Genomic DNA, 71,750 nt, shown 5'->3' with positions numbered 1-71,750 from the left:
GGTGGGAAAACTTGCAAAATCAGCAGTGTATCAAATACTTATTTTCCCCACTGTATACCCAATGTGTTTCAAATTTCTGTAGTCCACATCACGCCTACATTCTTCAAGTCAGTAATTTACACCAGTATTTGTAAGCCAAAAGCAGGAGTTGATCCCAAAACATAGAGGTGCACATGCTTTCATTATAGTTTTTTTCTCTGCAAATTCCACAGGTTTTGTCTTACAAATACGGATACAAAATACTGATGTGGTGTGAACATGGCATTAGTGTGACTGCTGAACTATGCATGGGTGATATTATTTGCCGGCACAAGGGCTCACCGCCCGACATCGCACTTCCAACTGTATTGTCATCCTGGAGGTATCATACTGTGTAGAGGGTTGTGTTGGGGCCATCATACTGTGTGGAGGGTTGTGGAGCCATTGAACTGTATGGAGGGACATTATATTGTGTGGAGGGGTGTGTTGGAGATCACAGTTGGGGCATCCTAGTTTGGTTGGTGTTACAGTAGGGTCATCATACCGTGCGTGTGGAGTGTGCTATGGAGGAATTCAATGTGGGGGTATCATAATGTGTTTAGGGGGGCACCTTTGTTGGCTTCATATTTTATTGGTGCAATGAAATGGGACTGTAAGGGCTTCAATAGAAGGAAAATTACTTTGTAAGGGAGCTAAGATGCTAGATATGCTCATCTGTGACCCAGCTGAATATTAATTCTATAAATTTTTTTGTTTTTGTGTGTGGGAAGGGTAATTACATTTTTGCTATGGGAGCCCCATGATTTCTGTGTATTTTCTTGTGAAAACCTCAATTATATAAAACCATGTTGCCTAATAGCCAACTAACATCACATGTTAATCACACCTGAATAATGGTATTATATCAAATTTTGTTAAAATGCAATGAAAATCATAATTATATGAGCATCCTGGGGAAAAAAAAGAAGATGCCGTGTCATTGAATCATTACAATAAATGTTTTCATCAGCCAAAGTGCACTGGCAGGAAAACTTACGAGGTTGTGACATGGGGGTCTTCCAGTGTTAGATTGTGACCACACTAATGGCAATGCCCCTGCACAGCGGTAGAGAACAAGAACAGGTTGCTACTTTAGAAACCTATTTTAAATCTACACCAGGGAGCCATATTTTCCAGCCAATTATTATGAACATGGGATTATTTTTAGGAATCGGATACAAGTGCAGATGGTCACACATTGGTGAAGGGTTAAATGTACGTCTCCAGAGTTCCTGTAAAACATCTGCAGGAGGCAGATACTGGAACATGTTGTGGTTGGAGCCAAGTTGGCGTTCGATTAAGGGACACAAGAAGAACAAGTCCCCTCCTACTGATATATAAAGGTCAGTGAACGTATGACAACCATCATTCACAGCACAGAGAAAATGCAGCTTCTCATCAGTGTGTCCATGCTGGTCATTGTAGTTCTGCTTTCCTATGGAGGTCTTACTTTGGGAACTATATTACCAGAGCCTTACCAGGATCACCCAGCAAAGGTAACACAAATAATAATTATCAGTTATATTTCTAAAAAACCTAGGCACGTTCTTCATTTAGTAATCTGAAGATGTAGCAGAGCTGGGTTTGCCATAGCTGTAGTTTTATACGCAGTAAGCTCACTGCACTACTGTAACTCAGAACAAGGAGACAAGGTTTATTAAACATAACTAGTTTAGATCTGCTGCATTTGTGCTCTTCGGGGCTTTATTGTGCTTATTCAGCTTGTGCACTATGAACAGTAATGTATTCTGAGGCTGGAATCACACATGCAGGTTCTTTAGGGCAATTTTTAGTGCCGTCTTTTATGCCAAAGCCAAGATAGGATTCAGAAGGAATGAAAAATATAAAAGACCGACTTACAATTCTTCCTGCCGCATCCATTTTTAACTTTGGTTCAAAAAAACTGAATCTGAAACTAGATGTGTGTTTCCAGTCTTTTACGCCAAGTTCCCTCAATGAGTATTTGATATTTTTAATGCTGCAGATTTTCTGCACCTATTGGCTAATTAGGTTACTTGCGTTTTTTTTTTGTTTTTTTCTTACACGCCTTATTATTTTTGATGCTGCGGTTTTGGTCTCTTTTTGGTATGTTTTGTTTTAAAGAAGCACTCCCACTAACTTTTTTTTATTCATTAAACATGTGTATATGTGTATGAAGTGTAGTGCCAGTGTGTTAATATACTCACCTATTGCTGCTCTCTTCGGTGTCCAGCATCCTACTTCTCAGCTTCTCTGTGATATGACCGCTTCTCAGACTGGCTGGTCATGCTGCCTCTTCTCTTTTACAATGAAAGCCTATCGAGCATCAGAACGAGGTCCCATAGGCTCTCATGGTAACAGCGACTTCCGGCTCCTGCATAGCGCATAAAACGAGTTGGCTAGTCAGAATTGAGGTGACATCACAGAGAAGCAGAGAAGAACGACGCTGGACACCAGAGAATCTGGCGGTAGGTAAGTATATTAATGTACACACACGTTTAATGACTAACAAAGTTAGTGGGAGTGCTGCTTTACATAAAACTGCTTTGTTTTTGATACTTTCTGGTATTCTCGACAATTGGTGCACGTGCCAGAGAATGGACACACATCTATCAGACATCAGGTTGTAACATATTATATTATAAGTTACGTTCACACGTTCAGTATTTGGTCAGTATTTTACATCAGTATTTATAATTCAAAATCTGGAGTGGAACAATCCGAGGAAATGTCTAATAGAAACACGTCAACCACTTCTGCATTTATCACCAACTTCTATGTAAAATACTGACCAAATACTAAACGTGTGAACGTGGCCAATTATAATGTTATATAACGCACTCCAATCTGCTTAATTTATAATGATATTTTTACCACCTGACTTTATGGGGGTTGCCATTGGACTGAGACAAGCTGATGAAAGTTTTGAAGTTAAATTGGAGTATGTTTTCCAGGTGTCTTGTTCTGTTGAGAAGGTGGTGAGATCCTCAGAGAGTCTGTACATAGGGAATGGGAATCCGCAGAGTATTCTGCACCTGGAATTCCAAATTTCCGATCTAACAAGGTATTACCCATCTCATTATGTCTTATAGCGACCCAACAGCCGATATGTAGATAGACTTCCGTCACAGGGAATATTGTTTAAAAGAACTCGCCATATGAGGATTTCAGTGAATTAAAGGCAATCTGTAACTAGGTTTTTGCCACTTAATCCAAGAGCATCATAACGTACACTGTGTGCAGAATTATTAGGCAATTTGTATTTTTGATTATTAATTTTATTATTGAACTACAGAGCTGTCGTCCAATCCAAAAGATTAATAAACTTGAATATTTAAGAAAGTAAAAGTGAGGCTTTGTCTTTCTTAGGAGAATATCTATCTGTACAGAATTATTATGCAACTAATTGAAAATAGTAAATGTTCCTATGTGGATTGTTTATTTTCATCTGTTAAAGTGAGAATAATAAGCAAACAACTCAAAATGTGCAAAATACATTCAGACATTTAAAAAAATATATCAATGAACAATATAGAAGTCCTTCTTTTCTATAACAGTAATAAGCTCCTTCGATGGAATCTGTGGGTATGTGCACACTATCCATACTGTCAGCGCTTTGAAGGAAGTATACTTTATGCTGCGTCCAAAGCGCTGCACACAGGTGACTCCACATGTGTTCATTGAACCATGCGGATCCACCACAATCAAAACATTGCACTAATATAACTTCTCTTACAGAGACTAGCGACTCCGCAAGAGAAATTGACATGCTGCGGTCTGGAAAGACACGCCACATGTCTACAGGTGTACGGAGACACATAGTGGTCATGGGATTTCTTGAAAATTTTTGGGCAACAACCACAGCCTCCCAGACACTGATCAGAGAGGTGACTGTTCTCCTTCACTGTAAATCTCCCATTTAAGATGGGCCACAAGTTCTCAATAAGTTTTAAGTTAGATGAGGAAGGGGCCGGGTCATTATTCTTTAATTTCTAAGGCCTTTACTGGCAGCCGAGCAATGGAGACTTCAATTCTGCGATGGAGCATTGTCCTGTATATAATAATGATTTTCTTGAAAGGTGCAGACTGTTTCCTGTATCACTGCTTGAAGAAAGTGTCTTCTAAAAACTGACAGTAGCTTTGGGATTTGATTTTGAATCCATCGTCAACCCGAAAAAGTTCTACTGTGTCTTGCTCAGTGATGGTCGGTTTCAGCCTCCTTACCTCGGCCATGTCTCTGAGCACTGAACACCTTGTACTTCTGTGTCTTGCTCAGTGATGGTCGGTTTCAGCCTCTTTACCTCGGCCATGTGTCTAAGCACTGATACCTTGTACTTCTGTGTCTTGCTCAGTGGTGGTCGGGTTCGGCCTTCCTTACCTCGGCCATGTCTCTGAGCACTGACACCTTGTACTTCTGGGTCTTGCTCAGTGGTGGTCAGGTTAGGCCCTCCTTACCTCGGCCATGTCTCTGAGCACTTGAACACCTTGTACTTCTGTGTCTTGCTCAGTGGTGGTCGGGTTCACCCTTCCTTACCATGTCCATGTCTCTGAGAGCTGAACACCTTGTACTTCTGTGTCTTGCTCAGTGATGGTTGGGTTCACCCTTCCTTACCTCGGCCATGTCTCTGAGTACTGAACACCTTGTACTTCTGTGTCTTGCTCCGTGGTGGTCAGGTTCAGCCTTCCTTACCTCGGCCATGTCTCTGAGCACTGAACACCTTGTACTTCTGTGTCTTGCTCAGTGGTGGTCAGGTTCAGCCTTCCTTACCTCGGCCATGTCTCTGAGCACTGACACCTTGTACTTCTGTGTCTTGCTCAGTGGTGGTCAGGTTCACCCTTCCTTACCATGTCCATGTCTCTGAGAGCTGAACACCTTGTACTTCTGTGTCTTGTTCAGTGATGGTTGGGTTCACCCTTCCTTACCTCAGCCATGTCTCTGAGCACTGACACTTTGTACTTCTGTGTCTTGCCCAGTGGTGGTCGGGCTCAGCCTTCCTTACCTCGGCCATGTCTCTGAGCACTGACACCTTGTACTTCTGTGTCTTGCCCAGTGGTGGTCGGGCTCAGCCTTCCTCACCTCGGCCATGTCTCTGAGCACTGAACGCCTTGTACTTCTGTGTCTTGCTCAGTAGTGGTCAGTTTCAGCCTCCCTTACCTCGGCCATGTCTCTGAGCACTGAACACCTTGTACTTCTGTGTCTTGCTCAGTGGTGGTCGGGCTCAGCCTTCCTCACCTCGGCCATGTCTCTGAGCACTGAACACCTTGTACTTCTGTGTCTTGCTCAGTAGTGGTCAGTTTCAGCCTCCCTTACCTCGGCCATGTCTCTGAGCACTGAACACCTTGTACTTCTGTGTCTTGCTCAGTACTGGTTGGTTTCGGCCTTCCTTATCTCAGCCGTGTCTCTGAGCACTAAACACCTTGTATTTCTGTGTCTTGCTCTGTTGTGGTCGGGTTCACTCTTCCTTACCTCGGCCTTTCTCTGAGCACTAAACACCTTGTACTTCTGTGTCTTTCTCAGTGGTGGTCGGGCTCAGCCTTCCTTACCTCGGCCATGTCTCTGAGCACTTAAACACCTTGTACTTCTGTGTCTTTCTCAGTGGTGGTCGGGCTCAGCCTTCCTTACCTTGGCCAGGTCTCTGAGCACTAAACACCTTGTACTTCTGTGTCTTGCTCAGTGGTGGTCGGGCTCAGCCTTCCTCACCTTGGCCATGTCTCTGAGCACTAAACACCTTGTACTTCTGTGTCTTTCTCAGTGGTGGTCGGGCTCAGCCTTCCTTACCTTGGCCAGGTCTCTGAGCACTGAACACCTTGTACTTCTGTGTTTTGCTCAGTGGTGGTCAGTTTCGGCCTCCTTACCACGTCCATGTCTCTGAGCACTGAACACCTTGTATTTCTGGGCCTCTAGGGAGGTTATCGTTCTGGAATATGACGGCACTGGAGGATAATGGCTTCCTGGTGGCTTCACATTTGATTCTTCTCAAATCTTTGCCAGTTAATGTGCGTCTTTTTCTCTCAACACGTTTTTTGCGACCCTGTTGACTATTTGCAACAAATCTTTCGATGGTTCTGTGATCACAACCCAATATCTTAGTAATTTCTTGAGTGTTGCATCCCTCTGTAAGACTTGTAACAATTTTTGACTTATCAGAGTCAGGTAAATCTCTTTTTTGGCCCATTTTGCCTGAGGAAAACAAGCTGCCTAATAATTCTGCACACCTTGATAAAGGGTATTTTTAGGCCTCACCCTCCTCATTACACAAGTACACATCACATGATCTGCTTCATCCAAATAGAATTCAAGTGGCGTTGGGAAATCTGCATAAAAATGATGATGTGGTCAAAATACTCACTCGCCTAATAATTGTGCACGCTGTGTATATGTATATATAATTATTTTATTTTTACTTCAATGCTTGCATTTGAGGATAAAAATCATTTTTGTAATTGGGTTTCATTAAAAATTTTGCATTGTTTTCCTTCGATAGCCTCTGTGTTGTACCGTCATTCCTTGCAGCAGAACTGAGTTAGTTGAGAATCCATCAGTCATCTGGCTATGATGATCTGATGGAAAGTCAGTAACTCTTTTTCTGAGCTCCTCTCTGATGATTTATGACCACAGACCACATCAAACTTAAACCCGGAGAGAAAAGTTAAACGATACAAAGTTTTTAATGAAACCCAATTGCAAAAATTATTTTTCCCCTCAAACACATGCATTTGAATAGTATATCCGGGACAGGCCTTCCTACCTGCCTGTTGTGCTCGGCACCATTCTCCACTGGCACAGAGCGGTCACAGATGTCCGCTGACGTCACGTCAACAGAGCGGCAGTTTCTTTTTCCTATTGATAGGGTGGGACTACTGGTGTCATGATGACTGACAGCCGGCTCTCCGCTGCCTAAATGGGGGAAGCCAGCTGTCAATCAGCATGACGCCAGTAGTCCAGCCCTGTCAAAAGGAAAAGATACTGCTGCTCTGTTGACAGGGATCAGCTGAATCTCCGGCAGGAGCGGTCAATGACTGGCGCCGGGTACAACAAGCAGGTAGTTGCCTCTGTTAGCAAATACCTACCTGTTAGTGCTTAGGCACCTTTTTTTTAAAGTCCCGATATCCCCTTTAAGTAAAAAAAATTGTACCCAAAGGTGGACAGCCTCTTTCGCTGTATATAAAAATAAGAGGGGTGAGGGTATCTGCACAAAAGACAAACACGTATGCCATTTCTTTCTGTGGCACTAATGCTTGATGTTGTTGGCTTTGGCAGAAACAACCCGAGCAGGCGTTACTTATGTCACTAGTATCTGCCATTGACCGAAATCATTTTTTTCACCACATTTCCATAGAGAACTTTATCAAATTTGCAAAATTTAAGGATTTCTTAAATGTGCAGGATCTATATCCTACTGCAGCAGCGTTCAACAATCCAAGAGGGGATGTCGGATAATTTATCCGACTGTAAATGATAATGACTACTAGGAATTCAGGGATAATATAAATGCTCATTTACAAGAGGCACAAACACTTTTGACAATTTGCAGTTAGGGGGGAGTATTTCTTACAATTCTCTTGACTCAGGACTATGATGTAATAGACTAGCAGTTGTATTTTTGTAGATACCGTAGATGTTTATGCATTACTGGTCCCCATAATGTCTCGCCTGTCCTATCCTCCACAGTAACCTCTCCTCCTTTGATTTCCGGACCTTTGACACAGAAGGCATCATCTTTTATGGAGATGTTGGAAAGGATAATTGGTTTGTACTTGGAGTCCGGGATCGTCGTCTAGAAGTACAGATGAGTAATGGAAATGGACAGATGGTTCTCTCCAAGTGGGGGCCAGATATGAGCGATGGAAAATGGAGGAAGGTAAAATGAAGCACAGCTTAGGATCTGTGAGGTTAGGATCTGTGATGGCGTTTATAAGCTTCTACATTTACCATGTACATAATTATTATTATTATTATTATTATAATAATAAAGCCTCTATATGGTTGTAATGGTTTGTAACAAGTGAACCATATTGAACCATATTGTTGAGATCTCAAAGAGGTATTCTCAAGTTTGGAAGGTATCCCCTATCTATTGGATAGGGGATAACTTTTTGACCCCTCCACCCTTCCTAAGAACCAGGGCTCTGAATAGCCCTGTATGAATGGGGCTCAACTTGATCATGGGCACTGCCACTCCATTCATACCCAATAGGGCTGGCAGAGATAGCCGATTGCTGTGCTCAGTCAGTCTCTGGCACTTCCATGAGAATGAATGGAGCGACATTGTACATGATTGTCTATGGCTCCATGGTTCTCTGGTTCTCGGGATCAGCGGTCAGACCCCCGCCATCAGGAAGTTATTCCCTATCTTATGGATAGGAGACAACTTCCAAACTTGAGAATATCTCTAAGTGTTAAATGATATATCACACTATAGCACCAGACCTGTTAGGGTGCTTGTCAGGACTGCCTCCATTGCTTTCTGTGTTGTCTTGCAGGTGACGGTGGACAGTACCCTTGACACTATCGATGTGAGGGTGAATGGAGAGGTTGTGGTGATGTTGACGTTCCAGGTGAACAATGAGCTGATGCCTCGGAGCTCCTCCAAACTTGGCATCATCCTGGGTGACCTTCCTGCAAACAGTGATGTGCAGCTTCTCAGGCCGGTACTATGTCATTATGTGGCACCGAGATGACGTTCCATAACTAACAGATTTATAGCTATAAAATTTACAGAAATCCATATTAACCAATGACGTACAACCTATTCTAAACATCAGTATTTGTAAGCCAAAACCAGGAGTGGAACAATCAGAGGAAACGTATAATAGGAACACGTTACTACTTCTGTATTTATCACCCACTCCTGGTTTTGGCTTACAAATACTGAGGTAAAATACTGAACGTGTGAATGTGGCCTTACTGATGGCACCATGTGCTCCCTCCATCTAGCTGGTTCCTGCTTTGGATGGGTGTTTGCGTAACTGGGCCTGGGTGAAAAAAAATACAGAAACCCTGGACAATGCAATGGAGACAGATGAGAACCGGCGCTGCTTTCAAAATGAGGAACCCGGAGCTTTCTTTCCTGCTCATGGCTATGCTACCTTCAAACCTGATTGTGAGTTGTCCTCTCATACACCTATTTAAGTGGTTGTCCACCTTTGAGGACATTTTTTGTATTTACATGTATGTGGGGATAAAAATAATTTTTGCGATTGGATTTCATTAAAAAATGTTGCTTTATTCGGTTTTTACAGGCTTTGTTTCTCCGCACGTTCAACTTTGATGTGGTCTGTGGTCATAAATCAGCTGAAAGGAGCTAAGAAAAAGACTAATAACAGAGTTATTAACCCTCAGAACGAGCTCGCTAACGAATTTCAGGTTAACTCTTTCTGCAGCCAGCAATAGACAGTGCAACACAAAGGGTATAAAGGGCAAATGGTGCAACATTTGTAATTAAACCCAATTGTAGAACTATTCCAAAGTCCTAAATACACGTATTTTAGTAAAAAAAAGAAGAAAAAGTCTGAAAAAGGTGAACAACCCCTTTAAAAAAATTAAATTTGGATGAACACGATCGATTATATTGGATGAGTCAGTGCTATCTGTGGTTTTCACGGATAGTGCTCGTGCCTGTATTATTCTACGGGGCTGTGCGTGTCAGATTTTTTTCCTTGGACCTTTCAGTAACATGTCTGATTTTGACTTGAGTGTCGGATCAAAATCGGTAAAACATGGCTGGGTCCGTGGAAAACATCGGACTGCACTCTGATGACATCTCAGTGTGGTCCAATGTTTATGGACTGACATAATGGAAAAGGTGGAGATATTTTTTTTCTCTCTCCACCTCCGAGAAAAACTGATCCCACTAATCAAACTCTGATCAGCACAATTGGATAATTTTTCTTGGATGGAGAGAAAGCAGTCGTATGCATCTACCCAAAATCTTAGTTACCAGTGAAAGTCTTTTTCAGCCACATAGCTGATTCTGAGATTGGGACCCAACTCAATGAGATCCATTCGCCCCATTAGGGCCTACAGACAAGGGGTGACTACATGAGATAATCTCTTTAAGAATTATTGGCAGGCAGGGCTTTTTATTTTATTTTAAATCAAACATTTTTTAGGCAACCAATGGTTATACCATAAAAGTCTATTTGGCAGGAGTGCAATTTCCCCCATTGCTCCTTAGAACATGGTTCCAAAAGGCAAGAGCTCCTCCACGGCTGCAGCTATGGAGGCTAGTATAATAACAAGTGCCATACTAGGCCCCCCCTTACTTTTCTTCTCTCCTTTAGAATGAATATCTATTGTTGGAATACCCCTTTAATATCTATTAATTATTGATTTTAGTGTTTCCAATAAAGCACAAAGATTCCTGGAAACTGACCCTCCAGCTCTCCTTCCGAGTACTAGAAGATGGCGGGGTCCTTCTGGGACTGTCCGGACCAGGGAACGTTTCTGCACTGACAATAACTTTGGATCTGGAAAAGCGGGTAACGATCATTAATTTTATTACAGTATTTTTTCTAGCACCTCTATGTTATCTATAATCTATTTATTATATTATATAATTGTCTTCAGGTTCTGGAAGTCTCCTTACTGGGAAAATTGGCACATTCATTGAAGTTCCCAACCAGTGTATGTCTAAAAGCCTGGCATACCGTGAATGTTGTCATGCAGTCCAATCAAGTTGTCCTGAGTACCAGTGAGGTCTCGTCATCTATGGATATTTTGCCAGCAGACTTCAAGGCTTTGGAAAACATATGGCTTGATCATGATTCTCAACTTTCTATAGGAGGCACTTCAGGTAACTGTCCACATCTAGGGCTCAGTACCACGTGTTCTTTATAAACTACGCATTGTTGGACTGAGGTTCTTTAGTCTAGCCCCGAAGCGAGGTGGCACCTTCAAACTGCTTGGAGGACCCTCATAATTAAATATGAATAGACTATCTAAAGATATACCATCAACATTTAACAACTGAATAACCTTTTTAGCCCCTCCAGGACCAGTCATTTTTAATTTTTCTAACATTTTTTTCCTCTCCTTCTTCCAAGAGCCATATGTGGACCTGTTTTTCTGCAGGATGAGTTGTTGCTTTGAATGACATAATTCCCTTTACCATATAACATATTGAAGGATGAGAAAAACAAATTCCAAGTGCATGTAAATTGTGACATAAAAAAGCAAAAAAAAAAACCCTGCAATTTTGCTATTATTTTTTGGATTTCATCTTTACAGTTTATTGTGCCATAAAATTGACCTGGCAACATGATTCTTCAGGTTCGCACGATTACAGCAATATTAAAATGTTCTTTTTTTGTAATTATGATCGTGAGTAAGGAGTAAGCAAACTTTTGATATCTTTTTTTTGTTTCATCCTATTAATTGCAAGAAAATTGGTGGGAACCCAGGTCCTGAGCCGCAACGATTGCTCAAAAATACCCTGTGAAAGCCTATGCTTAGTATTGAATCAGTAGTACGCCCTGTGCCCTGCTGTATACTGAACATGCAGCGATTTTTTTTCCCTCGGACTGGTTCTGTCCAAGGATAAAATCCGACATGTGCACGGCCCCTTATAGGTCTACTGCTATGGTCTGGGAAAACCTTTTTGGGCATCCAGACCCATAGATGGACGAAACGTTTTCATCCTAATTATCATTTTCTCTTGTGTTTGCAGAACAAGCGGAGCCTGGCGTGCGTTTCTCAGGTTGTCTGAAGATAACTCTACAAGGAAGAGCGATGGAGTTTGACTCAGCCCAGTACAAACACCCCCATGTCCACAGTCACAGCTGCCCACTGGCAATATAGGGAAAAACATGACATCTTCATTGGAGTTTTTTTTTTTTTAACTTGTTGATAATTACAATTAAAAAGGATGATTGCTGAAGTTTTATGGCTTTAATATCACATCATTTTCTAACTTTAAATGGTAAATGGTCTTAAAAATAAGACTTTGGATTTGCTGGGGCTTTAATATTGTTTATATCTGATTTAGTAAGGACCCCACTGAATGTACGATCCTCGCCTATGTCACATGTAAAGAAAACATATTCTAAGATAATCTAATGTGTGGATTTTAGAAATTGTTTTATAGCCCCAAGTTTGCCAGATCTATCTTTTTGGGGTCCAGAAAATAGAGCAAAGTCTAAAGTTGTATAAGACGATGTGCCGTGCTTATTAGTTATACACATTCCTGGTAAACACTTTATATACTGAGCTGCTTTGATTTTGTGACTTCTATATTGATCACTACAGAGACGTATATTTTCATGTATCAGTAAAGCAGACAGCCTAATGTTGTGGTTTTACCTTCACATGGACGACCACATGAGAAATAAATTTTATTTACACATGGATGAATATTTGTCTTTATTTCTACATTTATTTTGCAATCAGTAATAAGGTCCCGAGAGAGTAAAAATCTAGATTAGGCCTCAGACGTCAGGGATTTTTCTCTTACATAATGGCACGGAATCAGTTTCACCAATGTTTGGTCAGTGGCCTCGATTCATAAAAATAACTTCAGCAGAATGCTATGGAGAGTCGCAAAATTTTTGCAACTTTTTGCGGTTTTTTTATGCCAGTTTTTCCCAGCTTTTGGTGTATGACACCACAGTTTGTCTAATTAATGATGATACCGTTCTCTATGCCAGAAATCTTACTCCAGTCAGTGACTGGAGTAAGATTTGTGGTGTGGTGCACGGAGGCGCAAGCCAATCGCCAGATGCGCAGGAATAATTAAGAGCAGCTTCTTAATGAATCAGTAGTCCAATAAGCCCCTTCATTTAGGCCGGCAAGAAAATCTATCAGAGATCAGTGATTTTCCCATATGCCAAAAACAAAAAAACCTGCAAAGCTTCTCCCACCCGTTAGGGGCGAACAGATCCGTGATGCAACGTGTGCAGCCGCACAGGAGCCCATTTCTGCCTTCATATCAGCAAGCAGGACTTGTCACAGACACAAAGAGGGGCCCATATGTTCTTGCACAGGGGCCCTTTGCGTCTGTGTCTACCATACATTACAATTTTAAAATCAGAGTGCACATGGATGACAATGTGTGTCGTCAGTGATTTTTCACAGACCCATAAACTTGTATTGCTGATCCGTGACTCGGATAAAAAACGGACATGTCTCTGTGATATTTTTGCGGCTGCATGGTCCAGAAAAAACACATGTGAATAGTACCATAGACTGTAATGGAAACATGTTCAATTCTATGAAAAAATGGATACAACACGTACATAAAAAGCCAACGTCTGAATGAGGCATATGTTTTACCCCCCACTTTAACAGAATTTTCTAATTATTCTTTGTGTAATGAAAATATTATACAGTTTTTCATATAGAATTACTTTCCATATAAGTTCATTGCTGTTTTCAAGACCAGGATAGATTTTTTTTATCTGCGGATTCCTGCAGAGATTTTAAAAACTGTGAGAAATTCATACTGAAAGTATTTATTGGGAGAATAAAACAGCTTTCCAAATGGTCGTAGTTAAAAATTCTTGTACTATTATTTCTACAGCTCCGAATACAGAACTATGTGTCTCCATGGTAACAGACAACAAACTGTTGTAGTCGTATCTTGCAGTCACTCCCTTCTCCCTGTTCCAATCTTATTAATAAACTTTACGTAAAGAGAATCTATCACTAGGTTTTTGCCACCTAATCTGAGAGTATAATGTAGACACAGAGACCCTGATTCCAGCACTGTATCACTTACTGGGCTGCTTGCTGTAGTTTTGATAAAATCATGGTTTTATCAGCAAGAGATTATCATTAGAGGACTGGTAAATCAGCTACCATGTGGTCCTCCATATTCATGAGCTCTGTATAACCTCACTCCAACCGATTGGTAGCTTTCTCCCTATGCACAGTGGACACAGAAAGCTGCCAATCAGGGGTGTGGGCGGAGCTATACAGGGCTCAGCATCCAGAGAACTGCTAGATCTGCAGCAGATAAAACTGTGATTTTATAAAAACTAAAATGATCAATTGAATATATTGTTTGTATACACTATTCGCAATTATGTGATAGGTAAAATTATCTTAAGAATCACAATAATTAGAAAGCAAGGGTTGATGGAGTTTGAACAATCAACCTGATGACCTTATAAGCCATCTATGTAGTGGTTTGTAGCAGGTTCACTGGTAGCAGTCAGCATCCGTATAGATGGTGGCAGCTGGAGTACGTAATCCTCCGACAAGTATTGAAAGTCCTGTATGAAGAATTCCCCGGCCAGTAGCGCTCAGTCAAATTAATTGGTATATAAAACTTGCGTTCCACACTGGAGTAGCCAGGTGCGGTGCTGCATGACGTCACTGTGTAACTACAGGTACTAGCATGGACCAAGATATCCTACACATGAAGGAAACCATAGCTTCTGAAACATGTAGGATCTCTTGGTCCATGCCGCTACCCATAGTGATGTAATAGTTAGGAAGGGTGTAACCTTCCCCTGGGACTGAAGTAGTTAGAGTTACATATCCCCATAGTTAGGCACTCTCTGAACTTCTATTAGGTCAAGTTAAGGGGTTAATTTCAGTGGCGCAGTCAGTGAAGTAAGGGGGAAATGTGGCGCCCCTGCGGGTTCAGTCGCCAAAGAGGTACTGCATCTCACCCAGAGGTGTGGTATCCCACTCTCAGGTAAGGATGGAGTACTGCCCGGGACCCACACACTTGCATCCATTACACTCCACTTCAGAGGCAAGGGCGAGATTGTTCCTAAAAGAGAGCACAGTCCCTGGTCCCTAGCTGCAGGGTGGAACCATGTAGTGGGTGTGGGTGGAGGAAGTAGTTTAGGGGAGCACTTCAGTAGGTGTATAAAAAGGGGAGCTATCTTGAGGGAGTGTGTTCAGTCAGAGGAGGACAGTGAGAGGAGAAGGAGTGGGAGCAGGAGCTCTGCAGGAGCTCTGCAAAGAGAAACAGGCCTAGTTGAGAGGCCCAGGTTTGACTGAGAGAAGAGGAAGGGAGCAGAGGAAGGCTCCAAGAGGAACAGAAGGGATCCTAGGGGCACGGGAAGTGCGGATGCCATCTGTGCGCCCGAACCTGCAGGAACGCAGAGGGATCAGGCCACAGAGGGGACCGGCCCCTAAACTAGTGGAGAACTACAAGGCTCAGCTAGGAAACCGGAGGATTCTGCACTTTCAGGGTGTAGTTGCTCACAGCCGCAGCTAACTCGCCAAAAAGGTAGCCACACAGGATTCAGGGAACTGCAGGTTGCCCGCCAAGATCTGAGATTACCGGCTTGGGACACTGGTTGTGAGGCGCAGGGCAGGAGGATGAGAGCCAGCACAGGAAGACGACCGAGGAAGGCACATAGAAGGGGGTCCCGTTAAGTGCTCTTGAATTACCTGAGGGATTGCTGAACCCCTTCCTTGGTGAACACAGGACGATGTGGGATATCACATACCGGTACTGGTGACCTGGAGTCTGAAAGCCGTGAGTAAAGCTTCAAGACTGCACCCCACTGTGTCCTCGCATTCTTATCTGCGCCATCCCCTGCACTACACTGCACAACAACAGCTACCTCATCTATAATCATCACTGCACCGCCCTGGAGCTTAGCTCTGCCTTTGGAGAGCTAAACCAACTCTGCTGTATCACCAACAGCTCCAGAGGATCTGCACCGCAGCGGCGGCTCCATATAGCCGCATACCACAGGTGGCGTCACGAACATTAACTATAAAACTATAATTCCCTTTTTATTGACAGCCCTGGGTCACGGACTGGGTCACTGCCACTGTGATATCCCCCGCACCGACCAGCCCGGCACCGATTACCCCACGGCCCAGGGGGCGCATCATACTTGGCGTCACGAACAGGATTCAAAGCCCGGTATAAACGGGTCCTGTGTGCCACAAAGACTGTGTAGAACTGTATCAACTGCAGCCATTACTGTAGCACATGCGGAGTTAATGATATGTGGGGTGTCCCATTGTGGGTGGAGCCTCAGAAACGGCGCCAAAATAGGCCCCTCCCACTTCCATAGACTGTACCAGAGTGGTCTGTCACTCAGGCTGAAAGGTGCCAGCCTTCCCCTTTGCATCAGACTGAGGGGGGAGATTGTCGCCTCCCCCTGCAGAGGGCTGTGTGATCTCATCCTTCTAGCTGCTGCAGCCCTGTGCTGTGTGATCCCAGCTGCTGCAGCTCTGTGAATACAACACAAGTGTGAGAAGCTCTGCAGCAAGAGTGCGGCTGTACAGTGACCAGCAGAGCAGTCTCGGTGACCGGCTGTGCAAGGAGCGACGACATAAGCATCCAGAGCGGTGAGTCCTACCCGGGCAAGGGTGAACTAGGGGGGAAAAAAGATGCCCAACTTAGGAGAAGCTCCAACAGCGGGTGCTGCCGCAGCCCTTATAATGCCACTGTCTATGCCATACATCCCAGGAGCGGCCTGGTTACCACAATACTCAGGAGAGAGGGGGTGGTACGCACTTAATGTGCTGAAGGCGAGAGTGGAGGACATGCCCCTGACTTCTGGTGTCGCTGACCCTGGCCATCCACAAGCAGCTTCAGCTCCGGCTGCAGCTAAGTACCCTGGAGACAACGTCACATACACCCGTCACCATGGACCGTGTGTATGGTATGCCCTCCATGTACGCAGGGAAGTGGAGGAGGAGGACATGCTTCTGCAGTCCAAGGCTGACGACCCGGCTGGGCCAGCCTATGTAGGACAGGTGTCTCCCAGGAGGGTGCACCACTATTGAACTCCCGATTTTACAAACTGAACTGTATATCGTTACCGTAGGGGTATAGCAGGAATGCTGCGTGTTTGAAAATGTTTACTTACTTATATAGTCTACCCGGTAAAGGTACAAGGACACTTAGCCTGTGGACGGTGAGCAGCTAAAAACTTTCCATGTAAATAGTTTGCACTTCTTCAAGTGCTTCTTGTTGGTTTTATATAAAAAGACCACCGAACAAAAACCTGTTTGGCGTGGCCAAAGACGTGGTCCAACCACTGGATCACCTATGCCCTGCAGCCACGCCCAGGGCCTACGTTGAGGGTTTTCGGACGGGTCCCTCATGTTCATCAGATTGCACCTTGTTCAGTGAAATGGACACCCGGCTATAGATTTCACTGTAGTTTGCTGAAAAAGTGTTTTGTATGGAAAAATGTTTTATGAGTATGAAGAAGAATGTTACTAAAAGTGCTCTTATAATGTTTTATATGCTAATAGAAACCTGAAACGTTCAAGAAAATGTGCCTCCCATAAAGGGAAGAAAAGTTGTGTGAAATTCTTATATGTGAATGCATTCTAAAAATTGCATGTCTTTGAAATACTTTGTTTTTACTTTGTTCCAGCCCGCAGACGTGCTGTGTTTTACCAGGGGGGTATGTGGCACCCCTGCGGGTTCAGTCACCACAGAGGTACTGCATCTCACCCAGAGGTGTGGTATCCCACTCTCAGGTAAGGATGAAGTACTGCCCGGGACCCACACACTTGCGTCCATTACACTCCACTTCAGAGGCAAGGGCGAGATTGCTCCTAAAAGAGAGTACAGTCCCTGGTCCCTAGCTGGAGGGTGGAACCATGTAGTGGGTGTGGGTGGAGGAAGTAGTTTAGGGGAGCACTTCAGTAGGTGTATAAAAAGGGGAGCCATCTTGAGGGAGTGTGTTCAGTCAGAGGAGGACAGTGAGAGGAGAAGGAGTGGGAGCAGGAGCTCTGCAGGAGCTCTGCTCAGAGAAACAGGCCTAGTTGAGAGGCCCAGGTTTGACTGAGAGAAGAGGAAGGGAGCAGAGGAAGGCTCCAAGAGGAACAGAAGGGATCCTAGGGGCACAGGAAGTGTGGATGCCATCTGTGCGCCCGAACCTGCAGGAACGCAGAGGGATCAGGCCGCAGAGGGGACCAGCCCCTAAACTAGTGGAGAACTACAAGGCTCAGCTAGGAAACCGGAGGCTTCTGCACTTTCAGGGTGTATTTGCTCACAGTCGCAGCTAACTCGCCAAAAAGGTAGCCACACAGGATTCAGGGAACTGCAGGTTGCCCGCCAAGATCCGAGATTACCGGCTTGGGACACTGGTTGCGAGGTGCAGGGCAGGAGGATGAGAGCCAGCGCAGGAAGACGACCGAGGAAGGCACATAGAAGGGGGTCCCGTTAAGTGCTCTTGAATTACCTGAGGGATTGCTGAACCCCTTCCTTGGTGAACACAGGATGACGTGGGAGGTCACATACCGGTACTGGTGACCTGGAGTCTGAAAGCCGTGAGTAAAGCTTCAAGACTGCACCCCACTGTGTCCTCACATTCTTATCTGCGCCATCCCCTGCACTACACTGCACAACAACAGCTACCTCATCTATAATCATCACTGCACCGCCCTGGAGCTTAGCTCTACCTGTGAAGAGCTGAACCAACTCTGCTGCATCACCAACAGCTCCAGAGGATCTGCACCGCAGCGGCGGCTCCATATAGCCGCATACCACAGGTGGCATCACGAACATTAACTATAAAACTATAATTCCCCTTTTATTGACCGCCCTGGGTCACAGACTGGGTCACTGCCACTGTGACATCCCCCGCACCGACTGGCCCGACACCGATTACCCCACGCCCAGGGGGCGCATCAGAAACGTAGTGACAGGGATAGACACTGGGCATGTCTAGAGGTTAGATATAATTCCTTGTGGGGCTGCAGTACTTTTTATCAGCCACAAGATGCCACTGCTGGGCACAGTTGTCAGTGTGAGGCAAGGCAGTTGCTAATCAGATGGCTTAGTGGGTGGAGCCTCTGGGTGTGCTAAAAATAGCTGCAGCCGTTATTTTTGAGTCAGTTGAAGCCCTGTCAGGGATGTATCTCCTCACTCGGGAGTCCTATTAGCCGACCGGAGAAACTCAACGGAGGTATTGAGGACCCAGGGCACTTCTAGTCTGCAAGTAGCAGAGGAAAATAGGACTCCAGGATAAGCCTTGAGGGAGATAAAGGATCTGGGCACACTGTCGCTGGTGAGGAACCGTCTCTTAGACTAAGGAATAGAAACAGAGAGATGCTTCACCTAAAGAGGGCACCAGGGCTGAAGATGATTTTAGCACCTGTATGGGAGACAAGAACCTGTTGGGCCTTATCCAATCTATCAGACTGTAAATATTGTAATTACTCCTTTCCCCCAAGTAAAACCCCAGTTAATAACTTTGTGTTCTCTGAAATTATTACTGCCCTGGTCCCAGAAGAGAAATGTCTGGAGACAGCCGCGACCGGATGGTGTGAAGTAAGTGAAGAATGTCACATACACAGCCACACATCAGTGGGAGGACACAAATTTACTGTAAAGTGCCAAAGCGAGCAGGGGCTACAACTTGCCCACGACTACCTCACTGAGGCACCTTACATTGATATAGCTGTATAGCCCAATAAAAATTAATCCAATGTTGAAGCCGTATGTACTGAAGGTATGTCAATGCACTTGAGTTTTTTCTTCCAAATACATAGACACCCCCATTACACTCCCATCCTGATTTTACGTGTAAAAAAGTAATTTTTTGTTGGAATCAGAGCACCTAGATAGTCATACAGGTACTTCCATATTTAGAAAAAAAAAAAAAAAAAACATAGAAAAGTTTGGTTAAACTACTTCTGGACCTCTGAGATGATAAACGTTCTGGTGCAGCAGAGACAGGGAAAATGATCCGAGTCGAGGGGAAAATGGATGGTGCGAAATACAGGAATATTCTTGAGCAAAACCTGTTTCAGTCTGTCAGTGAATTGAGACTGGGAAAAAGAAACAAGGATGTGGTTTTTCTGCGCTGCTGCTCAAATAATGGAAATCAGGATCGTGAGATGATAGTTATGCGAGTTTTACTAATGGTTCATTGTCAACGCGTTTCGAAATTATTCCAAAATTCTTCTTCAAGACATAACTATGTATCATGCAGAACTATCATCTCATGATCCTGATTTCCATTATTTCAGCAGCAGCGCAGAAAAAATACAATCTTGTTCCTTTTTCCTATATCACTGGTCAGAAGAACGGTGGATCTGCAGCAGCTCACTGTCTACACGTTTACTTGGTTGTATGGTCACAACTCAGAACCTCATCAGGTAAGCATAACCTTAATTATTAATTCATTCATTTACTCGGATAAGACCCTATTTGCTCCTAGTTTCTTCTATTAGTGATTTGAGACTGGGATGGAGGTTCACCTTCCAACAAGACAATGACCCAAAGCATACTGATAAAGCAACACTTGAGTGGTTTAAGGGGAAACGTGTAAATGTTTTGGAGTGGCCTAGTCAAAGCCCAGATCCAATTAAGAATCTGTGGTCAGACTTGAAGATTTCTGTTCACCAGAGGAAACCATCTAACTTGAAGGAGCTGGAGCAGTTTTGCCTTGAGGAATGGGCAAAAGTCCCAGTGGCAAGATGTGGAAAGCTCATAGAGACTTATCCAAAGCGACTTGGAGCTGTAATTAGTGCAAAAGGAGGCTCTACAAAATACTGACTCTGGGGGGAATAGTTATGCACACTGAAGTTTTCAGTTATTTTACCCTATTTGATGTTTGCTTCACAATAAGAAGAAAACCAAATGTTCACCATTGTAGGCATGCTCTTTACATGAATTTCCAGGTTGTGAGGTAGCAAAATACAAAAAATGCCGGGGGTGTGTGTGTGTGTGTGTGGGGGGGAATACTTTTGCAAGGCACTGTACATTTCCACTGTAACTAGGGTTAATATATCAGCCCAAGCTACAGGGTAAATCAGGTAAAAAAAATATATGTTGAACTTCCCCCAAAAGGCCTTTTATGACCTTATGAGGAGGGAGGGTGGTGACAATTTGTGAAATAAATTAAAAGTTGGTAAAAAATAAAGAAATAAATAAAAAACAACTTAGTGATCCTTTGTGGACATGGAAAACAAATTAAAAGAATGAAGCCCCCCCCCCCTCAGTAGGCCATTATGAGGGGGGTCTCATGATAATACAGACCCTTATATTCAATTTTTGTGGTACAATTACTCTGTTTTCTTTTGGTCATGAAAGGGTTAACTGTTTTATACAGGTCAGCTGTGGTAGCCACGAGCAGATTAATCTTGTTTGAACTGGATTTTTTGGCGGTCAAATTTCCTTGATTTTGATTGGCTGTCAAGAAAAATGCGGGAAGGAATGTAGGATATAAAAGACAGCTGTTCGCCAGCTGTGCGGCATTCCAGCCGTCAGAAGAAAAGAAGCTCCCGCCCTCCCTCCCCCTTTTTTAGTTTTTTAAATTTGTCGTGATAGTTGATTTGTGGGAAAATCGCCCAGTGAATGCTGGGTGGATTGGATGTATTTATATGGAAAATTATTTAATTGATTATTTGGTTATTAATATTCTAATTATTTATTAAAGTTACCCAAAATAAACTTTACGGCCATTATTTATCCATACCTGTGTTGTTGTGATTTTTATTAAAAAAAAAATATATGGGTTTTATAGTATGCAAAAACAGACACGTATTCCCTTTATTTTCCCACCGATCTCTGCAAAAAAAAGAGAGTATGACAATGATTTTAAAAATGAAGCTCCATTCATCATGAAATAAAAAAAAGCTAACGTTATTTATGCAAATATCTGAACAAGAAATTTTTTACAGCTCTTTAAAACAACAAAAACAACAAAAAAAACAATCAAAAAATGTGCCTGGACAGGAGCGGGGGAAGTAGCTTTGTCTTGAACTGGTTAAACGCTGGCCAAAATAAAGTCATTTTTCATAAATGTGAAACTCTAACTATATTTTCAGAATTTCCTCTGAAAAGACTGTATTACATCTTGTGAGCTGCATTGTCACACTCGTACATGTCGGGCTTTTCTGTACTCTCACTGCCGGTCTGGGAGTGGCTGCTGTCCTAGGAACACACAAGACTCTGTCCTGAGCAGAGAAGGGCGGTTTGTCGGTACCATAGAAACTGCAGCTAAATGCCAAACTTTGCCCTGGCTTCCTGGACCAGGTACTTTATGTCTTGATACAATCTTACTAAATCCTTCCAGCCTCGCTATCTATGACTGAGCATGTAACTTTACTATTGATATTAGATTTGTTACTTATTATCCCCCTCAGTATAAATGAATAGATCAGTGCATTCCGTCAGATCATTGCTCAGGATTTCATAGAGAATGGTGCTCAGCTTTTCTGATAATACAGCCTGTCTGGATGCTTATGATCTGTGGCTAAGATTTAGTACTGTACTGCATTTTTGACTATTGAGTTTTGCTACAAATGTCTTTTTTAGGCTCGTGTTACACACACAGTGACTTTGGCCCTAATACCTGTCACACAGCCAAAGCTTGCTAGATGTCTCTGCTACATGACAGTGCAATACAAGTGATTAGGGTCAACCACGAGGGTACTGCGACGACAACAAGCAAGTCGCAAAAAATTCCAACACGGTTTGACTTTCACATTCACGTGTTTTGCGCTTCGTTGCAGCAAAGATACCTAGCGAGCTTGGGCTGTGCGACAAGTATCACGCCCAGAGTTGCATGTGGCCCTAGCCTAAAGCAGCATTCCTACTATTTTTTTTTGCCTAAATAGTGCAGCAAAATATGTTATTAAAGGGGCTAGCCTCTCAAACTGACCCAATAATAGTTTAAATATCAAATTCTTATTCCCCAATAAAAATTATACCTTATTATGAAGATCAGATGTGCCAGTCATGAAAAGCTAATCCTTCCCTTGGTTGCTTTGAAAATAGTTCTTACACCAAAGTGACTTTTATTCCAGTCTATGGCATATGCAAATTACCTTAGACTAGTCCAAACAGTTGCTTCACCCAGAACAGTCCAACGCCAGATCCTTTCATCGAACCCCTCTGGGTAAGATTGACATCCTCTTCTCTTTCCATGTCATTGGAGAGTACACCCAACTTCATTGCGTTTGGCCAGCGAGGAAGAAAGTCACACACTTCTGAAAAGACTTGGTAAGCACTAGACTATTCTAGGTGAAGCTACTAGACTAGTCTGGCTGGTGTCATTTGCATATGCCAAGGATGACAATAATATGTGCTTTTGCTTCATTAGGATCTACTCTCAAGGCTATAAATGGCACCATGACTAGAACAAACCATATATTAACACCACATAGTGACCGAATAATACCACATACAAGGAACAAATAGCACCACACTATGACTAGACCACATAGTAACCTAATAATACAACATACAAGGAACAAATATAGTCACACGACATATTACCACCACATAGTGTCCGAATACTATAATACTGATCATTAATAAAAAAACACAATACTAATATTACCATAAGTGCCATTATACACAGGAACTCTGTACACAGTATACAGTGTATAGTGCAAGTGTACAGGTAATACAGTGATTACCAGTGACATTATACACAGGAGCTCTGTATATAGCGTCAGTGTACAGGTTATATAGGGATCACCAGTGACATTATACACAGGAGCTCTGTATATAGTGTATAGCGTACAGGTAATACAGGGGTCACCAGTGACATATACAGTGGAGCTCTGTATATAGTGTATAGTGTACAAGTAGTACAGGGTGCCCCGGTGACATTATACACAGGAGCTCTGTATATAGTGTCAGTGTACATGTAATACAGTGATCAACAGTGATATAATACACAGGAGCTCTGTACATAGTATACAGTGTATAGTGTTAGTGTACAGGTAACACACTGACTCACCGGTGACGTCTCTAGTTGAAGTCTTTCATCTTCGCTTTTCTCCTTAATCCAGTGGAGACCACCATCACTTCTTCCAGCCAGGACTCGTCTGTGCATAAAATAACACACAGATATGTAGAGCACCGCTTTTAGAGCACATCCTCCAACTTCTACACTACGCAGCTGAATAAAGACGTGCACCCACCATTAATACATAATTAGTTATTATGCAATCCACCATTCCAAATATAAATTGTAATCCACCACTGTGCCCCCACTTGTAGCCACTTTTCCCACCCAATAAATATATAAAATAATTAGCACATGTACTCTTTCCCCCAATTCATTAACAGTCACACTCCGTCATCCTCAACGCGCCCCCCACTCTGTACCTCCGTCTCCCCCGATTCATTATATTTACATGTCCCCCTCCTCCCCAATTCATTGTCACGTCCTCTCTCTCTCTCCCATCCCCATCCTCTATTTATCACTTACTCTCCACCACCCCCAATTCATCATTTGTTGCGGCACCCCCACACTTCCAATTCATCATTTGTGGCACCCTCCACTCCCAATTCATTATTTGCTCCCCCCGCTCCCAATTTATCAATTGCGGCACCCCCCCACTCCCAATTCATCATTTGCGGAACCCCCCCATTCCCAATTCAGGATTTGCTCTCTCTCTCACTCCCAATTCATCATTTGTGGCACCTCCCCACTCCCAATTCATCATTTGCTCACTCCCAATTCATCATTTGCCCCCCCCACTCTCAATTCACCATTTGCTCTCCCCCCAACTCCCAATTCATCATTTGCTCACTCCCAATTCATCATTTGCCCCCCCCCACTCTCAATTCACCATTTGCTCTCCCCCCAACTCCCAATTCATCATTTGCCCCCCCACTCCCAATTCATCATTTGCTTTCCCTCTCGCTCCCAATTCATAATTTGCTGCCCCCCACTCACAATTCATCATTTGCTCCCCCCTCCACTCCCAATTCATTTAAAATACAGAATAATGGGCCCCACATAGTCCTCCATACAGAATAATGGGCTTCATATAGTCCTCAATTCAGAATAATGGGCCCCACATAGTCCTCCATACAGTATAATGGGCCCCACATAGTCCTCCATACAGAATAATGGGCCCCACATAGTCCTCCATACAGTATAATGGGCTCCACATAGTCCTCCATACAGTATAATGGGCTTCATGTAGTGCTCCATACATAATAATGGTCCCACATAGTCCTCCATATAGTATAATGGGCCCCATATAGTCCTCCATACAGTATAATGGGCCCCACATAGTCCTCCATACAGTATAATGGGCCCCATATAGTCCTCCATACAGTATAATGGGCCCCACATAGTCCTCCATACATAATAATGGGCCCCATATAGTCCTCCATACAGTATAATGGGCTTCATGTAGTCGTCCATACATAATGATGGGCCCCACATAGTCCTCCATACAGTATAATGGCCCCACATAGTCCTCCATACAGAATAATGGGCCCCACATAGTCCTCCATACAGTATAATGGCCCCACATAGTCCTCCATACAGTATAATGGGCCCCACATAGTCCTCCATAGAGAATAATGGGCCCCACATAGTCCTCCATACAGTATAATGGGCTTCACGTAGTCCTCCATACAGTATAATGAGCCCCACATAGTCCCCCATACAGAATAATGGGCCCCACATAGTCTTCCATACAGTATAATGGCCCCACATAGTCCTCCATACAGTATAATGAGCCCCACATAGTCCCCCATACAGAATAATGGGCCCCACATAGTCCTCCATACAGTATAATGAGCTTCACGTAGTCCTCCATACAGTATAATGGCCCCACATAGTCCTCCATACAGAATAATGGGCCCACATAGTCCTCCATACAGAATAATGGGCCCCACATAGTCCTCCATACAGTATAAGGGGCCCCACATAGTCCTTCATACAGAATAATGGGCCCCACATAGTCCTCCATACAGTATAAGAGGCCCCACATAGTCCTCCATACAGAATAATGGGCCCCACATAGTCCTCCATACAGAATAATAACCCCACATAGTCCTCCATACAGTATAATGGGCCCCACATAGTCCTCCATACAGAATAATGACCCCACATAGTCCTCCATACAGAATAATGAGCCCCACATAGTCCTCCATACAGTATAAGGGGCCCCACATAGTCCTCCATACAGAATAATGGGCCCCACATAGTCCTCCATACAGAATAATAGCCCCACATAGTCCTCCATACAATATAATGGGCCCCACATAGTCCTCCATACAGAATAATGACCCCACATAGTCCTCCATACAGAATAATGAGCCCCACATAGTCCTCCATACAGTATAAGGGGCCCCACATAGTCCTCCATACAGAATAATGGGCCCCACATAGTCCCCCATACAGAATAATCGGCCCCACATAGTCCTCCATACAGTATAATGGGCTTCACGTAGTCCTCCATACAGTATAAAGACCCCACATAGTCCTCCATACAGAATAATGGGCCCACATAGTCCTCCATACAGTATAATGGCCCCACATAGTCCTCCATACAGTATAATGGGCTCCACATAGTCCTCCATACAGTATAATGGCCCCACATAGTCCTCCATACAGTATAATGGGCTCCACATAGTCCTCCATACAGTATAATGGCCCCACATAGTCCTCCATACAGTATAATGGCCCCACATAGTCCTCCATACAGAATAATAGCCCCACATAGTCCTCCATACAGTATAATGGCCCCACATAGTCCTCCATACAGAATAATGGCCCCACATAGTCCTCCATACAGAATAATGGCCTCACATAGTCATCCATACAGAATAATGACCCCACATAGTCCTCCATACAGAATAATGGGCCCCACATAGTCCTCCATACAGAATAATAGCCCCACATAGTCCTCCATACAGAATAATGGCCCCACGTAGTCCTCCATACAGAATAATGGCCTCACATAGTCATCCATACAGAATAATGACCCCACATAGCCCTCCATACAGAATAATGGCCCTACATAGTCCTCTTTACAGAATAATGACCCCACATAGCCCTCCATACAGAATAATGGCCCCGCATACTCCTCCATACAGAATAATAGCCCCACATAGTCCTTAGGCAGTAACGGGCAAAATATAATCACCCTGTGGTACAGATTTGGCCCACAGACCATATATGCATGTAACTAAAAGAAATCAGCAGCACTGCCAATTTGAAACAGGGGGTACATGGGCATCATCCAGTCACTTACAATCAATGAATATGGAGAGTGAGGCAGCACATCCAGTGAGATGGACTTTGGGTTCATAAACTCAAACCCTGACTTCTCAGTAATGGAGTAATGGACTGTCCATGTAAAGGAATAGCTGGATTTGTCTTTGAAAGAGCTGCATGTGCATATAAATAGTTAGGGGAGTGAAATCTTGCTGACGGATTCCCTGTAAAGGGCCGTTTCTAGAACTGAAAGTTATTCCCTATTAATTGGATGGGGTTTACTTAATAATCACTAAGGACCTCCAAGTGATCTAAGGGTTTGGCAGAATATTTGCCTCAAAAGAAACAGAGGTACATAAGCTTGACCTCCACTGTATTCATTGTCTATGGGACTGAAGGGGAAAGTTGAGAACAGTGCTAGGATATTTCCAGCAGTCCCACAGACCATGAATGGAGTTGAAGTTGAGCATGCAGACCTTCATTACATTGAAGACAGGGCTACGCATATTCCCATTCTCAGGATCGCTAGGGGTCAGAGAGGTTGGACATTTAGCAATCAGTTTGTCATTCCCAATCCCATGTAGACGTTCTTCTGTAACAATTCAGGATATTCTGCCATCTTGATTAATTTGTCACCTCTAATATGGTTCCATTAAAGCTTCATTCACATGTACGTGTTTAAAAGCTTACATAAAAAAATGGTACTGGTGTCACCACTGTTTGGTCCATATGTCAGTTTTTTACCATCAGTATCATCAGTGATTTTCACGGATGGATAAATAAATAAATGACAAAGCTTCTCCTATACTTTGCAATGTTAAACAGAGACAGCACATGGATGGACAGATGCCATCCGTGTACTGTACATGTTTTTCATGGACCCATAGAGTTTTGCACAGACACATGATCTGTGAAAAAACACAGACGTGTTACTAGGACCATAGATTATAGTGGGTACATGTTGTATCCGTGAAAAGAGGGGAGAGAACACATACATGCAACACGAACGTGTGAATGAGGGCTAGGGCAGATTACATTGCCTATAAAATAAAATCGCTTTGCAAAAGGTGTGGAATCTCATCACAATGTTCTTTCTCCTATATAATAGAAACAGTGATAATTCAGTGACGTACAGCTGCTATCTCACTACACTGCAAAATCTCCAGTGCATCTTATGTGATGCAGTTTCAGCCTGTCTCCTCTGCCTCCTGCTTGTGATGTGTTTCCCTGTCAACTTTTAGCTGTACATAGAATTATACTATTATTATTGCTTATTGTTATAGCGCCATTTATTCCATGGTGCTTTACATGTGAAAAAGGGGTATACATACAAAGACCGTTACAATAATCTTGAACAAAATGTGACGGCGACTGGTACAGGAGGAGAGAAGACCCTGCCCGCGAGGGCGCACAAACAATCTACAAGGGATGGGTGAGGATACAGTGGGTGAGGGTAGAGCTGGTCGTGCAGCGGTATGGCGGAGCGAGGGTTACTGCAGGCTTGCCAGAAGAGGTGGGTCTTCAGGTTCCTTTTGAAGGTTTCCACAGTAGGCGAGAGTCTGATGTGTTGGGGTAGTGAGTTCCAGAATGGGGGGATGCACGGGAGAAATCTTGTATGCGATTGTGGGAAGAGGAGATATGAGGGTAATAGAGAAGGAGATCTTGTGAGGATCGGAGGTTGCGTGCAGGTATGTATCGGGAGACTAGGTCACAGATATATGGAGGAGACAGATTGTGGATGGCTCTATATGCCATCTTTAGGGTTTTGAACTGAAGTCTCTGGGCAATGGGGAGCCAGTGAAGGGATTGACAGAGAGGAGAGGCCGGGGAATAGTGGGGGGGACAGGTGGATTAGTCGGGCAGCAGAGTTTAGGATAGATTGGAGGGGTGCGAGAGTGTTAGAGGGAAGGCCACAGAGCAGGCGGTTGCAGTAGTCGAGACAGGAGATGATGAGGGCGTGCACTAGTGTTTTTGCAGATTCGTGGTTGAGAAATGTGAGGAACCGGGAGATATTTTTGAGTTGGAGTTGGCAGGAAGTGGAAAGGGCTTAGATATGTGGTTTGAAGGAGAGATCAGAGTCCAGAGTTACCCCAAGGCCGCGAACTTGCGGGACTGGGGAGAGTGAACAGCCATTGATGTTGATAGATAGGTAAGGTGGGGGGGATGAGTGAGATGGTGGAAAGATGATGAATTCTGTTTTATTCATGTTAAGTTTTAGAAATCTAGCAGAGAAGAAGGATGAAATAGCAGACAGACATTGTGGGATTTTGGCTAGTAGGGAGGAGATATCGGGTCTGGAGAGGTAGATCTGTGTGTCTTCAGCATAGAGGTGATACTGAAAGCTGTGAGACTCTATGAGCAGTCCCAGGCCAAAGGTGTAGATGGAGAAGAGCAGGGGTCCTAAAACTGATCTTCGGGGGACACCAACAGATAGGGGGCGAGATGAGGAGGTGGTGTGTTTGGGAGACACTGAATGTCCTGTCTGTTAGGTATGAAGAGATCCAAGATAGGGCCAAGTCTGTGATGCCGAGAGATGAGAGAGTCTGTAGTAAGAGGAAATGGTCCACTGTGTCGAAGGTAGATGACAGGTCAAGGAGGAGGACAGAGTAGTGTTGCTTGGATTTAGCGGTTAGTAGGTCGTTGGTGACTTTAGTCAGGGCAGTTCCAGTAGAATGGTGCAGTCGGAAGCCAGATCGGAGGCAGTCAAAGAGAGAGCAGGAGGAGAGGTGGGAGGACAGTTCAAAGTGGACATGTTGTTCCAGTAGTTTAGAGGCATAGGGAAGAAGTGATATGGGGCGGTAGCTTGTCAGAGAGGATGAGTCAAGGGAGGGCTTTTTGAGGATGGGTGTGATTGTGTTTGAAGCATGAGGGGAAGACACCAGTTGTTAGTGACAGGTTGAAAAGGTGAGTTAGGGTTGGGATGAAGATAGTGGTAAGGTTGGGGATGAGGTGGGACAGGATCGAGTCAAGTTCACAGGTGGTGAGGTGTGATTTGGAGAGAGTAAAGAGGAAAGTTGGTCTTCCGTAATGGTGGAGAAGCTGGTTTTGGAGGAGGAGGATTGAGTAGGTGTGAGGAAGGGCTGGGGGGACTTTAGGTAAAAGCCTTGTCTGATAGTGTCAATCTTCTGCTTGAAAAATGAGGCAATGTCTTCGGCTGAGAGGTGAGGGAGGAGGCGCTGGGGGGCGGAGGAGAGAATTGAAGGTGTTGAATAGCTGTTTGTGAGACAGGGAGGATATGAGGGATGAGAAGTATGTTTGTTTTGCTGCAGTGAGTGTGGACTTGAAGGTAGTGAGGGACTGTTTGAATGCGATGAAGTGCTCATTGGAGTGGGACCTTTTCCATCTACGCTCAGCAACCCTGGAGGCCCAGCCCAGTTCTTTGGTTAGGCTGGTGTGCCAGGGTTGCCTGTTGATTGTGCGAGCTTTGGTATGTGTGAGGGGGGTGACCGAATTGAGAGCTGCAGCTGTTGTGGTGTTATATAAAGCGGCAGCAACATCTGCGTCATATAAGGAACTGATGACTGTAAGAGGGAGGAGGGATTTAGAGAGTGAGTGTAGGTCAAGGTGTTTAAGATTTCAGCGAGGGTATGCAAGTTTGTGGAGTGGGGATTACTGCCCTGGAGAGGAGAGGGTAGAGAATGTAAGTAGGTTGTGGTCAGATAGAGGGAGGGGTGAGTTGGAGAGGTTAGACAGGAAACAGAGGCAGGTAAAGGAGGTTGGAGGGGGAGTAGATGCGCATATTGTGCACTTCAAAGGAGGGGAGAGTAACAGAGGGTGGCAGTGGGATTTGAGTGAAGGAGCAGTTATCTGGCAGGAGAAAACCTACTCTTCCACCATACATGGCAATGGGGCGGGGGGGTTGGGAAAAGTGGAATCCACCATATGAAAGTGCAGCTGGAGAGGCTGTGTCAGAGGGGGTGAGCCGAGGAAGGAAAGTTTGTTAGTGATGAAAATATCATGGATGTAGGAAAGTTTGTTGCAGACGGAGCGAGCGTTAGTGGGACTGGGGAAGCGCGGGCTGGGCAAATGTGGATGAGGTTAGGAGGGTTGTGAGAGTTTGTGATAGATCGTGGATAGGAGATGGTAGTGACTGTGGGGATGTGGTGACGAGGGCCAGGATTTGGGGAGATATCGCCAGCAGTGAGGAGGAGCAGAGAAAGTGTTAGTAGGTGGTAGCAGGAGAGAGCATGAGGTGCTGTCTGTGCTTGGAGACACAGGGTTGAGTGTTTAGGAATAGTTCTGAGGAGGTGATATGAATGGGGAGGATGGAGGGAGAGATGAAGAGTTCATTATTAGGTGTAGGGATTAGGGGTGATTGTAAAAAGTGAAGGATTAAGGGGGTGAGAGTGAACCCCCCCCCCCCCCACAAACATTGTTTACAGTGTCCAAATATCCAGTTACCTTCAGTTCTCTTCAAGTTCAATTCAGGTATAATTCATATTTCTCAAACTTAAGCAATGGGACACTTAAGGTGATGGACACAGACTAAAGTCTATAGCAGACTCCTAGCTCTCAATATATGTTCAACAGAATGCATTCAGGTGTGAACCAGAGGGGAGTGGTCTCTACTCATCTTGATCAGCTGATTAAGACTGAGCCAGATGCTGGATAGTCAGGGCAGAATAAACAAAGTCATAAATAACAGTGGGGGTAGGGGTTGTTAGTTGAAAAAAGTACCATGTGTATATAGGAGCAGAGGAAGGAAGAAATCAGCAATTTTTGAGGGATGTCCAGTTTTAGGTAATGTCATTGTTGTGCCAACATTAAGCCACTTCTTGATGTCTGCCTTCACAGTTTTCCATGAAAAAAAAATGTACTCTTCTACTGACTGATAACGTTCAACAAAGATATCCCTTTGCTGTATTGTAAGCTGTTTATGTACCATGGTTTTTGCTGTAAAAGGCAACTAGGAAATGTCAGGAAAATCCTACTACAATAGCTAAACTTTAATCAGAATAACTGTAAATGATGGCAGCTGAGTACAAATCTATATATATATAATCATCTTATCCCGTCTGTCTGTCTTTCTGTCTGTCTGTCTGTCCAGGAAATCCCGCGTCGCTCATTGGTCCAGCAGCGGCCAATCAGCGCCGCGGGATTTCTGAAAAAGATGGCGGCCGTTAGCGGCTCATCTGCCGGACGGAGGTCAGCGGCGATGCAGCGGGGAGATGAGCGGCGCTAGCAGCACAACTACCCCGACTGGCGCCGCTTGACCTCCATGCGGCTAACGTCGGAAGATCAGCGGCTTGGCCCGCTGATCTCCCGACAGCAAGTGTGAACGGAGGACCGGGGAGCGGCGCCGCCGGTCGGGATGCTTCTGCTGCGAGTAGCCGCTCATCTCCCGGCTTCTCGCAGCAGAAGGAGCCGCACTGGAAGCGCCGCTCCCCGGTCCTCGCTAATACGGAGCCGCACAAGCAGCGCCGCTCCCCGGCCCACACTAATACGACGCTGATTGGTGGGCAAATTTAAACGCCGCTCTGCTCATTGGTCGCGGTGGCCGGCCGCGACCAATCAGCGAGATGTCCGGCAAATTTAAACGCCACTCTGCTGACTAATCGCGGCCGGCGACCGCGACCAATCAGCGATATAGGCTGCAAATTTAAACGCCGCTCTGCTCATTGGTCGCGGTGGCCGGCCGCGCCCAATCAGCGAGATGGGCGGCAAATTTAAACGCCGCTCTGCTGATTGGTCGCGGTGGCCGGCCGCGCCCAATCAGCGAGATGGGCGGCAAATTTAAACGCCGCTCTGCTGATTGGTCGCGGTGGCCGGCCGTGACCAATCAGTGAGATGGGCGGCAAATTTAAATGCCGCAGTGCTGATTGGTCGCGGTGGCCGGCCGTGACCAATCAGCGAGATGGGCGGCAAATTTAAACGCCGCTCTGCTGATTGGTCGCGGTGGCCGACCGCGACCAATCAGCGAGATGGGCGGCAAATTTAAACGCTGCAGTGCTGATTGGTCGCGGTGGACGGCCGTGACCAATCAGCGAGATGGGCGGCAAATTTAAACGCCGCTCTGCTGATTGGTCGCGGTGGCCGACCGCGACCAATCAGCGAGATGGGCGGCAAATTTAAACGCTGCAGTGCTGATTGGTCGCGGTGGACGGCCGTGACCAATCAGCGAGATGGGCGGCAAATTTAAACGCCGCTCTGCTGATTAATCGCGGCCGGCCATCGCGACTAATCAGCGAGATGGGCGGCAAATTTAAACGCCGCTCTGCTGATTGGTCGCGGTCGCCGGCCGTGACCAATCAGCGATATAGGCTGCAAATTTAAACGCCGCTCTGCTGATTGGTCGCGGTGGCCAACCGCGACCAATCAGCGAGATGGGCAGCAAATTTAAACGCCGCTCTGCTCATTGGTCGCGGTGGCCGGCCGCGACCAATCAGCGAGATGTCCGGCAAATTTAAACGCCACTCTGCTGACTAATCGCGGCCGGCCACCGCGACCAATCAGCGATATCGGCGGAAAATTTAAACGCCGCTCTGCTGATTGGTCGCGGTCGCCGGCCGCGACCAATCAGCGATATAGGCTGCAAATTTAAACGCCGCTCTGCTCATTGGTCGCGGTGGCCGGCCGCGACCAATCAGCGAGATGGCCGGCAAATTTAAACGCCGCTCTGCTCATTGGTCGCGGCCGCCGGCGACCGCTACCAATCAGCGAAATTGGCGCCAAATTTAAACACCGCTCTGCTGACTGGTCGCGGTCGCCAGACGCGACCAATCAGCGAGATTGGCGCCAAATTTAAACAACGCTCTGCTGATTGGTCCTGGCTGCCAGCCGCGGCCAATCATCGATATTGGCGCCAAATTTAAACAACGCTCTGCTGATTGGTCGCGTCTGGCGTCAGCGACCAATCAGCGAGATTGGCGCCAAATTTAAACAACGCTCTGCTGATTGGTCGCGTCTGCTGTCCGCGACCAATCAGCGAGATTGGCGCCAAATTTAAACAACGCTCTGCTGATTTGTTGCGGTCGCCGGCCGCGACCAATGAGCAGTATTGGCGCCAAATTTAAACCTCGCTCTGCTGATTGGTCGCGACCGCCGGCCGCGACCGATCAGCGATTTTGGTGCCAAATTTAAACACCGCTCTGCTGATTGGTCGCGGTGGCCGGCCGCGACCAATCAGCAATTTTGGTGACAAATTTAAACAACGCTCTGCTGATTGCTCGCGGTCACCGGCCGCGACCAATCAGCGATATTGGCGCCAAATTTAAACACCGCTTTGCTGATTGGTCGCGGTGGCCTACCGCAACCAATCAGCGATATTGGCGCCATATTTAAACACCGCTCTGCTCATTGGTCGCGGTTACCGGTCATGAATAACCAGCATTATTGGCGACAAATTTAAACACCGCTCTGCTGATTAGTCGCAGCCGTGACCAATCACCATTATTGGCGCCAAATTTAAATAACGCTCTGCTGATTGGTCACGACCGCCGGCCGCAACCAATCAGCATTATTGCCGCCAAATTTAAACCCCGCTCTGCTGATTGGTCGCGTTCGCTGGCCGCGACCAATCAGCATTATTGGCGCCAAATTTAAACCCCGCTCTGCTGATTTGTCGCGACCGCCGGCCGTGACCAATCTGCGATATAGGTGCCAAATTTTAACACCGCTTTGCTAATTGGTCGCGGTTGCCGGCCTCGACCAATCAGCGATTTTGGCGCCAAATATAAATACCGCTCTGCTGATTGCGCCCGATCGGCCGTATACCTATTCTAGAATACCTGATGCGTTAGAATCGGGCCACCATCTAGTACTATTTATCATGAATTTAGATGTGATTGGCTAATTCCGTAAATAAAGTAAAAAGCAGTTAATAGACATTTTGTACATTATAGGTTCTATGTCACAAGTGTATACAACTATAATCTAATTACTCTTTAAGTGAAACCTAAGCCTGTTGACACATCTCCCAAACCCAGAAATGTAGTTCATGTTTTATCTGCTAATTGTACTTGCTAACTCTTTTGGAACATCCCCCCAGAAAAAGGAACATCTTCCAGACTCTCTTAAGAGTTTGCAAATTCCGTGGCCCTGCTGAATCTGTCTGAAAACTCACGGACATCAGAGAATCTAGAAGGGGCCTTCTGCCCTGAAATCTCGGGAGGTAGGACACAGAGAGGACAATGGTTGTGACATGTAAAAGAGGTGTAACTATGCTCCGGCTCTTCCAGATGCCAACCATCAAAAAATCTACACCCATGCAATAAAATTTCCACTTTTGGTCAGTTATAGGGCATGGTGCTGTCACAATGACGTCGAAAACCAAGAAGAGGGGGAAAGGAGCTGCAGTTAAAGCAGTAGATTCATCAGCTCTGAAGAAATTCCTGAAGAGATACGAACATCATTGTGGGCAATATCAATCGCTTGTCAGCCCCACCATCACTCGTGCCCTCAAAAAATGTATCCAAGATGGATCCAAATATCTCAAGGTAAGCCTGGAACACTAAGACTTTGACTATGAAGAATAAAAGAATAGGACATCTGATTTTATAATTTTCAGATGTAATCGTCAACATCCAGTCATGCCTATTAGCCTTGTCTCTGTAGAACCATCTACATTAATGAAATTTTCATCTGAAAATCAATCAAACGATCATGCATTTGGATTAATAATGAACATTTCTTCATAAAAACCCTAAAATGGCGATATAATAGTATTTAATGATACAATAAAACTTTTTTCGCTAACATAGTAAAATTCTGTTTGCTAACACCTGTTGGACTGTACAGTCAAACAGTTTCAAATGTCTGCTTTTTAGATATTTGTTATTAAATTGACTACATTAATTCTGAATTGTGAATGACTGATATTTGACATTGGTAATGGCGCTTTTTTAGTTGCACCAATCTTATACATAGAATATTGTGGTCTATTTTACCTGCAGATCATCTTGTCCTGTCCTGAGACCTCCTCCGATGGTTCCTCACCAGTTTTATTAAGACCACTACTGATGACTATACGGGATGAGCGATATATGCTTGCCACAGACTTGTGCTTATGGGGAGTTCCTCTCAGTAACCAGGACGTTGCCAGTCTTGTGCGTTTGTAGGTTAAATGTATTTGGGGAAAATCAAACATTTCCGATATACTAATATTTTGTATTTTCCATTGTCATGACTTCATGGAAATGCCAGACACGGGTAGAATTGTCAATGGGATTCTTTTATATTTTCTTCTGAACGATGGCTAGTTTTGATCTTTTAACCACCTGTTACATATGCTTTCTCTTCTTTATGCAGGCTATACTACTGGAACTAAGAGGGAGAACGTCATATCCATTTATAAAACTGGAAGTTATAGATTGTGGGATTGACGTTTGGTCAATGGAGAGGTTGGGAAAAGCGGTTCAGTTCAGCCAGTTAACATCCATAACACTGGATCACAATGAGTAAGATGATGATGTCCCACTGTCCATACAGGATCCATGAACATATTTCTGCATAACAACATATTATTACTATTATATTATTATTTCTTTAGATTTCGAGATGAAGGAATTCAGAGTCTTGTCCGAGGTCTTGAAGGAAACATGAAGCTGGTGTCTCTGAGCCTCTGTTACTGCAACCTAGGTCCTCCTAGCGGAGCAGTACTGGGAGACCTTTTGGCACAATCAGCCATCAGGTAATTTGGGGTAAGGGGGAAACTACCACCTTCGAAGCAGGTGGCATTGACTATTATAATGAATCATTGAACTTGAAAGGGCCCATATATTATTCTTACCCAGGGGCCCTCTTCTGTCTGTGTCGGTTTGCCCATATGAAAACACTACTATTATTACAGACCCATGGAAGTTCGGAGCCCTGTTGGGAATTTTGCATTGGGGCTCAGGAGTTATAAATTATTCTGTTGGATCTTTCCCATGTTGACTCTATGTTGTTTTGTCATACAGTGAACTGTATCTTACTGGAAACTACTTGCAGTGCTCTGGGGCAGTGGATTTAATTACTGAAATTGCAGAATATGTCCAGAAAAAAGCGATAGAAAAGCCGACTGAAGAGGCATCCAGTCTGGCGCATCAGATTCTAGAAGGTAAAATGAAAGTTTTCTTCATCTATTACGAGTCACATCATCTTGAGTTTTAACATTGGAGAGTTTCAGATGTAAAGATTTTGAAGCAAGTTAAGAATGACAATGTGCCAGTATTTTAGTACAAATAGAGGCCCCTAATGCACTACATTTATTATATATTTTGGATCCTCACTTTGAAGTTTTGAAAAGTGCCAAAAAATAGGCACAGCTAAAAGGACTACTAAAATGAGCAAGATTTATTAACGCCATGTGCGTAAAGTGTCTAATGTGTGCCAAAAATATAGCACAGTGTCAGCCACTCTGGTTAGTAAGTCAAAAGTTTTGGAACAAATTACATTTAAAGAGTACATACAGCCTATCTATGGCTGCCCTTTTTTTCAAGGGGTTGTCCTCACCCAAAAATACTTTCTGCTATGAGCTGTGATTGTTATAAAAAATAAACTAAGTATTACTTAACCTCCATGGGGCCGGTGCCGGCTCTCCACCGATGCCCTAGTCTCTGTTGTTTGTCTGCTGCACTGTCTACGTGATGTCTGCGCTGCAAACAGGGACCATCGCAACGGCAGAGCTTTAATTCTGGACCAAGTGAGTGGGGTTGGAGGAGGAGTAAGTCATATTCAGTTTTTTTTTTTATAACTACTGTAGCTTATAGTAGAGAATATTCTGAAAGGGGACAACTACTTTAAGATAATGGCGGGCAGCCACAGAAAGTTGATTTTACTAAGTAACTTTGAATTGAAAAAGTGGCCAGAAGTGCTCCTAATGCTACCCTCAAAGTCCCAACTTTCTAGCAAAAGTCAGATCTAAACGTGCAAGTTGTGGGGTCCCAGCGTGCAGAGAGGGTTCCCATTACCCTCCACAGCACCCCTAATTGCCAAAGCACGATATTCTGTGCATTATCGTGAAATCTTGTGCTGTTAACTACAAGAGTGCTGCTGCTTAGCTTGGCGGCGCTGGTTTAGTTAAAGGCATGAGATCTTGTGATAACAACTGATATTTTGAGCTTTGCCAGTGAGGGGGCTGCAGATGGTTGTGGGATCCCCCTCTGCATATCGGAATGTTACAATCCAGAAGTTTGGACTTTTTTCTACAAAATTGGGTCTTAAGAACACTTCTGGGCATTCTTTTAATTAATGTGTGTGTTCTTTCCATTCAAGCCTATAATAAACAGCTGAGCAAGGGGCTACCGCACCTAGCAGAACTTTTCTCACAATAAATTGGGTTTCCCCCCATCTATAAAACATTGATAACATCTGTCATCTATAGCATTAGTAATCAGTATTTAGAACAGGCTGAAAACTAACCACAAAGTGAATTGTGCAATTTGACGTAATACAATTTCTGTTCTGGGCTTCATGAGCAGCACAAGACCAATCTGGTATTCATACAATGATCTCAGGAGAGCCAGCAGCTATGGAAAACCTTGTAAGACCACCTGACAGAGGTTCCGAGAAAGGAAAACGCAAGAAAAGGGGTAAATATGTCTACAACCACCACAACTCTGATTATGGATGAAACCCACATAAGCACAGGCAGAACATGGAGAACAGGCCACATGGAGATGTTAGACCAGATGGACGTGGCCTCCTAGTTGTGATATGACTGAGCCTCCATTTTTTTCTCTAAGGGCAGATGCAGACAACCATATAATTGGACAAGTGCTATTCATAGTTTTGACAGATAGCACTCGTCCTCATGTTATTTTATGGGGCCGTGCATATGTCCGAGTTTTCATTGGAAACTGCAGTGTGGACGGTTTGCCTTCGAGAACTGGATGGAACTCTATGGGTCAGTGGAAAAAATCTGACAGCACTCGGATGACATTTGAGTGTGGTCCGATGTTTATGGACTGACAGAAAGGAGGGGACCGAGAAACTTTTTTTTCTCTCCAAATCTAACAAAATCAGGTCACACTCTGATTAAACTCTGACCAGAGCGTGATTAACATAATTGGATCGATTTTCTCGGATGTGGAGAAAACGGTAATCTGCGTCTGCAATAACTGAGAGCCTGGAGCTGCTCCATTTTCATGAAGTTCATGTTTTTTTTCATCATTCATAAAAATGTTTCTCAGAAATCTTTTTTGTATAGGCCGTAGGATAATTTCAGCTTTTCAGCTGCCTGAGGTAAAAAGAAAAATCATGTTCCCACATTGGAGATAGGAAAGAGGGATGGTTACATGTGTTTTAATTAAAGGGGTTTTCCAGTTTCTGTTTGGATTTAAAAAAAAGCAGCGTTGAGTCTCTGCTGTCGGTCCCCGTGTCTGTTGCTGTCTGCAGGGCTGAGTCTCTGCTGTCGGTTCCAGTGTCTGTTGCTGTCTGCAGGGCTGAGTCTCTGCTGTTGGTCCCGGTGTCTATTGCTGTCTGCAGCGCTGAGTCTCTGCTGTCGGTCCCCATGTCTGTTGCTATCTACAGGGCTGAGTCTCTGCTGTCGGTCCCAGTGTCTGTTGCTGTCTGCAGCGCTGAGTCTCTGCTGTCGGTCCCGATGTCTGTTATTGTCTGCAGCACTAATGTTACATCGACAGCCCTGCAGCCAATCCGTGAGCTCAGTGGCTTGTGAAGTCTACTTGGGCAGCTTGCAGCTGGGAAAAAGACGTGTTCCGAAACCGGAAAGTCCCTTTAATACCCTCTGACAAGTGTCTTCACATGTAAAATACAGCAGTGGATACTTACACTTCTAAAACCCCTTCTGATCAAACTTTTAGGGGGAAAAAAAAATACTTATAGTGGCACTCATAGTGGTAGTGCCATAGCAATCCTCATTATGCTAGACTCACTGTAGTGCCCATAGTGCCCATCGCGGTAGTGCCTGCCTTATCACACAGTACAGAGTATTTTCCTGTTCTATGTATCTCCCTTCTCCATTGTCGTCAGTCTTATGGCCAACTTTAGCTCAAGCGTGATTGATGTAGATGGCAAAATGGTCCCCATTGAGGTCATGGAAAGGTTCCTCAATTCTTTTTCTTCATCCTTCACATGAATACACCTTTATACTTATTAGCAATATAGTGAATGCATAAAGTATCTCTATACTGTCAGGAAGAAAGAAAAAGGACAAATCAGTACCACTTCCCGGGCCCTGGGTGAGTAAGCTGTACCTGACTAACAATGGTATCGATGCAAGAGGCAAGGAAGGAGAGACTGGGGTGCTGGAGTTTTCTCAGTTACTGAGTAGGTAAGTGAGGAGCCTTTTACTGAACACTTCTAGATAAATACCATTCATCTGATCAGTATCAGTGTGCTCGTCACAAGCGCCAATCAACCATATGCCAAGCACTCGTTGACTTTCTTTTCAATGTGGCCATGATTGTGAGTTTTTCCATACAATGATCATTCTGTTTCCTCCCCTCCTCTTAGACAGTTTGCATTATCGTCCGCAGCACATCTCCTATAGGCATGAGGGGATCTGCTGAGAAACTTTGATTTATATATCATCATAAAAGATTTTATTAATAAATAATAAGCAAAATATCGATCATTCGACATTCAATCAATTTATTTACATTGCCCAATGATTGGGAACGCACGTTCATACAAAAAATTGTGAGATTACCACAGTTTAAAAGGCCCTAATACTACATGAATTAGTCCATTAATTTGGGATTATGATGTTTTATGACAGGTCACCAAGAACTAAACCTCAGATGCTTGGTGGACCTTTAACCAAGACTCGGAGCATTATTTCTTGTTTAGAGAAAGGAAATTCACTGTCATCCTGAACCCATTCTGAGTCTTGGAAAGAAAGTTGTCACATTCCCCAATGCCTTTCATTGTAACCTCCCCTTTTGATTAAAAACATCTTCATGTTGGTCTTTTCAGGTTATATTGCACAATGAGCTATGAGACACTTTCTTTAGTTTTAGACGCTCTTTCTTGAACTATTCATACTATCTTGGATGGTAGTGTTACACACCTATCTCAAATCAAGGGTCGGGTTCTGCTCCCTTCCCCTATGGCTGTGACTTATGGCTGCGTCGTGTTGGGTTTCATGGCTGGCAAACCACGCTGGCATCATCATCCAAAGCCTTTTAATGGGCGACTTGGACATACCGGTGTTTCTAAATAATCAGTCAGTGCTGTGCCCTCACCCTCGGTCCATGTGACCTGCGGCTTGGCGACTCCACTCCTCCAGGTGTGTTCTAACACTTTCCTTCACTACCACTGTAATTTATCAGGAATGTTCTTGAACAATAGTCCAATCTTGAATTCTTGGATCACATTACATAAAATCTGTATGGCACAGGCCTATCTTTTTCTTTCTACTAGTAGACAAATATTACCGATGAAGTGAGATAAAATCAAACCAAATTTACAAGATTTAGTAAAAAAAAAGGACAGATAAATGAATCTAAGTATCTGAAAGAAATGATAAAAAAGGAAAAGTCTCTAATGTCAGTCAACTAGTTCACAAAATCAGTGTACCCACGGAAAACTTTGCAGAGGCAAAATTGTCCACCCACAACTAAAATGTGAAACCTTATGTAGGGGATCATATTAGTGAATTCTATGAATATTGGCTCTGACTTAAGATAAATTACAGTAATCACAGTCTCTGAACAAAGTTAATTTATACTTTCCAGTCTCATCCGCTATTCTGAGCAGCTTTCTGAACTTGACATTGATGATAACTGCCTTGGTGAACTACCAGCCACGGACATCCTGGAGGCTCTAACAGAGAGAAATCAAGGTAAGTCAGGCTTCCAACCTTCATTGGTAAGCATTAGATGTTCCAAGCATAAAGGTACAGTCCTACAACCTCCCAGCTCCACACTAGCTCAAATATTGGGGGGTAGTATTACGTGATGATTCACTTATCTCCACTCATTATATCACTATTCAATGGTCGGACCCCCAGCAACTCAAGAACAGGATTCTGAATCTCGAGAAAAGGATATGCCATAAATATTGAATGGCTGCAGGTCCTACTTCTCTATTTCTGACAGCTTGTGAAGGGGCCATATTCTGAAAATGTAAGTCCAAACAACTATCAGACATGTATGACATATCCTGTTGATAAGCCATAAATGTCCCACATGGGATGACCTCCTGAACGGTACTAAATAGATATATGGCTAGGATATGACCTAGCATTATGATTAGTGAGGGGACAACCTCTGGGGATATTAACAGCTATTAGCATGGTGGCCTATGAAAGAGTTAAGCCGGCACCAGGACTCATACATCCAGAGCAGACGTCCTCATGAGAGATTTACTGCAGAATCAACAGCCTTGGATCAGCGGTGCTAATACCAAGAATCCATGTATATGCAGTAAGTGAACAGAAGGAAGGTAGCACAGATAGCACATGTGGACCAGTAGAAGCGCAATCAAGAGCGAAATGGCCGTAGTCCAGTAACGCTCTCAAGGTTTACATTTTATTTAAAAAAGCAAAAACATATTTTTTTTTGTATTGTCTTGGTTTCACGTCATGTTCTATAAGCTATTTCTGGCCCACTGCTCATAAAAATTAAAGGGATTGTCCACTCTTTTGAAAAAAAAAACAAAAACTGGACAACCATGTAATTATTTAAAAATTAAAAAAGAAAACTTACCTATTGATCCATTTCTGCTCCTCTGTACTGCTGTCAGGGTCTCTGCCAGTGGCTTTTATTCCTCTCCCAGCGCTGATGGGTTGGTCACTGCAGCCAATCAGTGGCTGCAATGGTCAACCGGTGACCACTTCCCACATCATATCACTGATATGGTAGGTGACCTGTACAACAGTTACATGCAACCTGCTTGAAGAGGTCCAAGCAGCAGGAGAGAGGAATGGCAGGGGAGCCGTAGGTGAGTGTGTATATATATGTGTATATATATATATATATATATATATATATACAGTGGTATGAAAAATTCTTTGCCCCTTTCCTGATTTCTTACTCCTTTGCATGTTTGTCACACTTAAATGTTTCAGATCATAAAACAAATTTAAATATTAGACAAAGATAACACAAGTAAGCACAAAATGCATTTTTTAAATCATGATTTTTATTATTAAGGGAAACAGAAGTGCAAACCTACAGGGCCCTGTGTGAAAAAGTGATTGCCCCCCCCCATCCCCCTAAAACTTAAATTAAATGTGGTTTATCAGTTTTTTGGGAAGCTGAGTTCAATTTCCCTAGCCACACACAGGCCTGATTACTGCCTGTTCTCAAACAACAAATCACTTAAATAAGACCTGCCTGACAAAGTGAAGTAGACAAAAAGATGCTCAAAAGATAATCATCATTCTGCAATACAAAGAAATTCAGGAACAAATGAGAAACAAATTAACTGAGATCTATCAGTCTGGAAAAGGTTATAAAGACATTTATAAAGCTTTGGGATGATAGGAAATCACAGTGAGAGCCATTATCCACAAATGGCAAAAACATGGAACAGTGGTGAACCTTCCCAGTAGTGGCCGGCCAACAAAATTACCCCAAGAGCGCAGCAATGACTCATCCAAGAGGTCACAAAAGACCCCACAGCAACATCTGACTCGCCCCCTGGGCCGTGGGGCACCCGGAACCGGGCTTCAGTGCAATGCTGGGAGTAGTAGTGGCAACCCGATCCCGTGGCTCAGGGTGGTCAGACCAAATGCTGTGGCAGTCTATTTGTAGAGCTATGAATGTCCGACTACGCCACCCGTGGATTGCGGTCAGGGATGACCGCCACTGCAAGGCAGACCGCTGAGGCTGGTGTGGGTGTGCAGCACAGGGATAGGATAACTCCCCACGGGAAAAGTGTAGCCTCAGGGCAATGTAGGTGGATGCTGGGGGTGATGGTGTAGGCCGCAGTAATAAGAGTTCAGAGTCCGCTTCAAACAGTCCAGGGTCTTTATTGTAGGTATTACTACTGACCCAACAGGAGTACCGGGCAGGAAAGGGCCTGGGTGTCTGAGCGCATTCGGGCGAGCCCCACTGGTCAGGGTGAGTGTGAAGGCCTACCGTTCTCTCTCTGCCCTTGCTAACTATCCCCCTTTTCGTGGTGTAATAGCCCACGTCCCTGAGCTGGCCGTCTACTTCGCCTGTATGGCTTGCGACTCTGGCCTTAGGTACCTTTTGCTTTTCCGTGCTGTACCGGTCCCTCTGTGTGGCGGAGCCTCCAGGCTTCTTAGGCCGAGGGACCCGAAATCCCTTGCGGGTTGGTTATCTGCTGCAGGGCTTGCAACCCTGACAGCCTCGGACCCCAATGTCCGGTGGTGATTCTCTCAGCCAGGATCGGCTCTCATCGCCTCTGTCCCTGGCTCGCAGCTTCTCCTCTGCTTCACGGACTCCTTGGCTACAGCTCAACTGTCCCTCCTTCTCTGGGACTAGTCTCAGTCCTGAGCTAGGTCGTCCAGTTCTCTCTAACCCTGCCCTCAGTTCCAGCTTTTATAGGGGCAGCCAGCTCCCCCTACTGGCCTGGGACAGGAGGTGCTGTATGCTAATTGTCCCTGACCAGGGAACCTCCCTCCTGCTCTCAGACACAGCCTTTAATATTTGTGGCATCCAGGCCTGGGGTGACACATTCCCCCCTAGTAAAATTTAGTACTCCAGGACTAACAGGAAACACAAATACAGGGTAAAAACAATAACATAACATATATACAAGTGCATTTTGTCCTTAAGGTCACAGCGCTTCCGTGACCGGGTGTCCATATCACCCAACTAGGTGTAGTTTTCCACAATGTGGGGACCTGTCCCTATAAACCCCAAGTTCCTGGCCTTGGGCGTGGCGGCAAGGTAAAAGCTAACTACTTTGGACCACAAGAGGGCCACGCCGGACAGGTTTTTCTTCCGTGGTCATCTTCGAAAGAGGGCACCAAGTGCAACTATCTACATGGTAGTTCCGGTTATTCACTGTCCATAACTTGTCAGTCCATTGTATCTAGGGAAACTGGAAAAACATTATTAATAACCAGGGTACAAACATAAAACATTAAATATATACACTGTGCATTTAGATCTTGCAGCGAGCTGGTATTTGACCCCTAGTGCTCCGGGTTGACCTCCGTAACCCACTGTCTGGTGGTGGTCTACCCTGGCTTTCCCCACTATCATTTAGGGTACAGCTACTAGCTGGGTTTACAGGCAGGGCAGGCAGCTGTCTGCGGGTCCTTTGGCTTACCGCAGGCATGGCAGGCTCACTGTCAGCAGAGGGTTGACTCTCCTGGGCTGCTGGCAAGGGTTCTTCTGCCTCCGGGGCTGCTTGTTCCTCTTGTTCTTCCTGCTCTCCTGTAGGCTCTTGCTGGGTAGGTTGAAGGAAGTGTAGGACGGGTACCACTATGGCATCGTTTATTCGCGTCCAGGTCCAGGGGAACCCTCTGAGAACGGTGCTGACCATTTCTTCCTTGTCCTCAGCGGGTTCAAGGTCATCTTGATCTTCCCCTGCACTCTGTAGTTGCTCGGGGCACCGTTTTAGGTGGTCTCTGGAGACGGTGCTAGTGGTTTCTCCTCCATCCTTGGTAATCACACATACCTTCGGGTTGTTGTGGTCGGACTGCAGTACTGTGTACGGGTCTCTCTCCCACTGGTCGTTCAGCTTGTGAAGCCTTCTCTTCCGCTTCAGGACCTGCTCTCCAGGTTCCAGGGGACCAGCAGGGGCGTGTTGGTTGAAGAGCTTCTCCTGCTTTTCTCTCGCTTGAGCCAGACTCCTCTGCACAGTCTCCTGTACCTTCTTGCACTGTAGCCGCCGTTCCGTATCCCAGTCCGCATCTGGGGACGTGTCCTCGGGTGTCAGGACTCCCATCTCCAGGTCTATCGGCAGCTTACCTGGTCTTGCGTGCATCAGGTAAGCCGGGGTGCAATTTGTAGCATTCACCGGGATATGGTTGTACAAGTCAATCAGGTCTGGCAGCTTCTCGGGCCACAGGCTGCGTTCTTCCAGGGGCAAAGTCTTGAGGAGATCAATGACGATATTGTTCATTTTCTCACACAGCCCGTTGGCTTGCGGGTGGTAAGGCATTGTCCGAATCTTCCTACAACCGTAGAGGTTGCAGAACTCCTGGAATACTTCAGCCTCAAACGCTGGACCTTGATCTGTCAAGATCTGTTCCGGATACCCGTGTGGACGGCAGAAGTGTTTCTGGAAGGCTCTGGCCGCTGTTTGGGCTGTCAGGTCTTTAACAGGAACCACCACCAGGAACCGGGAGTAATGGTCCACAATCGTGAGGGCATAGATGTAGCCGGACCGGCTTGGAGCCAACTTCACATGGTCCAGAGCTACTAGCTCAAGAGGCTGCCTGGTGACGATGGGCCTCAAGGGTGTCTTCTGGCTGGTACGGTCCTTCCTTCTGAGGTGGCATGAGCCGCAGTCCCTGCTCCACTTCTCTATGGCCCCTCTCATACCGACCCAGTAGAACCGCTCTCTCAGTAGGAACTCCAGTTTCTTCCACCCGAAGTGTCGCGCTCTGTCATGGTAGGCCTCCAGGACCATTGCTGCATCTCGCCTTGGGACCACTACCTGCCAGGTCAGCTCGTGCGTCCGGTGGTTGACAAGCCTTCTGCACAGCTTACCATCGTAGAGGAATAGCCTGCTTTTCTCCTTCCATAACTGCTTGGCTTCCTCTGGAGCGTCCGGGCCAGGGCTAGCGTCTGCCTGGGTTAACAGGTCTTTCACCAGGCGAACTGCAGGGTCACTATCTTGCATTTCAGCCCAGCCGTGGTGGGGTAAGGGGTTGAACATGACGGTGGTTAGGTCTTTGTCTTTTACCCGGTGAGAATACTGAGTGGCCCCATACCGGTGGAACGCAGGGAGCTCTACTTCCTCCAGCTCTTCCGAGTTTTCTTCTCCTTCGGGTCGGTGAGGTATTCTTGATAGGGCGTCTGCGTTGGTGTTGGTCCTGCCTGCCCGGTATTTGATTGTGAAGTCATAATTGGATAGCCGGGCCATCCACCGCTGTTCTAGGGCACCTAGTCTTGCATTGTCCAGGTGTGTCAGCGGGTTGTTGTCCGTGTACACAGTGAACTTTGCGGAGGCCAGGTAATGCTTAAACCGTTCTGTGACGGCCCACACCACTGCCAAGAATTCTAGCTTGAAGGAGCTGTAATTCTCCGGGTTTCTTTCAGTGGGCCTCAGCTTCCGGCTGGCGTACGCGATCACCCTTCCTCTGCCCTGCTGGTTCTGTGACAGTACGGCTCCCAGCCCCACATTGCTGGCGTTTGCGTGGAGGATGAAAGGCTGGCCATAATCGGGGTAGGCCAGGATCTCATCCCCCGTGAGGGCCATCTTCAACTGGCGGAAGGACTCCTCTTCCGGCTTGTCCCACTTGAAGGGTGGCTTTTGACTTCTGGTCTTGGATTGACCTATCAGGAGGTCCTGCATTGGAGCTGCCATCTTTGTGAACACGGGGATGAACCTTCGGTAGTAGCCTACCAACCCGAGGAACTGCCTCACTTCTTTGATGTTTGAGGGGCTTGGCCAGCTCTAAATTACTGTGACCTTGTCGGGGTCGGGGGCTACTCCTTCTGCACTCACCACGTGTTCCAAGTACTGTACCTTCGGCTTTAACAGATGGCACTTAGAGGGTTTCACTTTCATGCCATAGCCTGCCAGGGCTTCGAACACCTCTGCCAGGTGTTTTAGATGGTCCTCGTAGGTCTTCGAATAGACGATCACGTAGTCCAGGTAAAGTAGGACCGTCTCGAAGTTTCTGTGCCCTAGACAGCATTCCATCAGCCTCTGGAAGGTCCCGGGTGCGTTGCAGAGCCCGAATGGCATATAGTTGAATTTGCTCAATCCCATCGGGGTGGTGAAGGCGGTCTTCTCCTTGTCAGCCTCTGCCACAGGAACCTGCCAGTACCCGCTAGTAAGGTCCAAAGTAGAGAAGAAATTAGCTGATTTTAGTGCGGCTAAAGACTCCTCTATCCTAGGTAAAGGGTACGCGTCTTTATGGGTGATACGATTGATTTGTCTATAGTCCACGCACATTCTCATGCTACAGTCTATCTTTTTTCCAAAACTAAGGGAGCTGCCCAGGGGCTACAGCTATCTCTAATGACCCCAGCTGCCTTCATTTCTCTCAGCATGCCCTTTGCGTTCTGATAGTGCGCAGGGGGTACAGGTCTGTGTCTCTCTTTTATTGGTGGGTGGCTCCCCGTGGGGATGTGGTGTTCTACCCCTTTCACTCTGCCGAAGTCTAGCGGGTGCTTACTAAAGATTCTCTCGTACTCCTGAACCACCCGGTAGACTCCTTGTTTTTGGTGCGAGGGAGTGGAGTCAGCACCCACGTGGAGCTTCTGGCACCAGTCCTCCTTGTGTTTCTGTGAGCCATTATCCTACACCGGTGGAGATGGAGGCAAAGGTTCCACGACCCTGATAGCATTGTGCTCGACGGCAAACAATTTGGCTAGTGTAGCGTACCGGGGCAAGTGTACTTCCCTTTCCCCGGTGTTTAAGATCCGGAAGGGCACCCTTCCATGGCGGACAACAATCACCCCCCGGGCTGTCAAAATGGTGGCCTGTTGTCTGAGTACACGGGTTCTAGCATGGCTTGGTAGTCTCTCCCTCTTAACCCGATTGCAGTCCGACACCAGATCATCATTTCGCTTTTGGGAGGCATGGCAATGGGGAACGGGTCGCTCATCCTCATGCTACCGATCTCACCACCAGACAGTTCTACCTGTTGCCGTCTCATCAGGGCTCTTATCTCTTTCTGGAGGACCCTCTGTTGGCTGGAGCTCGCATTCATCGCCACCTGCTGCAAAATCACAATTACTTCTGAAAGACAGTTTTCAATCACATTAGTACCCAAGGTTATTTTAGGGTGACTTTCACGACGGTCAATGTCCACAATGATCACTCCCTGTGCCGGCAGTCCAACCTTACCAATCTTGATGGTCATCTCTCTGAACCCCACCTGCGGCACGGGTTGGCCATTGCTGGCGATGATGCTTAAGTCATCGTCTGGATAGCGGGTTATGTCAGCGTCACTCCAGTACCGCTTGAAAAGTACGTAGGGGATGGTAGTCACTTGAGACCCGGTGTCCAGCAGTGCACTCATGGGGATACCGTCCAGCACTACGGGTAAGACCGGGCGTCCCCCCACGTACTTATCGCGCCAATTAGACGGGCCTAATGACCTTATGCCTGGGGGTTGGCCCTCTGCCCCAGGTCGGACCCATTTAAAGTACAGAACCTGGTTATGTGTCCTGGCTGGCTGCAACGGCGGCAAATCGGTTGTCCATCCTCGGTGTAACGGTCGGCGGGCCTCCCTCTGAACGACGGGATCCTCCTCTGTCGACGCCACGGGACATCCTCCGGACTGGAAGTCAGCTTGATTGGTCTTGATGGTTCCATCTGCAACGACTGTACGGTCCTGGTCAATGCAGCCTCACTCTTGGTTAATTCTTGGACCTGATGGTGCTGGTTGGCAGGCTGGGATGGATTTAGGGCCTGCGCATCAGCCCCCACAAGGTCTGCGGGGTAGGGCGCCATCTCCTGGTGGTAAGTGATGGCAGGGCACCGGGAAACTACAGCGCCACCTGGTGCGGGTTCTCGGAGCACCCGGATGGCCCTATCTTTGAACTGCGCAAAAGTCAAATCGGGGTTCTGTAGGGCCATGAGGCGCAGCTGGATTCTGTGGGCGCTGGACAGCAGACCTTCTATGAACTGGTCAGTCAACAGTTTATCGGTGTCCTGCACGCTGCCAGGGTCAGCTTGTTTAATTGCTCCCAGAGCTTCTTGCAGGTTCACGGCATAGTCTCTGATACTATCTTGGGCTCGCTGCTTACAGCCATAGAACCGCATTTCGATTTCTGCTGAGGTACGGGTATCACAGGTACTCCGCAGCCGGGTCAGAATGTCCTTTACAGTCCTTTTCTCCTCATCTGACCATGATTTCACTTCCCGCTGGGCTGCACCGTTTAGCTGCCCCGTCAGAATGCTCACTTTCTGTTCTTCTGTCAGGGGATAAACTTTAAATAAACCGTGCAGTCTTTCCTTAAAGTCAGTTAATGTATGGGATTCCCCTGAGTATTGGGGCAGCCAGATGCTCCGGGGATGTAGGGCATGGAGAACGGCATCACCGCTGCTGCAGCCACGCTGGTGGTAGAAGGTCCCTCCGCGTCCGTCATCTTCCTCCCCCCTAGTTAACCGTACCCTACCTTCCGTTGATCCTCTTCCGTAGGCTGCGGCTCCGCTGGTGCTGCTCCGGGCGAGGACCTTGCGTCGCGTCCTGGTGACGTCAGGGTCGCTCTCTCTCCTTCCAGGACCTTGCGCAGCGTTGGTGCGTAGGGCGGGGCTTCAGGTCTCGTGCGGTTTGGACGTCCACGCCCCTCTTCTTCCCGCGCGGCGTCCCGAAGATGGCGCCTGTTGGCGGGAAAACGGCTGAAGATGGCGGGAAAATGGCTGAAGATGGCGGGAAACTTCACTCAGGTAAGTACAAAGTCTTTTTCAGGCACGCAATACCCGTTTGTGGCGGGTTGGTCACTATCCTGCCGCCTACGCCAAAGCTGACTTGCCCCCTGGGCCGTGCGGCACCCGGAACCGGGCTTCAGTGCGATGCTGGGAGTAGTAGTGTCAACCCGATCCCGTGGCTCAGGGTGGTCAGACCAAATGCTGTGGCAGTCTATTTGTAGAGCTATGAATGTCCGACTACGCCACCCGTGGATTGTGGTCAGGGATGACCGCCGCTGCAAGGCAGACCGCTGAGGCTGGTGTTGGTGTGCAGCACAGGGATAGGATAACTCCCCACAGGAAGAGTGTAGCCTCAGGGCAATGTAGGTGGATGCTGGGGGTGATGGTGTAGGCCGCAGTAATAAGAGTTCAGAGTCCGCTTCAAACAGTCCAGGGTCTTTATTGTAGGTATTACTACTGACCCAACAGGAGTACTGGGTAGGAATGGGCCTGGGTGTCTGAGAGCATTCGGGCGAGCCCCACTGGTCAGGGTGAGTGTGAAGGCCTACCGTTCTCTCTCTGCCCTTGCTAACTATCCCCCTTTTCGTGGTGTAATAGCCCACGTCCCTGAGCTGGCCGTGTACTTCGCCTGTATGGCTTGCGACTCGGGCCTTAGGTACCTTTTGCTTTTCCGTGCTGTACCGGTCCCTCTGTGTGGCGGAGCCTCCAGGCTTCTTAGTCCGAGGGACCTGAAATCCCTTGCGGGTTGGTTATCTGCTGCAGGGCTTGCAACCCCGACAGCCTCGGACCCCAATGTCCGGTGGTGATTCTCTCAGCCAGGATCGGCTCTCGTAGCCTCTGTCCCTGGCTCGCAGCTTCTCCTCTGCTTCACAGACTCCTTGGCTACAGCCCAACTGTCCCTCCTTCTCTGGGACTAGTCTCAGTCCTGAGCTAGGTCGTCCAGTTCTCTCTAACCCTGCCCTCAGTTCCAGCTTTTATAGAGGCAGCCAGCTCCCCCTACTGGCCTGGGACAGGAGGTGCTGTAAGCTAATTGTCCCTGACCAGGGAACCTCCCTCCTGCTCTCAGACACAGCCTTTAATATTTGTGGCATCCAGGCCTGGGGTGACACACATCCATACAACTGCAGGCCTCACTTGCCTCCGTTAAGGTCAGTGTTCATGACTCCACCATAAGAAAGAGACTGGGCAAAAATGGTATACATGGTAACGTTCCAAGACGAAAACCCCTGCTGAACAAAAAGAACATAAAGCCTCGTCGTTTGGGAGAATACTCTGTGGACTGACGAGACAAAAGTTGAACTTTTTGGAAGGTGTATGTCCCATTACATCTGGCGTAGAAGTAACACAGCATTTCAGAAAAGGAACATCATACCAACAGTAAAATATGGTGATGGTAGTATGATGGTCTGGGGCAGTTTTGCTGCCTCAAGACCTGGAAAACTTGCTGTGGTAAATGTAACCATGAATTCTGCTGTCTGCTAAAAAATCCTGAAGGACAATGTCTGGTCATATGTTAGTGACCTCAAGCTGAAGCGCACTTGGGTTATGAAGCAGGACAATAATCCAAAACATAAACCAATCAAAGAAGAAGTATAACTGCTTAATTATTAAAATATAATATCTTTATTTCAAACATATCTTTAAAATAAGTTAAAAACCAGGTGAAGCAAGGAATCCCACAGAACAGGTATCATATGGTATAAATAATTAAAATGTTGTAGGCAAGGTATAAATAATCAAGAAAAATGCAAAACACCAAAATAATTAAATATGGAGACTTTTAACTTATTTTAAAAATATGTTTAAAACGAGACAGTTGAGACAGTATAAGAGATATGTAGCTAGCTGAATAACACCACTTTTTCCATGGCAATTAACATCATGACACTTACAGTAAAGTCCTGTATCAGAACTAAGGACCTGGGGCATCTATCTGGCAATCCCTGATATCTCTCCAATACATCATATGTCTTTGACCAGTTGGTCTCATTTGACCTCCTTCTCATATAACCTGTTCATATGTGCAAATCATTGCATCTGAGAATTAACATTATCGTTGGAGTGGCAAGTAACATCAATATACGCGTCATTGGTTTTTATCCCCCCCCCTATAATTCACCCATTCACATTCAATTCACCACCAGAACATACATATATTTTAATCATTATAGATCCAAAATTCATGAGACAATCGAAAATATACCATCAAATCACTTTTCTTTATTTTTATCAACACATGCCCCAATTATTATCCAGCAGATGCTAAAGCATCATACTATCATGTTATATTCGAGATCCAATCCATATATATATACAGTGCCTACAAGTAGTATTCAACCCCCTGCAGATTTAGCTGGTTGACACATGCGGAATTAACTTGGCATTGTGACATTTGTACTGTAGATCAGCCTGGAAGTGGGAAATGCACTGCAGCAATTTTTTTTTTTTTTTTTTTAAAAAACGTTAAAAGTTAATTCAGAGTGTCATTTATTATTCAACCCCTCAAACCACAAGAATTCTGTTTGGTCCCCCTAAAGTATTAAGAAGTAGTTCAGGCACCAAGAATAATGAGCTTCACATGTGTGGATTAAAGATCTCTTTTGCCAGCCTTTTCTGACTATTTAAGACCCTCCCCAAACTTGTGAACAGCACTCAGACATGGTCAACATGGGAAAGACAAAGGAGCATTCCAAGGCCATCAGAGACAAGATCGTGGAGGGTCACACGGCTGGCAAGTGGTACAAAACCCTTTCCAAGGAGTTGGGCCTACCTGTCTCCACTGTTGGGAGCATCATCCGTAAGTGGAAGGCTTATGGAACTACTGTTAGCCTTCCACGGCCTGGACAGCCTTTGAAAGTGTCCTCCCGTGCCGAGGCCAGGCTTGTCCGAAGAGTCAAGGCTAACCCAAGGACAACAAGGAAGGAGCTCCGGGAAGATCTCATGGCAGTGGGGACATTGGTTTCAGTCATTACCATAAGTAACGTACTCCACCGCAATGGTCTCCGTTCCAGACGAGCCCGTAAGGTACCTTTACTTTCAAAGCGTCATGTCAAGGCTCCTCTACAGTTTGCTCATGATCACTTGGAGGACTCTGAGACAGACTGGTTCAAGGTTCTATGGTCTGATGAGACCAAGATCGAGATCTTTGGTGCCAACCACACACGTGACGTTTGGAGACTGGATGGCACTGCATACGACCCCAAGAATACCATCCCTACAGTCAAGCTTGGTGGTGGCAGCATCATGCTGTGGGGCTGTTTCTCAGCCAAGGGGCCTGGCCATCTGGTCCGCATCCATGGGAAGATGGATAGCACGGCCTACCTGGAGATTTTGGCCAAGAACCTCCGCTCCTCCATCAAGGATCTTAAGATGGGTCGTAATTTCATCTTCCAACAAGACAACGACCCAAAGCACACAGCCAAGAAAACCAAGGCCTGGTTCAAGAGGGAAAAAGTCAAGGTGTTGGAGTGGCCTAGTCAGTCTCCTAACCTTAACCCAATTGAAAACTTGTGGAAGGAGCTCAAGAATAAAGTCCACATGAGACACCCAAAGAACCTAGATAACTTGGAGAAGATCTGCATGGAGGAGTGGGCCAAGATAACTCCACAGACCTGTGCCGGCCTGATCAGGTCTTATAAAAGACGATTATTAGCTGTAATTGCAAACAAGGGTTATTCCACAAAATATTAAACATAGGGGTTGAATAATAATTGACCCACACTTTTATGTTTAAAATTTAATAAAATTCAACTGAGCAACATAACTTTTTGGTTTGTAAGATTTATGCTTCTGTTCATAAAACCTACTCTCGTTTGCAATTTGAAGGCTCTAACTTATTTGCATCTTATCAAACCAGCTAAATCTGCAGGGGGTTGAATACTACTTGTAGGCACTGTATATGTATATGTATGTGTGAATGTATATATATGTGTGGGGAACAACCCAAAGAAAAAATATAAGCAATCCGACACATCAAACAACAATTTGTATCACAATAACACTCCCCGCTCCAGTTCGGGGCCGCTCTGTGGACTGCGGCGGAGGGGTGAGACTCCAGGAGTGAGCATGCATCTATGTGTCTGGTCTGGGATGTTTTTTTTTTTGCTACCCATCTTATCAGCCCAATGCCTCCCTAAATCAATTTTTAGATTTCTTGTAGGAACTCCACACGGTAGATAATTATAGATTTTGACAAAATAGTCATTTGGTTAACATAGGCTTCCAGCTCACATTTGGGTGATGATTTTTAAAATTTGAGCAGTGACACTATTGGTAAGAAATATATGTATACAAGAGTCCACCTATATTCATCAGTTAGACTCCAGACTCCACAACAGAGAGGAAGAGTAGATTTGAATTGGGTGTTACCTCTGAGGGTGACCCCACCCACAAGTAAAGATGCTGGGTATAAGAGTTCAGTCAAACCTAAGGTCTCATACACACCTGATGAAGGCTCTATGAGCAGAAACTAGTTGTGTGATCCTTTTTAAAGACTCCCCTCTCCCTTCCCTTTTTGTACATCCATGTCCCTTATGTGTATTCACGGTTTTATGATTTTTTAATAAACCTACAAATATTAATCCCTGGTGGAATATCCTCCATGTGATTGCACCACAATTGGAAGATTTAACAATTTTTTGGTTACTCTTTCTTCCACGGGAGCGCCTCCAGAATCCATTTGTCTCAATATTTTAATAATTAAGCAGTTCTACTTCTTCTTTGATTGGTTTATGCTAATACTGAAGTACTGCATTTTGTAGGCCAGTTCTTTGTATATTGGATTCAGTGATCCAAAACACCAGCAAGTCTACCTGTGAATGGCATAAGTAAAACAAAATTAAGACTTTGGAGTGGCCTAGTCAAAGTCCTGACCTTAATCTGATTGAGATGCTGTGACATGACCTTAAAAAGGCGGTTCATGCTCGGAAACCCTCCAATGTGGCCGAATTACAACAATTTTACAAAGATGAGTGGGCCAAAATTCCTCCAGAGCATTGTAAAAGATTCATTGCCAGTCATCACAAATACTTGATTGCAGTTGTTGCTGCTAAGGGCGGCCCAACCAGTTATTAGGTTTGGGGGCAATCAATTTTTCACACAGGGCCCTGTAGGTTTGGATTTCTTTTTCCCTTAATAATAAAGATCTTCATTTGAAAACTGCATTTTGTGATTACTTGTGTTATCTTTTTCTAATATTTAAATTTGTTTTGTGATCTGAAACATTTAAGTGTGAAAAACATGCAAAAGAATAAGAAATGAGGAAAGGGGCAAACGCTATTTCACACCACTGTATATATTTTTTTAGACCATGTTGGGCCCGTTTTTAAGAAAGAAAAAAGGCGGATAATCCCTGTAATGTCTCCTATAAAATACAGTTTAATATTTTAAACCAGCAGTAGTACATAAAGCTTTCTGTTCCACCATCTCAACAGGGAAACTACCACGCTTGAAAATTAAAGTAACAGCCCAGATTTCACCAGTTACATTTAAAGCCATCCTAAAACAGAGCGGGAAACTGAAAACCTCAAAAAAGAAGAGAAGAAGAAAGGTAAATGTATAATTTTCTGATAATAAAGCTGAAATAATTGATAACAGAGAGTTCACATATTTTACGTATCTCACATCACAAGATCTAAACCTCAGATTGTTACTGTATCTGATCAGAATTCAGCGTCACTTTAATTTCTTCTATGATTTTATCTCTATCAGAGAAAAACATACACCACAATTATTCTGTCGGTATACCTGTACATAGGCAACTTCCTGCATGTTTTAGCAGATTACACTGTGGGTTTTCTCCGTAACATTTGGATCAGACTTTAACAAATCCCTTCCACAATGCTGGTAACTGCAAAACACAATGGATTTCTGAAGTGAAAATCCACTGCGTATTGGACCTGTGTGAACATACCCTAAAGTAGACCCGACTTCTTAGCAATCTTTTTTTCAGCACAGGTTGCAATAACAGGACTGTTAAAGGGGTTTTCCGAGCTATACTAAATTTCTGAAGTGCCTCAGTATTGGAGGTAGCCGAATCCTATGCAAAATCCTATGCAATGTGCACATGGTCAGGATTCCGCTCGAGAAGGCAACAAGCGGTTTTCACGTGACAGCATGTGTGTGATTTACAGACTGGCAATCATAAGCCAACTAGCAACTTTTCCTGCTTCTCTCAATGTACTATGAATGAGAATGAAATAACAAACGTCATCGCATGATGGCCGCTCATTACTTGCTCGAGCGGAATCCTGACAGTGTGCACATTGCACAGGATATTGTATAGGATTCATCAGATAGTTAGAGGTGCTGCAAAAATATAGGTTAGTCCTGAAAATCTCTCCAATGAGTTAACTGTAAACAAACTAACTTCCAGCAATTATTAAGAGAACTGTTTCTCCCAACTTTGCCAATTGCATATTTCTAAGGTAACGCAGAGATCCTGTGTCATCATTTAGTCTCCACTGAGTAATAAAGTGGAGAACAGTTTGTGCCCAACAAGGGACCATAATATGTGAGCAAAAACTCTATTGGGACCAGCAAGACATCTGGATGACCCAACCGGGGGCAAAGGGGGACACCCCAGCAACGCCAATCACATTCTACGTGTTTTGGCGCTTACAAATGTAGCTGTTTTTCTTCTCTCCAACTGATAAACATCCGGCAATAATCATTTATCTTGTTTCCTATCACATTTTATCATTCCGACAGAAAAACTGAGGGAATTAAATGTCAAGAACATCATTACCCAGCGTGAAATAAAAAAACATGGAGCTAAACTACAGGTATAGAAATGATTGTGACACAACTATCACCATGAGACAAGCAAAAGGACCAGCACCAGACACATGAACCCCGGCTGTACAGTCCTGTAACACTGGAGGAAACAGGCTCCTTTCTAGAAGCATTTGTGAGACCAAGGCTGGACACACGTGGCTGAAAATCCATCCATCAAGGTGGCCAATGACCAACTGGTTTTGAGAGAAAGTCATGTGACCATTGGTCACTGTGTGTTAATCAAAGAATTCTAGAAAGGAAAAGTTGGAAAGGACCTCCAGGGTCATCTGGTCCAACCCCCTGCATGATTCACTAAACCATCTCAGACAGATGTCTGTCCAGCCTCTGTATGAAGACTTCCATTGAAGAACTCACCATCTCTCGTGGCCACTTGTTCCACTCATTGATAATCCTCACGGGTGGTAGGAGGTTTTAGCTGCAGAATGTGGGGTTACCCAAGCATCCATTTATTCATTATTTACTATTTTTACTTTGCTATAAGAAGTTAAATGTATAGATCCCCCGTATTGTCGAAGCCCCTCTGGCCTACTTTAACATCATGGCTCACATAGCCGGCATGGAGTGATGAAGACGTTGTAGTTCCACCCAATCTTTTTTATTGTGAAGCTTATTCTTGCAGTCTGGTGAGAAGTTTGGTGTAAGCTGTGACAAAGAACGCAGTATGTGCATTCGAAACGCGTTGCTGTTTCTGTAACATCATAGATCAATTTTCACAGCATAATTAATTTTTTGACTGAATTTAGAATTTTATGAAGCTGGATCTTAATTTGTAAGCTGAAGTGGAGCCCACTGGGAATCTTTTATCAGAACATGTCCCATTCTTTAAATGAAGTTAAATGATAAATATATATTTTAAGTTTTGGATGTTCTGTTGTTTTTGTGTGTGTCATTTTACATATTAAAGAAAATCTTGAAATATTGCAGTTTTTCTCTGATCACTGACCTCTCAAACAGACCTCACACTTCCTGTTCGGTAAAGATCTCAGTAGTGGGGTCATTATTATATCAGGAAGACAACAATGACGTGTGACAACAATGACGTGTAACACCGATATATTGATAACACAGGATCAATAGCTAATATATCAGTATTGCTAGGGCACGTGGAGGCAAAATAGACAAATACACAGCACCGGGGAACAACATGTTGTATATATACAGTACAGACCAAAAGTTTGGACACACCTTCTCATTTAAAGATTTTTCTGTATTTTCATGACTATGAAAATTGTACATTCACACTGAAGGCATCAAAACTATGAATTAACACATGTGGAATTATATACTTAACAAAAAAGTGTGAAACAACTGAAAATATGTCTTATATTCTAGGTTCTTCAAAGTAGCCACCTTTTGCTTTGATGACTGCTTTGCACACTCTTGGCATTCTCTTGATGAGCTTCAAGAGGTAGTCACCGGAAATGGTTTTCACTTCACAGGTGTACCCTGTCAGGTTTAATAAGTGGGATTTCCTGCCTTATAAATGGGGTTGGGACCAAGTTCCTCCCTCTGATTCCTAGGGATTTTGCAGAATGATGGAAGAACCACTTCTTGGTTTAAGGTCATCGATGACACCACCTTCGGGGAGAAACTTGGATCCAGTTTCAGAATGATGCAATCATCCCGAATCTGCATACAAGGCTCGACGACAGATAGAGACTGGATTTCACCTAACTGTTTAGCTGTGGTGATTGCCACCAAGAAGACTGTTGTCAGAGTCAAGTTCTTTATTCCCAAATCATTAACTGGGCCGAAGGCAGGTTTGCAAAGGATTACAAGATTCAGACCCCATGGAGGGGAAGAAATTCTCTGTGTAGGCCTAAGTCTCTCGATTGCCTTGACAAACCTGATTATCCAGGGATGCGAGGACAATGATGTGTCGAAGAAAGCACCTAGTGCCGCAATCTGCACCTTCAAGGTACTTGGTCTAAGACTTGCGTCAAATCCTGCCTGCAAGAAATCAAAGATCGCAGGGATGTCTGGCTGAGAGATGTCTACCGTCCTGGGGAAATGACAAAAGGTCCTCCAGACTTTTTTATATATACTAGCCTGAATAGTCTGAATCACTCTGGCGGATAAGCCCTTGTTCTTCAGGATCTCCCCTTCAGAAGCCAAGCTGAGAGCTGGAGCTATTGAAGATTCTGATGAAACAGTGGATCTTGCATCAGAAGATCTTCCTGAAAAGGGAAAATGATTGGATCTTCCAACGCTAGATGACGTAGAAGGGGGAACCAACTTCTCCTTGGCCGGAACGGGACAATTGCTATGACTGTCGCCCGATCTTCCTGAATTTTCCGCAGCATTCTCGGAATTAGAGGAGCAGGTGGGAAGGCATATGTTAGGCCCTCTCCCAATATTGTGAGAGTGTGTCCACTGCCAGAGGATGATCTCCTGGGTCGAGAGAAAAGAAAGATGTTGTCTTTGCATTTGTTCTGGATGCAAAAAGGTCTAGGTGCGGCTGACCCCATCTGCGGGTTAATTGCTGGAACACCTCTTCCTTCAGTTCCCATTCTGAAGCCTTCATCTGACGCCTGCTGAGGTAATCTGCCTTCTGATTGTTGGATCCCCGAAGGTGAACTGCTGAAATGGAGCTCACTATCATCTCTATACCTAAGAATATCCTGTTGGCCAGGGACTGGAGAAGTGGATGTCTTGGTCCGCCCTGATGTCTGATGAAAGAGACTGCCGTGATGTTCTCCGACAAAATTTTTACATGTTTCTCTTTTAAGACCGCCCGGCTTCTCTGTAGGGCTTCCCAGATTGCCTATAGTTCCCGAAAATTCGATGATCGGGTCTGAATCTCCGTGGACCATGTTCCTTGGAGATAAGAATCTCCCACTCGAGCTCCCCATCCTGAGAGACTTGTGTCCGTGGTCACTAACAGACAAGGTTCCAGAATCCACTGCACTCCCTTCTGTAGATTCTTCTGGTCGAGCCACCAGTGTAGAGAGTCCTGGGCGTCTCTGGACAAAGACATCTTCCTGTCTAGGCAATTCTGATGTCCGTCTGTCACTTCCAGGATGCATTTCTGTAGAGGACTAGAATGGAACTGGCTCCATCTGACGCAGGAGATGCATGACGTCATGATTCCCAAAATACTCATTGCCTTCCGAATTGAAGGTTTCTTCTCTCTTGCAAAAGAACGAATCCTTTGTGGAATTGAGAGCATCTTGTCTTAAGGGAGACAAGACATTTGTATTCGGGAGTCGAGATGGACTCCCAGAAAGATGTGTGATGTACTTGGGACAAAACTGGATTTTTCTTTGTTCACAATCAAACCCAGGCTGGTTAATGTCCGTAGGACAAATTCCAGATGTTGCGTCATATCTAGAGGAGATCCTGCTACCAACAGGAAGTCGTCCAAGTACGGAATGATGGTAATATCTCTGAGTCGGATACAGGCCACCACCTCTGCCATGACCTTTGTAAAGATTCTGACAGCAGATGACAGGCCAAAGGGAAGACATCGGAACTGGTAGTGTAGAATCTGACTGCCTGATGATAGTGCAAACCTCAGATATTGCTGACTTGAGGAATGTATTAGCAGGTGGTAGTATGCATCCCTAATGTCCAGGGTGCACATTACCGCATCCATGTTTATTAGAGGGATGGCTGATCTTACTAATTCCATGCGGAATTTCTTGTAGCGGACCCACCGGTTTAGGGGTTTCAGGTTGATAATCGTACGGAACTCCCCTGACGGTTTCTTTATTGAAAACAGGGAGGAGTAATGGCCCTGATGTTGTTCGTGTTCTGGAACTGGTACAATAACCCTCTGATGCAGCAGCTTCTCTATGTCTGCCTGCAGATGGGAAAGAGAGGTAGGGGAACCTCTCGTCAGGCGGAATTTTGGGGGGGATTTTGAGAAAATTCTATCCTGTAACCCTGCGCTATAGTTGTTAGTGTCTAGGGATTTTGAGTTACCCGATGCCAACTGTTTCTGAAAAACTTTATTTACGGGAGGGGAACGGTTTACGAAAGGGCTGCTCCTTCTTTTTCTCCTCAGGGAAGCCCTTCGTTTTATCGGACGCTTTTTCTAGAATGTCATCTAGTACAGGTCCGAATACTCTGAGCCCTGAAAATGGAATGGAGCACAGTTTGTTCTTAGAAGCTGTATCTCCAGACCATGTTTTTAACCAAACAGCTATACGGGCTGAGTTGGAAAGCGCATTATTTCTGGCCGCAAATCTGACCAATTCTGCTGAAGCATTGGCCATAAAATTTGTTGCCATTTTTAATAGGGGTAATGATTGAAGGAGATTTTCCCTCGGGGTGCCATCCCGTAGGTGACTCTCTAACTCTTCTAGCCAGACTCTCATGGATCTGGCAATAGATGTAGCAGCGATATTAGATTTAATAATTGCTACTGAAGCTTCCCAGGCTTTTTTCAAAAGTCCATCCGCCTTCCTATCCATAGGATCTTTAAGTCCTGACGAGTCTTCAAAGGGGATAGAGGTTTTCTTGACCACCTTAGCCACCGGGACGTCAATTTTAGGAATAGTGTCCCACACATTGGTGTCCTCTGGGTCAAAAGATAGTCGGGCGCGGTAGTCTCGTGGTATAGAGAGTCTCTTCTCTGCATCCTCCCATTCCTCTAGTATCATGTCCTTCACATGGGCATTAACAGGAAAACCCATGGATCTCTGGGTTCTAAGACCACCAAACATCTCATCCTGAATGTTACTGCTCTTCTCCGTTTCCTCTACCTGCATTGTGTTTCGGACGGCTCGTAGAAGAATATCCATACCATTTGAGTGGAACACGTATCTTTTCCGTTCCCCGCCCTGAGGTGGACTAATGGTCTCACAGTCAGAATCACCAGATGGGTCGATTTCACCCTCAGAAGATGGTTTTATATCTTCTCTGGGTCTTTTGGGTCCCTGGACATCTTGGACTCTTGAACCTGGAGGCTGCAGAGACGCAATAGGAGCCTGAACCTCTTCTTTGATTATATTACACATCTCGTTTAATAAAGCCCCGTGCTCCTCCTTTAGCATGGAGGCTCTACACTCAGCACATAGACGCTTTGTATATGAGTCGGGAAGTCTGATGTTACAATCCAGGCACCTCTTGGATTTTACAGTGGCCTTTTTCCCTGTATCCTTCTATTTCTCAGAAGGAGGTGGTAACTGCCTAGATAGATCCTATAAAAAAATATGGAGGGCCTGGTAAGAGTAAGCTCCATTAACCATATAAAGGAGGTAATGGTACACTCACATGACTGTGGGGCGATCCAAGGAGGGTATCAGGGTGAGACATCTCTGCGATTTACCTGTCAGGGGTGCCCAAGCTGTAAGCCTGTCTTTGTGCTCCCCAGCCCCCCTTCCTATACCTTACCTGGTCGCCCAGTCATTTTCCCTGATCCCTGGCGTCTGGTCTTAACCGCGGTTTGAATTTCCTGGGCGACCGCCACCGGAAGTCGTCATCCCAAACTTCCGGTTTCGACGCCGGGGGGTCCCAGAGCCAGGAGAAGCCGGACCCGCCCAGAGCAGGACGCCGAGAGCCCTGGCGATGGGGAAGCGGCACCCGGAGGCTCCAGCACATCGGAGAGCTGAGGGACTCCCGACAGGGAGTGTTGGCCCAGGACCCGCTTGGCGGCGGGAAGGAGAGAGCCGTGGCCCCCCGATCTCCCCGGAGTCCCCTGAGGTATCTCTATCGTCATACCAGTGCTCCTGCACCAGCGCTCCTCCTGTACTCCCTGTCCTGTGTAGGGACAGGAAAAACACTGAGGAGGTTGGGGGTGGGAGGGCTTTTAAACTCTTGTGCTTCCTGTCCCTACACAGGATATGGGATTACTCCTCCTATGGTGCTGTCATGGGGACGTACTGGAAAGAAAAGTTATGGCTCTTGGAAAAAAGGGAAGAAAAAAAGATCATTGCTGCCCCCCAAAATCTGCTAATTTATAAAACATCTAATACATCACCAGGAAATGAGCCTATTAAATTACATCAGGTCACACAGATCCCATTTAGTATAAGGCTGTGTGCCCACTATGCGTTTTTGCCGCGGAATTTCCACAGCGAAAACACTTAAAAACGCTTGGTAATACATGCCCCATGGTCCCCAACAATAATCTGCATGTGCTGTGCTCATGCTGCGGAAATTTCCGCTGCGGTTTATCATTGCGGAACAATACGCAGCATGTCCATTAATTTTGCAGACACGCAGCGTAATCGCCGCCATTGACTTGCATTGGACCACTGCATTTGCACATGCAGACACCACACGGTTCAATGTGCAGATGGTACCCAATTCTGGAGGAGAGGAGACTCTCCTCCGGACCCGGGTACCATAGAACCTGTAAAAAAAAGAATTTAAAATAAAAAATAAAGATTATACTCGCCTACCGATGTCCTCCCGGTGTTTTCTCCGCTGCGTCTGGTCTGCTGTATGGGTCGCAGTGTTGTGAAGGACCTGCCATGATGTCATTGAGTCATGTGACCTGACACATGACACAATGATGTCACCGCAGGTCCTTCACACCACCGCGAGCCGCCCAAGACACCAGACGCAGCGGAGAAAACACCGGGGGCCATCGGAAGGTGAGTATAATCTTTATTTTTTACCATTCTTATTCTTTTTTTTTAACTAATTTGGTCACACTACTATAAATCCATGCCGGTTGCATGGATTTATATAGTGTGACCAAATTGTCAAGCACTCTTCCAAGTGATGCTAAAATCGCTTGGAAAAGCGCTTGATAGGCTGGGTGCCCACGTAGCGTTTTTCAAGCGTTTATGCTGCGGAATTTCCGCAGCGTAAATGCTTGTAAAACGCTAGGTAACCCGCACCCCATGGTCCTCAAGGGGATTCCGCATGTTCTATGCACATGCTGCGGATTTTTCCGCAGCGTTTATGCTGCATACAAAAATCCGCAGCATGTCATTTAATTTTGCGGTAGCGCAGCGGAACTCCCGCCATTGACTTGCATTGAAACGCATAGAAACCGCGACTGTACATTTCTACAAGCGGCTTCTATGCGTCTCTATGTGCGGATGGTACCCAGTTCTGGAGGAGAGGAGACTCTCATCCAGACCTGGGTACCATTGTACCTGTAAAAAAAGAATAAAATAACAAATAAAGTTATAATCACCTGTCCGGTGTCTTCTCTCTGAATGCCGGCATCGCTTGAGGACCTGCGGTGATGTCACAGTCATGTGACCGCAGGCCCTTCACCGCTCTGTCTCGCGATATGCCGGCAGCCAGGAACCAGCCAGGAACGAGCGCTGCAGCCACGCCGGGGCCTCGGGGGTGAGTATAGCTTTATTTGTTTTAATTTTTACGGTTCACACTGTATAAATCCATGCTGTTTGCATGGATTTATATAGTGTGACCTAGTTGTCAAGCACTTTCCAAGTGATGCTATCGCCTGGAAAGCGCTTGTCAATCTGCACGCGGAAACGCATGTGAACCCGCATGTGAATCCGCATGTATTCTGCAGGAAAAACGCATGTACAATCTGCATGCGTTTTTTCTGCCAGGGAGATGCAGAAATGCTGCAGAAATTTTCTGCTTCATTTCTGCATCGTGGGCACATAGCCATAGCCCGCATGCAAAAACGCTTGACAAACGCTTCTACCTGGCAGGAAAAACGCATGTAAAATCTGTATGCGTTTTTCCTGCCAGGGAGATGCGGAAAAAATCTGCAGCATTTCTGCATCGTGGGCACTTAGCCTAAGGCTGTGTGCCCACGTAGCGTTTTTCAAGCATTTACGCTGCGGAATTTCCGCAGCGTAAACGCTTGTTAAACGCTCGGTAATCCCCAAGGGGATTCCGCAAGTTCTATGCACATGCTGCGGATTTTTCCGCAGCGTTTATGCCGCGTTCAAAAATCCGCAGCATGTCATTTAATTTTGCGTTTCCGCAAGCAGAATTGCCTTTGTCCAATGCATAAAAAATGCAAGGCAATTCCGCATGTGGAAAACGCGTGATAAACGCGCGAAAAATGCGCGATAAACGCGTGCGGAATTCCGCATGCGTTTTTCCGGGAGAGGACTTGCAACGTGGGCACATAGCCTAAAACAACTCAACAACAACCCTGCCCCTCCCCCATCTGCCCCTCCAGGACACACAGGACAATGAAGTAAAACTTTTTTTCTGATTCTTCAATTTCTTATCCGCGCTCCCCCTGCTGGTCATCTCCTGTAATTACATCCCTTCGCTCTCCCCCTGACACTGACGTCAGCAGCTCCCGCCGTCATTGGACCTTTAAGGCAATGCCGCACGCTCCTGTTACCTGATTGGTCGCCCTCTCTATTAAGGGTTCCGGTTCTTGCCGGTCCTCATCGCTGGTTGGTCATCATCTGTGACATCGCCTTTCCATAGGGCAGATCCTTCCACGCCTCTTACCGGTATGGCCGATCGGCGGGCGGAGCTCACCCGGCCGAGTGTCAAGATGTTTTCTCTAAAGAAATGGAACGCGGTGGCGATGTGGAGCTGGGACGTGGAGTGCGACACGTGCGCCATCTGCCGGGTGCAAGTCATGGGTGAGGACGAGGGGAGCGGGGATCCGGCCCTGCGGTAACGCGCTGGTGGGCGTATTGTGTATGATGCGGCAGATGCGCGCCAGTGCTGCCTGGCATAGGGCACGTGACTGCACTATACCGCAGTGCTGCTGTGTGGTGTGACCGGGTGCTGCTGCACATGTGCGATTCTCTATTGTGGGCACAGGTCACACTGGTGCAGATCTGCCCTGTCATCTCCTGGTAATGCAGGTCTATGCCCCATACCCGCACCTCACAGCACCTTATGTGCCAGCATCATGTTACCGATCCATAGTATGGGGGCACATGCCCTGATCACATCGCCCCCCACTGATCAGGAGCATTCAGCTCCATCACCCCTGTTCTCCGGTCATCACGCCGTCTGTTTAGGAACACACTGAACCAGTGATCTATTACTTTTTTTATAAAAAAAAAGTCTTTCATGCAGTTTTTTTTTTCTTTCTAAATGCCGGACCCCCCAATAATCAGTCTCCTTCTCTCCTGCTCCTGTTGCCACAGATCACTTATTCCTAAAATAAACGGAGTGACCGAGGACGTGTGACCGGCGCTGACAACTGTGGCTGTATAACTGGAGCACTTCTGAAGTGCTACTGGGGACCTTTAAAGGGGTTGTCCACTAGTCACAGCTGCTTCTCAACTTCTGCATTCCTCAGTGTAAAGTAACAGCCTGTATGCCGCTCCTGCCTGCTGTGTACCTGGTCTCCTGGGGCCCTGTCAGTCTCTTACAGCAGTGGCCATCACCTCTTCCAGGGGTCAGTTTTGTCCAACTAAGAGCAAGTGATTGGCTGCAGGGCTCACGTGGCAGAATAATGTCATGTGAGGCCTGACGTAGCTGTAACAAGGGCGAGTACAGGCTGCTTTAATTTTACATGGGGGAGTGGGGGGTCTGGGATGCAGCAATTGAAAAGGGGCTGTCCGAGTAATGGACAACAGCTTTTTAGAGGGATCCTGTCCTGTGAAAAAAAATGCTATTAACCTGGAGATATAGGGTTAATCTGCAGGTTATTGGCATACTGAACCTGCACTGAGAGCCCCGCTGCCCAGAGGAAATGACCTTTATTCCTCTGGCTTTCAGTCATAGGTGCGGCTCCAGTCACTGTTCAGTATGGTACGTAGAGGATGGGGGCTGTAACCTCGCCTGACTGACAGCCGGCTCATCAGTGCAGTGCTGGCTGTCAGTCAGTGCCAGGGCGAGGTTACAGCTGCCACTCACTGTATACGGTGACTGAAAGTCGGCGGCTGCCGGGAGGAATAAAGGTCATTTCCTCCCGGTAGCCGTTCTTTCAGGGTGGCAGCTGGGCAGCTTCAGAATGCTGTTAACCTGCCAATTAACCCTGTAACTGCTGGGCCGATGCAAAACTTTGGGCACCCTTGGAGATTTGTGTGCTCCGATAACTTTGACCAAGGTTTCTGACCTTAATTAGCCTGTTGGGGTTATGGCTTGATCATGATCATTGTTAGGAAAGGACCAGGTGATGGAAATTTCCCAGCTTTGTAAAAACCCAGCCTCCTCTAACTTTGTGCCAAAAAAACCCCCAGCAGCCATGGGTTCTTCTAAGCAGCTGCCTAGCACTCTTAAAATGAAAATGGTGGAGGCCCACAAAGCAGGAGAAGGCTATAAGAAGATGGCAAAGTGTTTTCAAGTTGCCCTTTCCTCAGTTTGAAATGTAATTAAGAAATGGCAGTCACCAGGAACAGTGGAGGTCAAGATAAGGTCTGGAAGACCAAGCAAAATTTCAGTGAGAGCTGCTTGTAGGATTGCTAGAGGGGAAATCAAAACCTCTGCTTGCCTGCAAAAGACCTTCAGAAAGATTTAGCAGACTCTGGAGTTGTGGTACATTGTTCTACTGTTCAGAGACACCTGCACAAATATGGCCTTCATGGAAGAGTCATCAGAAGAAAACCTCTCCTGGGTCCTCACAATAAAATTCAGCTTCAGAAGTAAGCAAAAGAACATCAAAACAAGCCTGATGCATTTTGGAAAGATGTCCTGTGGACCGATGAGGTTAAAATAGAACTTTGGCCACAATGATCAAAGGTATGTGTGCAGCAAAAGAACATCTCGCCAACCATTAAGAATGATGGGTAGAGGGAAGAATGGATTAATTCAACAAATTCTTGATGCAAACATAATACCATCTGTAAAAAAGCTGCAGTTGAAAAGAGGATAGCTTCTGCAAATGGATAATGATCCTAAACACATGTCAAAATCCATAATCGATTACCTCAAAAGGTGCAAGCTAAAGGTTTTACAATGGCCCTCACAGTCCTCTGATCTGAACATCATTGAAAATCTGTGACTAAACCTCAAAATAGCAGTGCATGCAAGACGACCAAGGAATCTCACAGAACTGAAAGCATTTTCCAAGGAAGAATGGATGAAAATCTCTCAAACGAGAATTCAAAGACCATTGTCTGGCTACAAAAAGCTTTTACAAGCTGTGATACTATCAAAAGGGCGTGCTACTAGGTACTAACCATGCAGGGTGCCCAAACTTTTGCATTGGCTGATACTACTTTGTCTTAAAATGTAAGATTAAAATTATATATTTTGTATTTTAGGCAAAAAAAAAGGAAATGTGTCATCTTTAACTTTAGTTCTTTTAGAGATCATTTCATCTTCAACTTGCTTAACTGTTCACAATAACAGTAATTTTGACCAGGGGTGCCCAAACTTTTACACGCCAATGTAGTGACCACCACTGCTGTTTTGAGTAGCAGGTTCCATATCTAGGGAGCAAGCTCTGTTATGCTGCTTTGGAGCTGGCTGGACCTGACTAGCTTCAGTTCCCATGCTGCAGAGATAAAGCGGACTCTTCTTGTGGCGTTGGAGAGAGCTTTGTTTGAAACTGTAGTGCAGCAATGTCGCTGCGCCAACCTGTCAGTCATTAGAGGTGCAGCAGGCCGGGAGGCAGAGGAGCACTGTGCTCCTGATCAGAGGATTCTAGAACACTCCTATAAATGGTCACTGTCCTTCCAACAAAGTTTGCATAGATGAAGAGATTAGTGCAAGTGAATATAAGAAACTTTGTAATGGGGCATGTTCAGTGTTTTTTTTATTTTTTTTTTTATCACTAGTAATTGTTTTCTGCATTTCCTTAAAAATGTATTAAGTCAAAAAACACAAAAAATGCACATTGTGAATGAGATTTTAGAAAATTCATTAATTGTGCTGTTACTGTAAACCACTGCATTTTTCTGCACAAAACGGCAAGTAAAAACGCTTTGTGTGAACAAGCTCTTGCATAATATGAACAGAAAGATGTGTCAAAGTACATACAAAAGATGGGTAAGGATAAAGGGAATGGGTGTAGGTACTTCCATGGTGCATGATCCAGTGTGTCCTAAAGAGCAGATTTTTCCCTCCTGGGCCAAACATTCTGAACACGGATTGTATACATATACATATGTTTGTCTTTTTCTTCTAACAGGCATTTAAGCCATTTTTTTAGACCAACTACTGTTCTGCCTCTATGCTTTGTGACTTCAGTCAAAGGAAGTGTCAATCAGGAGGAGGTGGCACTGGGCGAGGAATAGAGCTGGAGTGACAGAGGCATCAGATCCACCATAGCTCTTCAACCTCCATTACATATCAATTCAAACACTGATTTCTCAGTAATGGAGTAACAAACCGGCCATGTAAAGGTATTGCTGGACTTGTCTTTGAAAGTGCTACATGTGCATATAAACGTTGGGGATGGGGGGGCTTGGAATCCTGGTGACAGATTCCCTTTAAACTTTTTTTTTTTTTTTTTTTTTTTCTCCAGGGGGACAGCTCATTTGTATTTTGAGGGGGTTCCACCTAAAACTGCATTTGACCGTACTTTTTATATGTACCATTGATGTGTTTGTACCAGTTAAAGGGAATCTGTCTGCAGGAATTCACACCCCAAACTATAGATAGATAGATAGATAGATAGATAGAGGTAGATGTAGATTTTTTTCATGGACAAGTCCAGCAATACCTTTACATCTAAGTTCCTCTATTACTGAGAAATCAATGTTTGAATTGATATGAAAATGGTGCTGAAGAGTTATGGTAGATCTGAAGCCTGTGTCACTCCAGCTCTATTCTCTGCTCTTGCAGCTTTCTAGTAACGCAATGTTCACTCTTTTGACACTTGTTTGTTTTAGGAATAGAGAAATGGAATAAATGTCAGTTAACAGATCACTTGTACGACTGATATGGAATCACAGGGGCTCAGTAGGTATTGTGTGATCCTTCTTGGTTCCATTATGTGTTTGGAACAGAAATACAAACAAGCTTTATGCAGAACTGTTTCTTTTGTTATAAAGATGGACACATAACAGAACCCAGATAGACCCCAAAGTAATCAGTGCTGTCCCTCTGCTTCCGATTGTAACAGATCTGTTTTCAAAACGAATTCCTTCTTTCTGTTCCAAAAAAAATGAGACAACAAGGCTACGTTCACACTTGCATTTTGATATCATTCAAATGTCCTTTTTTTCACTTTTTTTTTTATTTTTCATGGATAGCACACATACTCATAGGCTGTGAGGGTTCATGTGTCCATGTTTTTTGTCTGCAAAAAAAAAACAACCTGGAAACACGTCCCGATGTAAAAACCAAATGCACTGATGTAAATTGGATTTGAACCCTGATTAAAACTGGACTGTTTTTTGCACACCAGGCAAATCTTTCTCAGTACTTCTGTACAATGTCCTCCATGCAACTTCTCCTGCTTATGTGCTGCAGGAATCCCTTAAGTTTCGGTGTGCTGTGCATAGGAGACATCATGGCAGTCTCCACCCATTAGCTCAGAGATGACTGAAAATTTAGAGAGCCTGCAGATAGGAATACGTGTTAAATGCAGAGTATAAATCATTTAATGGCCAGAAAGTGTTACCTGCGATCTTCCAGCACCTCAACTGATTTTGTAGGCCTCTCAACTCATAGGCAGTTCGCAGGGCCCCCATCTGGTAACCATGGAATACTGGGCACCTACGAATTGATTTGCTCATTTCTACTTGATTTGTCATGAAAGTCACAATGTCAATGCCTAATATATTTTGTCACATATCCCATGTAGCCTGGGCACTAACAGGAAAGTAGTAAAATCAATTGATTGACCCAGGTTTGCTGGTATCAGTTTAAAAGTGATCTTGCAATGAAGATGGTGTGAACAAAGCTTTACTTTCTTGCACATCAGCGTTAAGGCGTACCTTTAGTTTCAGATGAGTTTTCAGAAAAAGCTGTCCTGTGTGTAAATGAAGAGTAACATGATATCTGGCCATTGCGTGACATGTATCCTGTATTTTCCACCAGTTTTTCACTCTGCAGACCCTTTTTCTACTTTTCAGTTCTCTCTGAGCTAGTGCGTGTAGACAAGCTGCTATATCTCCTATACACAACGCACAGACTTGAGGGATTCCTGCTTTCTCTGTAGCACAAAGCCTGAAGGAGCAGCAGCTGCATGGAGGACAGTATAGATATATTATATAGCATTACTGAGCTGTGTAGCTGTAAATCCAGCACTGGTTTGAGATAAAACCATTGCTTGAAGCTGCAGCATGACATTCCCTGTCTATCTGCCTTCGATCAAGATGGAGTTGAGCTGGTTTTTCAGAGCGGCTCAAGAGCTCAGAAGGCACAGATTGAGCAATGTGGCTCATAAGTGGTGAAAGAATCATATTTCTCTGATAAGAGATGTTACAATGTTTCTTGTATTCACTTGTACTTTTTATTAATGCAAAATGTAATCCTTTAATAATGTGATTTTTAGGGTGCCACTGCGCCACTCCCTTATTTTCCTGAATTAAGTGCTATTTATCTGTATTCTTTCTAGATGCCTGCCTGCGATGCCAAGCAGAGAACAAGCAGGAGGACTGTGTGGGTATGTTACACTGTATTTCTAATCTTTTAATAATGGATCCCTTTTGTCAATTTATTGTATTAGACCAAAATTAAGTGAGTTAAATGTGTAAACATGAAGCGGTAATTATTTTAGGGGGTGGTGTGTATAGATGTTATCAATATACTTGAATTGTCAGATGAATCCATTATTAGAGATCAGACTTGGGCGAGGGGGTCTGCTGCTCTGTGAGACAGTGGACAGAGTTCAGGCTGTGCTTTCTAGCACCTGTATACGGAGTAGAGCACACCCAATACAGGCTGTGACGAGCCAGTATACGGCTTCAGGGAGTGGGGTGGATCAGTCTGGACCTCCCCATAGAGATCTGAATCTACATCCAGAATGCAGAACCGCTCTGTAGGAGCCGTCT

At 45.2% G+C, this 71,750-nt stretch overlaps 3 protein-coding genes across 4 annotated transcripts in view; all 3 read left to right on the top strand.

The window, feature by feature from the left end:
* The first annotated feature begins 1,356 nt into the window (after positions 1 to 1,356).
* SHBG (sex hormone binding globulin) lies at positions 1,357 to 12,345 on the top strand. Its single transcript, XM_073674388.1, has 8 exons — positions 1,357 to 1,514; positions 2,952 to 3,061; positions 7,670 to 7,859; positions 8,482 to 8,649; positions 8,936 to 9,101; positions 10,337 to 10,479; positions 10,568 to 10,793; positions 11,667 to 12,345. The coding sequence occupies exons 1-8, from the start codon at positions 1,374 to 1,376 to the stop codon at positions 11,795 to 11,797; spliced, it is 1,275 nt and encodes a 424-aa protein (XP_073530489.1). The 5' UTR covers positions 1,357 to 1,373; the 3' UTR covers positions 11,798 to 12,345.
* Positions 12,346 to 21,743: 9,398 nt separating this feature from the next.
* On the top strand, positions 21,744 to 57,862 carry LOC141259009 (uncharacterized). Of its 2 annotated transcripts, XM_073674385.1 has the most exons (12): positions 21,745 to 21,914; positions 34,841 to 34,963; positions 35,086 to 35,288; positions 35,745 to 35,897; positions 36,100 to 36,248; positions 36,341 to 36,481; positions 36,750 to 36,889; positions 38,253 to 38,363; positions 39,928 to 40,063; positions 41,469 to 41,575; positions 55,641 to 55,756; positions 56,917 to 57,860. In XM_073674385.1, the coding sequence occupies exons 3-12, from the start codon at positions 35,109 to 35,111 to the stop codon at positions 56,923 to 56,925; spliced, it is 1,242 nt and encodes a 413-aa protein (XP_073530486.1). In that variant the 5' UTR covers positions 21,745 to 21,914; positions 34,841 to 34,963; positions 35,086 to 35,108; the 3' UTR covers positions 56,926 to 57,860. The 2 variants fall into 2 exon arrangements, with proteins under 2 accessions (XP_073530487.1, XP_073530486.1); XM_073674386.1 differs by lacking the exon at positions 34,841 to 34,963 and having other exon boundaries at positions 21,744 to 21,914; positions 56,917 to 57,862.
* A 7,403-nt stretch (positions 57,863 to 65,265) lies between these two features.
* RNF7 (ring finger protein 7) overlaps positions 65,266 to 71,750 on the top strand; it is an 8,475-nt gene continuing 1,990 nt past the window's right edge. The window contains exons 1-2 of the mRNA XM_073674387.1: positions 65,266 to 65,489; positions 71,315 to 71,362. Of these exons, the coding sequence (XP_073530488.1) occupies positions 65,357 to 65,489; positions 71,315 to 71,362 (181 nt within the window). The 5' untranslated portion in view covers positions 65,266 to 65,356. The remainder of the gene's footprint in view (positions 65,490 to 71,314; positions 71,363 to 71,750) is intronic.

Source organism: Phyllobates terribilis, unplaced genomic scaffold (assembly GCF_046119375.1).
Source record: "Phyllobates terribilis strain yellow unplaced genomic scaffold, ASM4611937v1 Scaffold_3__8_contigs__length_932513732, whole genome shotgun sequence".
In the NCBI taxonomy this organism is placed as follows: Eukaryota; Metazoa; Chordata; class Amphibia; order Anura; family Dendrobatidae; genus Phyllobates; species Phyllobates terribilis.
The sequence above is the reverse complement of the archived record's forward strand: the minus strand, read 5'-3'. Positions and strand labels throughout refer to the sequence as shown.

Excerpts from the sequence above, each read along its gene's own strand:
- SHBG (XM_073674388.1), top strand. The coding sequence starts at position 1,374 with ATGACAACCATCATTCACAGCACAGAGAAAATGCAGCTTCTCATCAGT. Across the intron at positions 1,515-2,951 it reads ACCAGGATCACCCAGCAAAG|GTGTCTTGTTCTGTTGAGAA; the intron begins GTAACACAAATA and ends TATGTTTTCCAG. Across the intron at positions 8,650-8,935 it reads ATGTGCAGCTTCTCAGGCCG|CTGGTTCCTGCTTTGGATGG; the intron begins GTACTATGTCAT and ends CCCTCCATCTAG.
- LOC141259009 (XM_073674386.1), top strand. The coding sequence starts at position 35,109 with ATGACGTCGAAAACCAAGAAGAGGGGGAAAGGAGCTGCAGTTAAAGCA. Across the intron at positions 36,249-36,340 it reads ATAACACTGGATCACAATGA|ATTTCGAGATGAAGGAATTC; the intron begins GTAAGATGATGA and ends TTATTTCTTTAG. Across the intron at positions 38,364-39,927 it reads AGGAAAACGCAAGAAAAGGG|GAAGAAAGAAAAAGGACAAA; the intron begins GTAAATATGTCT and ends CTATACTGTCAG.